This window comes from Botryllus schlosseri, chromosome 11 (assembly GCF_051294905.1).
Source record: "Botryllus schlosseri isolate E-star chromosome 11, Bs_hap1, whole genome shotgun sequence".
Classification (NCBI taxonomy): domain Eukaryota; kingdom Metazoa; phylum Chordata; class Ascidiacea; order Stolidobranchia; family Styelidae; genus Botryllus; species Botryllus schlosseri.
In genome coordinates this window covers 6707392-6779480 of record NC_137246.1, presented here as the reverse complement: position 1 = coordinate 6779480, position 72089 = coordinate 6707392, and the positions used below count along the sequence as shown (strand labels likewise).

The following is a 72089-nucleotide window of genomic DNA, read 5'->3' as shown; positions in this document are numbered from 1 at the left end:
ATGATATAATGATCCAGTAAAATCAATATCTTCCGTCGCTTCGCCAACAATTTCGACGAGAACTTGCAAGGAAATATAGGCTTACGCCTTAACGGTCTAGGCCAGACCGGACAATGTACTCGGCTTCTGAATGCTGCTGCGTGGATATTGAGCAGAGTGTAAAACGGGTTTTTATACCTGCTACCGATATCACCCCATTAACAAGCTATACAGCAGTAGCCAACACCCCAATCGCACGATATCATGTATCAATGTCGTTGATTTGTTGAATATGCATCATTCGCTGACTATACCTACATGTAGCGTATTTCGCTCTTGATATTGTGTGATTGCGGGTGAAGCTCACAGCAGAGAGTCACTAATTATTCACAAACAGAAAGCTGGATATTTCGATCAAACTTTTGTAACAAAGCAAGGAAATTTTTTTGAGATTGTCATGGTGCATGCTCGTTTAGTGTTGATTTTTTATGCTGCCAGCGCCATACACAGACTGGCCCGCAGTGGAAATACAATAAATTTCAGGCCAAGATGTTATAGTGACCTGAAAATTGTAATATACGATAAAGGTTGACAGTGTAGAACCTACCAAGGTTCGTTTGTGTGCGTGAGCATCTAAATTTCTGAGGTTCACACACAGAACGCGAACGTGAACCTCACGTTCACCTTCACACCATCCTTAGCTCGAACGTATCATCTGTTCCCACCGGGTGGGTCCAAGTGCACGCGACTTTCGGAGCTTTGAGACATACGCTAAAAAACTCAGATGTTCAAACTTTTCCTGCTGTGTACTATAATCTAATCTACAGCATCGCTACAGGAAGCCAAAGAAGAATGTTTGGTCGCCACCTTAGAAATATAGAATAGATATTAACGCAAATGTTGGCATAAAATGACGAATTGATTTAGGCTCAAATTTACAAAATCGAGTACCGGAGGGATTCCATTCTGAATTGAGTATTATAGTATAGAATGTTTACATTCTATAGTATTAGACTGCGAACACCACTCATTATGACGTCATAACAGAATGAAAGATTTGGAAGTTCAAATATATATACCTTTTATGTGACAAATGTAGTGCCAGTTTTACATCTCGTTGATACTTTGGTATTTTTCCTATTTCATTGACAAGTGGTGATATTACGAGTGATGTCGTCACTTACAAAACCAAACGATTTATTTACTCTTTCACAGTATCATGGCATAATTCCAAAAGAAATTGCACCAGCTTGTGATTGCATCAGCAATTTTGCGTTGGTCACGAAGATCCATCTTGCAATGTTCTTCCTCTACGCAGGTGAATTGAAATTTGCAATAATGTTCAATTTTATCAATAACGTTACTAATAACTAGGGCAAGTTTTTGCAACTTTTGCAAATTTTTTTTACAGCTTTCGCGAGCTTTCTAAATACTCAGAATTTATGTAGTATTATTTTTCAAGCTATTTGAGGGTGTTTTTTTATTGCAGCTTTTTGCAACATTTCTATTTTTTCATGCAACTTATTACTGCAAATTTTATCAAGTAGGTATGAAAGGTATGATTTCAAAAACATGCTATGAAACTATTTCTAGTGTGGTTCTCTCTTTGATCTGCTCAACAGCTATGTAATGGGTTTTATCTGCATCTCAATGTTATCTATGACGCAATGACTTGCAAGCTAGGAGTGCCAAGTACGATAGTGCCTCGACTATATATCAATAGATCGCTTGATCCATTCACTGTCGTTTGAATTTGAGGTCCTTTCTCATTTGACCAACGCCCAGGCGAGACCGCTGATAATTACATTTTCACTGCGGGGTCACCTTTTCAGGCTATTGATTTTGGTAAAGTCGCCAACTCTGAGTTTTGCGGCAATACCTTCTGTCAAGTTTGCAGGCCAGGGGGGTTTGGGGTGTGGTATTTGACTTGTTTCCGCGTTGCGTTATTTTCCTGCTGCGTACCGGTTTACGTGTAATTTTCGGCGGACCGTGAAATGGGGAAGTACCAAATTTGACAGCTCTGCTTGAGCTCACAGCGTAATGATGTCAGGTAGGTTTCAATCCTAAAGAACATAGGAATGTATGCATGATCGATTGAGTAGCAAACGGAGAAACGAGACAATCAGATACCCCGCAAATCCTAAACTTTTTAAGCATCTCATAGCCTGATATTTCTAAAAAAAAATTTATATGCAACTTTTTACTGCAACTTTCCCACGATTTAAGTGCAACAAACACTTGTCCTACTAGAAACAGTGATTGTTGGTACATACAAATCCTATATATTATTAGCAATTTTGCGAGAACTTTGAAAGGAGTTGTTTTCATTTTAAAGAAGTTGGAGTCGGAGTCAGGAGTATTTTCACATACTCCGATCCTACTCCATCCATTATTTTTTTCACAACTCCGACTCGGATTCCAAGGAGGCCCAAAAAGAATTGGAGACTCCGACACCATTAAGGGAAAATTAGCGAAACTCCGACTCCACGACTCCGACTCCACAGCCCTGGTTGTTGCTATAATCACAATCGTAGGGGGCGAGAAATCGTTAGTTATGAAGCTGGGCAATGGATGAATTGTGACATAACCAACAAATGACGTCACAAATGAAAAGAAAATTGTTCTCTCATGAGGCCTTCGCATCGCAATCATTATATCGCCTTCCACTATGTGATCAAGGCTCAAACTGTTTTAAGCAATATATATGTAATCGTGAGTTAGCGTGGTTACTTTTTACACGTCTGTTTGTTTGATTGTCTGTGGTATTTATGGTGTTCTTCGACTTCAATGGTGATGTAGGCATACACCAGGCCGATATTCCTAATTTCGATTCCGCAGTTGCCGACGTATATCAGGGCCCACTTCTAGGCCTTTTAAGACACCGGTTACGCGGATCAGATGGCGAGGAGGAGCCTAGATAAAACTTCAATACTTGGAGCCGTCCTCGGCAATCCGTGTTGCAACTTAGGATGATACCACTTACGCTACCTCGCTACCACTTTTTTACATGTAATCTTAATCGACTGTACTTCGCGATTGTGCTGTAATAGTAATCGCAAGTGCAACCGACTACATTGACGAAGTAATCGCCTCATGTCTGCATATCACTGTTCAGCGCATGTTCTGATGTTGGTGTCTGACAAATATCATCATTCATCACCTTAGGGCAAGCCTCAATATCACCGCTTAATTTCCGATGATGTCCTTATTTAGTCGTCAGTTTCCCTATGTTCACATATTTTGCACATTTATTGATTTACATTGCTTACTGTGCGTTGTGCGATGCAGCCACTAATCTTTGAATGTCATCATGTTTTTCTTCGATTTATTTTCTGTTCTACCCACTGTAGAGTGTAAGATCGCATTCAATTTCGCCGACAATAGAGATGTACGGATCATCGTTTTCGGGATCCGGATTCAATCCTGTTTGATAAAATGGAATCCTGATCCAATCCAGAGCCTGTTTCAGTCGTTAATGCTAAAATCCGCATCCAAACAAGTCTTGCTCAAGTCTGAGCGCATTCAATGGCCCTGTAGTCGATATTTTTCAAATTATACCTCGACAATGCATTAATTTGCTGTCAAGGATTCTTCGAATTTGTGGTGCAATGCAAAAACTAGCCGGGCCCCAGTTCACACAAAACATGGAAGTAAACAAACCGAAAGAAGCTTTCTTGAACTATAGAATTTTAGAATCCTGTCCCGATCTGGATTCAGCAGTCTGGCAAGAAATGCGAATCCTGATCCAATCCTGTTTATGAAAAGCATGTCTGATTCCCGTCGGGTTGAAATCCAAAATCTTGATCCTGTACAGCTCTACTATACGCACCAAATTATCACCTTACTGCCGTTAACATAGAATTTTGCAAGTCGACAGAGAGAGACATATTTATTGAATACAATTGCAATCAAACGTAAAATACAAGCTGCTACAATAGGATCCGTAGAGATCCGCGGATCATCCAGTCAGCTGGTTGGCGAACTATACTGTTTCGACGTATCAAAAGTTCTACGCAAATATTTTTTCAATAGTTTGCCCCATGTATTCAATGACTTTTTAAAGCCGCTAAACATGTTGCTCTCATAATACAAGATCTCATAATATCTACTTACCCTCACCTAATTAGTGAGGTAACCATATTTTGAGAACAGAAAACGAGGACACTTTTGACAAGCTGTAAAAGCTACGATAGTCGACGTTCATCAATATTGTTATTTATTAATAGAAGCCAGTGTTGGGATGACTCGAGTCATGACTTGACTCGAGTCAGACTCGAGTCACCTTTTTCGTATGACTTGACTTGACTCGAGTCACTTTGCTAAAATGACTTGACTTGACTTGACTCGGCGTATCAAAAATGGGGTTTGACTCGTGACTCGGAGCAAAATTCACGAGTCAATTTCAAGTCATCAAGTAATGGGTGTCGATAAAATTCACTGTATAATGCATATGCTCGGATTGTTCGCGAAACGCTGATGTGACTTGTGAGAGCGAACAATCATTCAGTGATCGTGCGTTTTACTTACCCTCCATTGTTCTCTCACAAATAAATTGACCGCAAACGAAGTGATCGAAGCTTACAGCTTACGTTGTCGTAAACTAGCATAGTGAAGTAATTTAATAGCAGAATGTCTATTTCTGTTCTGTGTTTTTACCTTAACCAAACCTCTTGTTTTATCGAATTTGAATTCGAATATAATTTGTATACTCCTCAACCATTAGCGTAGGCACAAATTGTATCATATTAATATGTAAATAGATAATGTATTGCATATTATCAATTCGTTTCTCTATTCTCTATTCTCTAATTTGACTGGTAACTATAAACGGAGTTTTACGTATATGCGAGTGATACAGCGCCTTCTTCGGTATATATTCAACTCTGTTTTCGTTCCTCGGTTCCGAATCAATGGCTACTCAATCTGTATTTCAGACAGCTAGTTAAACATAATGAAGTAATCATGTTTCATACTTCGAAAACGCAACTTGACTTGAATTGTGACTTGACTCGTGACTTGACTTGACTTGACTCGACTTGACTCGAGTCACCTCCAAAAATCGAGTGACTTGACTTGACTCGAGTCACCTTCGAGAATCGGTTGACTTGACTTGACTCGAGTCAAAATGTGCAATGACTCGAAATGACTCGTGACTCGAAGGTAGTGACTTGATCCCAACACTGATAGAAGCATGGTATGGTGCTTATAACAGCGTGGTCTTTTGCACCACATGACAATAAATTCCATCACTATTCCAAGCTAACTTGCAAATTCAGTACATGATATTCTCAGTCGGGAGTCAAATATCAATAATTATATACGTCGTCACGATGACAGTGTTGGGATGACTCGAGTCATGACTTGACTCGAGTCAGACTCGAGTCACTTTTTCGTATGACTTGACTTGACTCGAGTCACTTTGCAGAAATGACTTGACTTGACTTGACTCGGCGCTTCAAAAATGCGGATTGACTCGTGACTCGGACCAAAATTTACGAGTCAATTTCAAGTCATCAAGTAAACGGTATCAATCAAATCAGTGTATTCTGTGCATATGTTCGTATTGTTCGCGATACGCTTGTGTCACTTGTGAGAGTAACCAGGCATTCACTGAATGTACATTTGAATCAGCCTCCATTATTGCATCACAAATATATTGACCACATACGAAATGATCACAGGTTACGCTGTCGTCGTAGTATAGTAGTACTGAAATAAGAATAAGAATACAATAGCAATTAACATATCTATGTTTATTGGACGGCTCAGTGCTAACATTGCGCAGTGATCACCTTTACCAACCCTCTTGAAAGATTCAAATTCATATCAATTTGTTACAACTTCTCGAGGCTTCGTATTCGAACCTATAATTGGCTGATATTATGACAGACTGTAGCATAGCTATACAGTTAGTCGTTAATTTTATTTGCGGTTCTACGTGTGCGTGATATACGCCTTCTTGCATGCATATTAAGCTTTATAATAGTTATTTGATGCAAGATAAATAGCAAATTATTCTGTCTTTGACACAGCTAGCAAAATGTAATGACTTTGAATCGTCACTGACACTTCGAAAATTCAATTTGACTCGAATTGTGACTTGACTCGTGACTCGACTCGACTTGACTTGACTTGACTCGAGTCACATCCAAAAAACGAGTGACTTGACTTGACTCGAGTCACCTTTGAAAATCGATTGACTTGACTTGACTCGAGTCAAAATGTGCAATGACTCGAGATGACTCGTGACTCGAAGGTAGTGACTTGATCCCAACACTGCACGATGATGCTACAAAGTCTATTACGTGTTGTAATATATTAGTGTCTGTCAATAAGTTGTCCAAGTTGAATGGCATTCTCTTTCGCTGTGCACTGTTTCTTAGTATCTGTCTGCGTTGTTCCAGTGTAGGACAATCCATCAAAAAATGGCGCACGTCTTCGATGACTGCACAAATAGCACAAAGGGGTGTCGCAGACACCCCTATTCTGTGAAGATGTCCGATGTCCATTCAATCCGTAGTTTCCTATTCGTAACCGAAATAACAAGGATTCATTTCTTCGCGATGCTTGTCTTGGAATAGTCGTGGCGACCTAAGGCTGATGGTATTGTCGATTCGTTGCTCCCTGGTCAGTACTTTGGTATTGTCCATTCCAGAGTGACTTGCAATGGCGGAACATTAAGGTTGTCGCGTCTGTTAGCGGTAGATCGTAGGTCGTGGCTTCATGTGCGATGTTTGCGGCTTCTCTTGCAAGTCGATCTGCAATTTTGTATCCTCTGACGCCGGAATATCCGGGTATCACGCAATTGTAGTCGACATGCTTCTATTTTTCAGGCGGTGTACTATTTCCACGATTTCATTGATTATGACGTGTCGAGTTGAACGGAAATTGTGGATGGATTGCAGAGCACCAAGGCACTCTGTTGAAATGATGGAGTCGTTAATGTTGCTTTAGTGTATCCAATTCAAGGCACATTTATTGACACATAATTCTGCTGTGAATGACGAGAAATTGCGGTGAGCAGCGTGAGCAATTCTCAGATCGATACTAGTACCAAGTATCCGGATCCATTCACGATCTTCGACCCCTTTGTGAATATAGTCGTTGAGTTAGCGTATAGTAAACATTTAGAAATTCCTTGACTTCGATGGCTATCATGTAGCAAGTGACTCGCGGCATAGCGATCTCGACAGGGTTGAATCAACTATGGGAGGAGGAATAGTTAGAGGGGCGATTATTAAAGTCTCGTTTTCTCGGATGTTCGCATTTTGGTCGAGTGCCGAGCTTCTAGTAAAGGAATTGAATGTTCTGAATCGGGTATTCAATAGCGTGTACATATCTTCCCAGCTGTTCTCTGTTAAGCCGTGGTTTGGATGATCCCGTTGGTGCAATAGATTTAAACGGTATTTTAGGCACAGATAAAGGCGCCTTACCTCGAGTGGCATTTCATTGCAGGTTGTCTCGATTGCACATAGGTGTACTCACCGTACCCCCACTGCTCAGTCGTAATGCCTTGTTGGTGATTGTCTTGATCTTTTTCAGATACGTCTGCGGTGCGAAGAAGTATGCCTCCATCTCGTAACCAATTACAGATCTAATCAGTGTCCTATATAGCATTAAAAGAATGTGGGTTGATGCGCCCCAATCTGTCCCTGTTAATAGTTCGAGAAGGTTCATGGGTTTGTTGCATTTGCCTGATATATAATCAATGTGGGATTTGTAGTTGAGTCGTCCATAAAAGATAACTCTTAAGTAGGCCTACTTGTATGTGCGTTCATAAGAAATCTTGTTGTTTCCTAAAATAAATTAGGATGAACTATTTTTTGTTTTCTCATAAAAAGCAAAGCCACTGTTTTTTCCTTGCAGATGGTAAATCCCCAGGTATCACACCATCGACTTGTTGCGTCAAGGGCCGTTTGCAGTTTAGAGGAAATCCATTCAATATTCATCCCCGTTTCCCATACACCAATATCATCAGCAAATAATCCGATATTCGTTAACACCATCAGCGGAAGGTCGTCAGTCATTATTGTTAAAAGGACTGGGCTCAAAACGCTCCCCTGTTGAATACCATTTTGCAATTCTGATTTGTCGGACAAAGTTGAATCAAAGAGACGCTTAGGAGTACCGAACATCATAACACATTTGAATAAAATATTTATATTTATTCCCGAAGCTTTTCGGCTAACCCTCGTCAGGGGATATCGTCAGCAATATTGGGGCAACTCTAAACGGCGGATCGCGGAACAGCGGAACATGTAATACTAAACGGCGGACCGAGCGGACCATAACAAAATAGCTCAATACTAAACGGCGGAACGAGCGGACCGCGGAACTAGCGGAATTTGCGATACTATACGGCGGACCGAGCGGAACTGCGGACCAAGCGGACTACTACAAAGACTAAAATGTAAACAGCGGACCGTGGATCAGGCGCAACTCGCAAATGTCGCAATACTCCTAATTTCTGAAAGGGTGCCTTTCGTTTTGGCAATAAGGAGCATACCGAACATAAGGACATCTTTTCTAGGGTAACTATGTGGTGTCTTCAAGTGTGGCAACGTAGTACCAACACACCCCAAACATACCCCCGACTTGATGTCCAGGTTGCAATGCGGTACGAACACACCTCAAACATACCTCAGACATGATGTACGAGTTGTAACACAGTAGGAACACACCCCAAACACACCCCAGACATGATGACCGGGTTGCAACACAGTACCAACACACTCCAAACATACCACAAACATGATGTCCTGGTTGCAATGCAGTCCTCTACTAACACACCACGGACAAGGTATATATCGACTATCTCTGATCGAGGGGAAATTTCTATGTATGTTTCTACTTGAATAGTAATTATAATGAAAAGTAACTAGCTAACTCTGATGCTCTCTTTTCGATAGATGTTTCCATCACGTCGGTGATGGTGCTCTTAGTCTATCTAGCTAAATAAGGAAAGTACTTTTTATTTTGGAACATGCCAGTGGGTTTTCATCTGCTCACTCTTCTAGTGGTTACGTTTCTGGACTATATCCAAATTAACCGATTAATTTAAAGTTAAAATACGAACTGTTTATACTTTTTGCCAGATGGAAAGTAGTTTTTTTGCGATACACGATAATTTGGCAATGGAAAACTATTACAACTTCCCATACAAATCCGAGAAGGATTTCTCAATGAAAACGACGGGTCAGACGACAGATTACACAAACGCAAATCGTGGACTGACTGAACAATAGAATAGCAGACTAAGATGAATATGCTTGTCTCAAAGATTAAGCCATGCAGGTGTAAGTACGAACTGCACGTAAAGTGAAACTGTGAACGGCAGATTAAATCAGTGCTTGAAGATATGTCAGATTATGGATGTCACCTATGGCTACTACTCTGGTTAACTTCTTTTATGGTTGTCACATTCTTAATCGAAAATGATTTAATTTTCCTACGGGAACATCAGATGAAGTACTTTTGATCTGTGTATTCTGGTGTAAACTGATTACAACTGCTCCAGCAGTCCAGGATAATAAGAGGATAATCGTTGGGTTATATTTTTCACATGAACAAGTCACACAGAATGTACAATGCGATAAAACACAGTGCGATGTAATGAACAGATAGGAGGATGTCGAACGACACGCATGCAGTTGCGATCTTTTTAATCAAACATCCCCCTCGGCCTAGAGTGCCCGATATCGCAGTTCTTTTTGATGTTGATCTTGTTGAAGCCTCGGCCTTTTCTACTAGTTCTTTCCATTCCTTGTGAGTGCTATTCTTTCATCGGGTCTTCTGGGGTTTTTCGCAGAGGTGGTCAAAGTAGTCAAGAAGGCTACTCAAGTTGAAATAGCGACGAAAAAAATCTACTCAAGTACCAGTAGAAGTACTTCTTACATAAACAACCTAAAACTACTTGAAGTAGAAGTAGAACCGACTGACTTCAAATCTACTCAACAACTCAAGTCAGTAAGGTAGTTGTGAAAATGATCGTAATTCGTTCGCATGGACTGTCAAAAGCTGCAAATGGAGCTATGCGGAAGGTGTAGAGAGTTTGGTTCATATTGATGCATCCCATAGGTGTCAATTTTCGACAGAATAAGCAGTCGTCCACATCATATATATGATGTATATGCTAGTATTGACATGGGAATGCGATACTAAATCCTTTGTTTTCTCTAACACCCCGTTTAAGAGAATATCATGGCATGGCGCCTTCCTCCATATTATAAGGCCTTTAGTTCATTCGAAGAGCAATACGGAGAAGTTGTGTCAGATACGGCTTTAACACTTTGCGCGATTAATATACGGTAATTAAAAATATGGCAGATCGTAAAAATGCCATATAGTGTATAGTTTTATTTTCGGAAAATATAAGGCATTACCACACTTGCTTTTATACTTCAACATGTATGTTCTCGCCAGACATAAGAACTGAAACTGTAATTGGAACTCAACGTATAATACTCGTAATTGGAACAAAAATACAAATACTACTTCTAAAAAGCGGACCAATAAAAGTTTACTACATTTTAGAATCACAAAACACATAAAGTACAAAACGACATGGAATAAAGTGTCGTAGCTCATAACTTGACAAAATTTTCAACAAAATATAAGCTTCAACAAAGTCCAGGAAAAAATCACTTGAAAAAATGACGAGATGCGCCTGATCCGCGTTCCGCCGTTTACATTGCCAATTTTGTGAAAGTCCGCCGGTCCGCAGTTCCGCTCCGTCCGCCGCTTAGTATTACATGTTCCGCTGTTCCGCGGTCCGCCGTTTAGTATTGAGCTATTTTGGTATGGTCCGCTCGGTCCGCTGTTTAGTATTACATGTTCCGCTGTTTCGCGGTCCGCCGTTTAGTATTGAGCTATTTCGTTATGGTCCGCTCAGTCCGCAGTTCCGCTTGGTCCGCCGTTTAGTATCGCAAGCTCGGCTAGTTCCGCAGTCCGCTCGTTCCGCCGTTTAGAGTTGCCCGCAATATTGCGAGAATTCGAATAACTATGTTCACATGGAAAACTGAATGGGATAGAATGGTAACTGCGTGGCCTGTCAATCATTTACGGCTGAATAACAATCAGTAGGTAACAATCGATCAACCCAGAATGTTTTGGTGGTTTGCTGTGATGCTACCGCTTATGTGACAGCCATGCATCGGGTTAAGTAAGTGTCATTATTATCGTTATCGTGACCACTCTAAATTAATTTTCATGTAGTTATAATGACTGTATACTTCGCTGTCAAGTTGAACATCGACTCCAGGGTCTTTTGTAGTTTCTAATATGCTATAGTGCTGTACGATGTGTAGTATTTAGGCTGCAATGCTACATGTTTGCATTGCATCATAAATTGGATAGTAATTGGTTATCCGACCAGCTTATACCAACTCCGATCACTTTTGATCCATTATTACAGGATAGTGTTTAATTATGTCGCTAGCATCTAGACCAGGGGTTCCCCAACTTTTTATGGTCGCGACCCCACCTCTCAATTTGGCGTGCTTGTTACTAAAAAAGGCCAGTGAAGCTGGCGACTATATATGTGCGCAGTAGCTCGTCAAACTCCTTCGTTAGATTAAAAAAATCAATCAAGAATGTAGAAACGTATATTAGTCTATTTAAGCGACTTCTATCCATATCCAATCGAAGTAGCCTAAGTTAAATAGATAGAAATACAGATAACGATCTATAAGTTATTATTTGATTGCGCCGAGCCTGCATGTGTGTATTATGTGTGTTAGCGCTTCTGCATAGCACTACCGGCACTTAGTTCTTATTGAACGTCATAATGATTTTTATTATGCTCTCGACACTTTGTAGTTTCTAATATTCTCTTGTATTTTCTTCAGATTAACACATGCTATCTGCGCTATTGACTATCTCCCTGCACATCTAATGATTGTTATCAGTTATCGCGCGGTCATTAAGGAGCATTATTACATCGAAGGCTACGATGGATCAATGACGATAACATCAAACACTACCACAAAAAGGAGGATAAAATACCGTGGTCATATGAACACTAAAATCCGAGATATTGGTAACTGCTTGCTATTTATATGTTTGTAAGCCTCTCATTTCTCATTTATTCAATAAATAAACTACTGTAATATTCATGTGCATTGTGCAGGATTGTATATTGACGAATTAAAAGGAATCTTGTCAATTAATCAACAACTTGCTAGATGCCTGCCAGTTCTGTACAGCTATCCGGGGCACAGCTGGATAGATGAAGACGCAGATACCAAAGTATAAACACAGTTAACATGAAAGATAGCCATGACCCTTCATCCAGCAAATGGGTTGGGTATCAGTGACAGTTTCAGGTTTTTCAATATCAGACATAGTAATATCCTCGTCCATCAGTGCACGGTCTGTGGCGTTCTGCTATGAGTTGTCGATATTGGACATTTCCATCTACATCTGAAAAATAAAATCCTGATGATCACAAACAAGGTAGGGACAAGAGTAAGTGATGAGATAATGTCAGCCTGGTGGAATGGTTTCAGTCGGTAGGTGAACCTTCATTAGTTCTTGGCAGGGTTGTAATGTCAGACTTGAGTCGCCATTTTTTGGTGACTCGAGTCATTTTCTGAAAAACGGAAAATGACTCGACTTATTGTACTCTAGTCATTGACCAAGTCATATGACTCGAAGTTGGGTCTGCAAAGATAGGCGTTTCATTGTAGTTTCAAAGAATGTGAAATGATTAAGTTATAATGCTATTATTATTTCGTCTATCATTACTGGTACTTGAAAATGCTACCAGAAACTGTCGAAAGTGAGGAAAATTAGTATATTATAAATACGAAGCCTTCAATATCACCGGGCGGAGTTGTGTAAAAAGTGGGTTTCGCGTGACATTAACTGGGAGCCGAACAGTCAACACAATGACTCGGAATCGAGTCAGTATGTCTCGCACTCGACACTCCACTCCGTGACTTGGATTTGACTCGGTGGTGAATTTAAAATGAATCAAGTCAAAACTATATGAGTGAGATTAACTTGTAACTCGGAACCTTGTGACTAGGTTACAACCCTGTTTCTTGGCATGAGTGACACAAATGTTAACACCACCACTACATTAGATCTGAACAACTAGGAAAATTTTCAGCTTTTCCAAATTATATCAGAATTAGAGTGATACAAATTTTCCAAATTAGACTAGAATTTGAATTAGAAGTACTCGAGTTGTTTTTTCAAATCGCATCAGAATTATAGCTACACAGTACACAGTATTTCAAAATTAGTTTGATTAGACAGAATTAGATGAACTGCGTTTCGGTCTAATAAGTCTAGGTAAACAACTAGTTTGCCCCCCATCGATGCATCGACATAGGCTTTACGAACGATTAATATTTCGGCTTCGTTCAGGCCATTGCCGCCTGAAAGCGCATTTATATAAAATTGGATGTAGCGACACCGACCTATGCGACCATTGTACAGTACCTGAAACAGTCGAGCATTTTTTGCTGCACTGCAATCGATATGATTTTCATCGGAACTTTTTATTCGACAGGGCGCGCGAGCTCAAAATCACTGCAACACTCGAAAATCTACTGATCATCCCCGAAATGTTATCCCATGTTGCAGAATTTGTTATATCTTGTGGTACTTACTTGTAAATCGGTTATTGACCATATTTTGGTAAATCGCTCATTCTAGTCCGTGACGCACCTGGCCTTACAGGCGAAAAGCGTCACTCATCTTTTCATCAATAATAATAATAATAATAATAACTAGTTTGCCCTATACAGATCACAAGAAAGCCTCATAACAAATCAGCACAGACCGATTCAAAACTTGGATAAATACCATCCCATGATCTCAGACATCTACATAGATCAAACTTACCCAAAGTAGCCTTCAACGTTTATAGTAATGATGTTCAACATTAGCACAGGTTGCAACAGATGCTGTCCATTGGAAAAAAAATATCGTCTTCGTGCCAGTGTCATCACCAAACATTCTGTATTGTAGGGTTACCATGCATCCTCTTCTAAGACGATATGCCCTCTTTTTTGACTTTTTTGAAAGTGTCCTTGGAGGACGACCAAATGTCCTCTTTTTTGAGAATTGAGGTTAAATATAGGGCCAAATTCGCCTGAGACATAATCAGTCAGCACTGCAGTAACGCTCCGGCGGCTATTTCGAGAGCTGGGTCGGTAAGTTGACCTTCGTTTTGGTAATCACCTGATAATGTGAAAGAAAAACTGAGTGAAGGGAAAGCGCGAGAGGCCCGAGTTTTCAGTGTTGGGACATTACTATGCCAAGGAGTTTACAAGTCATTCACTACATAACGTTATCAAGGCACATGCCAGATACTGTCAATAGTTACATTCAAAGTAATTTAGACAAGACAAGTTACTTACGATAATGATAATAGCACTTACTTGACCCGTTGTGCGCTGTTACGTAAGCCGGAGAATAACAGCAAACAATCAAAATATTCTGGCACTACTGATTGTTATTCAACCGTAAATGATTGACAGGCCACGCAGTTACCGTTCTATCCCATTCAGTTTTCCATGATGTTCAACAACAATATATATCGCTAAATATGACGTCACACAGAAAATATACAAAGTTAGAAAAACGTGTGAACTGAAGCGTTGGCATGGAGATAGCGAAGCAAAACAAGTTAATGCGCGATTTTCAAATGATACACAAATTGTTTCTGTTGGCATAGACTAGGTTTACTCATAGTGATGATGGTGGACTCAAGAACAGACAAATGAAATAAATTGCGACCCTTAGCTAATATAGAGAGCATGTCCTCGTGATAGCTAGCAGCATATGTATGATTTTCTAGTAAATGTTTGCCGATAGAAGATTTTTGACCCATGACCTGGTTACGTTCGAGGACAAGTGGATTGTTATGTTGTGATTTCGAAATATAAGATTTGACAGACGGTGGGATGTGCTCTTTGATACGGTCCTGCAACCGTTTGGAAGTTCTTCCTACGTAGTTCTCCCCGACAATCGCAGTGGCACTTGAAGTGATAAATTACGTTACTTTGTTGTAAAGCTGGGAGAACGTCCTTTCGGGTTGCAGGAAACATTGGTATCGTGGTAAAAACAACATTGGTTTTCACCGCTGGATAACAGCGGTAGACTGCTGAAGTTATCTGTTTCTCAAATCGATAAGAAACCGGGACAATCCAAGGTAGATGAATATACACATCCCTACTTTCACGAGAAACTTCTTCGGGGGTTTCTTCTGGTTTGGTATCATTCCGATGACTTAACTTATTATTTATTGTCCGCTTGATAACATACTCTGGGTATCCGTTGTCAATGAAAATTTTACGGATGTACCCAAGTTCACTATTCAATTTGGCCTCGGAACAAATCATCAACGCCCGGTGAACCAAGATGCCGATTAAATTGATTTTACGACTTTTTGGGATGAAAGAGCTCCATCGAAGGGAATGACCCGAAAATGTGGGCTTCCTATAAACGGAGGTAAGGAATTGGCCACCCCGTTTCTCCACAAGAACGTCAAGGAATTCCAGGCGGTTGTTAATTTCTTTTTCCGACGTGAATTGCAATGCTGGATGTAATCTGTTCAAATTTTCCAGGAAACTACCACAGTCAGATTTATTATTGAATATCACAAACGTGTCATCGACATAGCGATGGTATGATAAGGGCGGTTTCCTACAAGAAGAGAAGAGCTTATCTTCATGAAATCCTACAAATATATTGGCTAGAATAGGACCCAATGGTCGCTTCGCTATCTCCATGCCAACGCTTCAGTTCTCTCGTTTTTCTAACTTTGTATATTTTCTGTGTGACGTCATAATTAGCGATATATATTGTTGTTAAACATAGTTATTTGAACAAGCCATTTGTGGTACAGAACTTCAGAATGACGCGAAACAATAACTTCATACTTCAATATGAAGTTATTGTTTCGCGTTAACATAGTTATTCGAATTCTCGCAATATGGCTGACGATATTCCCTGACGAGGGTCAGCCGAAAAGCTTCGGGAATAAATATGAATATTTTATTCAAAAGTTGAATCAATATACGTACTTGGAATGATCGATCATTTAAGAAATTTTACAACCAATGCAACATTTTACCCTTAATGCCCAGGTTTGACAATTTGTGGATAACCGCTCCCCTGCACACTGTATCATATGCTTTTTTGATATCGGGGAATACTCCAACCGCTGATCGCCCGTTGTGTATTGCTTTGTTGACGGAGTCGCGCAAACCCAAAACATGATCAAGTGCACGTCTACCGCGGCGGAACCACATTGTGATGTATCAAAAAGTTTCTTACTTTCGACTCGAAATGCCAGGATATAGTCGATTAGATATCATTGTTTCATGAACTTGCAGAAATGACTTGTTAGTGAGAGTGAGAGTGGACGATACGAGTTCGGATCACTTAATATTGGTATGATAATGGCGTGTATCGAGGTCTCGGGTATTTGTCCTGATGACCAAGAGAAATTACTTATTTCCAACATTTTGCACTTACTATCGGGATCCAGGTGCTTGAACACGGCGTAGTTCATCATATCGCCACATGGGCGAGGAGTTTTTCTTCGTTGCCAGTGCTACATTGAGTTCTGAAATTACATTTATCTTCAGATCATCATATCTATCAGCATTTTCAAACAGTATTGTATTCAGCTGAAGTCTATTAAACATAGCCGCATCCGAATACTGTAATGTGCTATTCGCTTGTTGAAATTTCGTAGCTATCCCATCTGCTTTATCAGTATCGTCGGTGATTAGGCGATCAGACACCGACAAATTCGGTATTTTGAAGATAATGTGTTTACCAGACTTGGAGCGGACGACATTCCATACTTTTTTCAAGTTCGATTTATGATTTAAAGAGTCCAGAATGATCGCCAAGATTCCTGTTTGCAGCCAGAATCGTTTTTCTGCATTCCGATCTTCGACGTTTGAATTCTATGATATCGTCTATGTCGAATGTGAGTTTCATTTTGAGAAATGCAGCTTTTTTCTCACAACGGCGCGCGCACCAGCTTCGTTCCACCAGAGGGTTGCTTGCTTTGTATTATTTCGTTTCATAGCTATCGATCTGCTTGCAGCATTTATAACGTACTGGTTAAATTCGCCGAATACTTCATTCGTATCTCCTTCGACTGCAATGCCATCTAATGACGCACCTGCAGATTGTGCAAATTCAGTCCAATCATCTCTATTAATATTCCATCTCAGCGGGAGTTCTCCTGATGTCCTCGGGACTTGATGGTTAAAGTGCGTGAAAATGACGGTGTGATCGCTGCCCAGCAGACCCATCATCACTCGTGAATAGCATTTTAACGCGATGTCTGCCGAATCTATTTAGTGTTCAATCAAGGACCATATTGTTATTGCGTTACTGGAAATGTTCAAGTAGGTAGGATCAGTTAAATTCAAAGATACCAAGTGAAATCGGCCCATAGCATCATGCAGGCGCAGTCCTCTTTCATTCTTCGTGTTAGTTCCCAAGCCTAGTGGTGAGCGTTGAGGTCACCTAAAATCATCGCTTTACTCTGCAGGTTTCCTATGAAATCAAAGCGATTTGGAGTGATTGATAAATCTGGGTGGCAGTAAAAATTAGGGATGGTGCGAACCTCTGAAAGGTTCAGGCTCGTGTGAACGCGAACCTTTATGAAATGTTCTGTGTGAACGCGAATGTGAACCTCATGACGTCATATTGCTAATTCGACGACTCGGGCCACATAATGCCACAATGCTGAAGCACATATTGTTGTTTTAAACGTCGCCAAATGTATCAACTGGAGCAATCAAATGGCAGCATAAAAAAATCAACACTAAACTAGCATGCACCTCGACAATTTTAAAAATTTGACTTGAAATGTTAAAAAATTTTGCTCGAAATATCCAGATTTCCGTTTGTAAATATTTAGTGACTCTGTGCTATGAGCTTGACCCGCAATCACACAACATCAAGAGCGAAATCTACAACATGTGGGTAGTAGGTACTAGGTAGTCAGCGAATGATGCTTATTCAACCAATCAATGAAATTGATAAAGTTGCCTGATGTAAATAATGTAGCAGGCGTACGGGATCAATCTTGAACAGGTGGTTTTGAACCTCAGGACGATTTGCACCCAAAATAGTCGACGCATACGATGTGGGGTGGTTGGAAACCTCGAAATCGTGGTCTGTTCAACAGGTATAGCATGTAGATATCGATCATTGGTATGGAATGGGTGTTCTGATGATGATGACCGCCGATCGTAAAAATGCTGCATAACGATGTAGTCCTGGTTAAATATATTTTGGTCTGTTTATGACAGTGTCGCAAGCCCTTATCGTCAATGGAGCCATATTTACGCTATATTTTCAATAGTCACTGCCAATACACGGAGACGTCTGGAATTTTGAAGTAAGCTCATAATTGTTTCCTTAAATCAACATAAACAATATTATATTTGGGCAGATTTCTGCTACATGAAATTTTTCTTGGCGCTGCGCGCAATTTAGTAGTATCAGGTGTATTGGTTTTAATATGGGGACTACCACCCTCGCAAAACTACGATCAAAAATAAATAAAAATAACATTCAGTTACAGAATTGAGTCTTATTGTTATCGCAATTACAAGATAACGGTATATTCATAGAGTCGGATTAGGCCGTTTGGACATGACTTTAACGATGTACAATTACGCTCCTTGCATTTTCGAAGTCATTATCCTCCACCTCTACCGCTAACTCTGATCACGTGGGCGGAGAGAGGATCAAATTATATAGTAATATATGGAAGAACCAATATAATTGACATGATTCATTCAAATCATTTAATGACCAGATGCATATAGCAACCAGATGCATATAGCAAGCCCCAGAAGTTGCATCGATTACGATGGGCTCAAGATCAATTTTCATTTGGGCGGGAGGGGACTGAAAAATGTGGCTTCAGCCCTGGTTACAGCCTACAACACACAGCCACATACTCATGAACCGGATCGTGACCACCTCTATAGTCGAGGGACAAAGCTTTGCTGGTGTGACGTCATATTGATCCACAATGTGCTCATATCGCATTTTGATATTCGCTAGTGGGCGCTAATAAGCGTCTGGAATGTGGATTAATGGTAACCCTACCATAGGGGTCCGCAGACCCCCGGTTGAGAATCACTGGCATAGGAGTCCGGTTGAGAACCACTGGCATAGGAGTTCTGATTAGCTTTTTTCACGCCTATTGTTGGCTCATTATAACGATAAATCGGGCTTGATTTGATGCATTTTCCGTTCAATGTTCGTAAAGCATTTGAATGAAGGAAATACTTCCAATTCTGAAGCATACACAATAACAAACTGCCAAATTTCCCGCTCCAGTCAAAATGGTTGTCACGGAAATCTGACTCTTGTTTTACTGTGAGCACGGAATCGTGGCTTGCAGCGATTATGGGTGCAAAAACAATTAAATTTAGATGAGTAGGGATATTTGCTCCTCTGACTGCGATAAGATAAAGTGTTTGGTATATTTGGCAAATTTAATAGGAAACTGTATTAGTTAAAAATTATTCGCGACCCACCTGGAATAGCTTTACGACCCACTGGTCTAGTCTGATCTACAATTCGATCAATACTTAACACTTGAGGCAAACCGTCGTTGCCGTCATATTGTATTTGCGCATAAGTTGAAGCTGCCAGGCAAGAACTTACATGGAACCGCTGCATCCGATACCATTGCTAACTTGTCACAACTTGGGAGAATCCATGCTTACGACTGTAGCAGCTTATCAGCAGAGGTGGTTAAAGTATAGTCAATAAGGTTGCTCAAGTAGAAGGAAATAAAAATATAGTATACAATTGTATATTGAAGTTCTTCACCTCCGAGAAGATTTTCAATTAGATAATGTGGAATAGTAGAGCACAACTGGTGAATGCACATACCGTGCATTTCCTAAAATGACAATATGGCAACAAATTCCGTTTGAACTATATTATATGGAACAGTGACTTTTGACTTTGAATCTGTGGATTACGCGTGCGACCTACAGGTAGGCTTCAAAGTAAACGAGTATACGGCTCAGTTTATACATCCTATTGTTCTATAGTAAACGCGCAACCATTTAAAATTCGTTTCATTTAGTAAGTTCCGAGCATATTTTGGAGCTTCAGACAGAATCGCGCCGCGGGCCGTATTTGAACTGCAGGCACTAAAATGCCCAGGTCTGACATAATAATTTACATACCATACTTAGAAATTTAAACATCATACCCTACTTGCACATTTCCATATTCCATACCGGAATTTCCTCCATACTATATACCCGAACCATGCGCTGCCTGCATGCACGAGAGAAGCAAAAATACATGTGATACTTGGTGCAGGTATATAAAGACACTAAAGATGAAGTCAGAAGTTATGAGTTCAATCGAAATGCTTTGCGTTATTTTGAAATTCCCTTGATGAACTGAACTGAGCTAACAAACTCACGATATTCAGTCTATTTCACACGCTCATAGTGGCACGAAAATTGAAATATCAGATTTTGAATGAAATCGAACTGCTCCATAAAGTATACAGTAAATGAAGTTTTAGTTGATGAAATGAGCTCACAAACTCACGAGTCTCATTATGTACATCCGACGCTAAGCTTGAAAAATGAAATCACATGTTTTCAGTATCGTCGATATATACCCTCGCGGATTAGTACAGAAGTCATCTATATAATGTTTCATCTCGGGGAAGGGACGCAGAAACAGATTGTGTATGCATACAGTCAACGATGTAGGTCTCTTATTGGTTCAAGATGAATGTTGTTGGAGATGGCTTATTTTTGCGGTATATACTGGCCTACTCACTGCTATAAACGAATGTTTTATCAGACTGCAATTTGTGATAATAAAACTGAAGATGCTTCCCACAAATAGAATTATATTACTTTTGGTCATCGGGGCCATGTTTCTTCTGGCATCTTTTGTGGGGAACACGAGAGCGAGTAAGTATATATTAAGGATATAACACTGTGCTGCGTTAATTTTAGGGTTTCTATAGTATTGACGGTTCTTGGTGTACTTTTTTATGCTGAATCCAAAACTATTATCCATTTTCTTCAATCAGGTCTAGCTTTTGGCAAATTGCATTTGAATTTTCGAAAACTGCAGTTTTCAGCGTTATGCGATTGAGAATTGTGACGTCATAAAAAGGATTTTGCAATCATGCTTTGATGAAAAGTTTAGAAAATATTTCAATTATGACGAAGACCATTCCCTATAGCAGTGGTTATTAAAATGGGGAACGCGAAAGCATCTGAATAGGGGGGGGGGGTCGAAACCGCTGTTGACTGGAATTTTTCGCGCTTCGCGCGATTTACCTCCAGCTCATGGTTTATCCATTGTCTATTGTCTATTCTCCGAATTTCATATTTGAAAATTATCTCCTAAATAGCCATAACCTTCAATGCCATCAAACTATCCGTTGCGATTGCTATCAATCTGATGTAATATTACGAGTAAGGGGCGCCAAATTTTTCACTATCAAAAAGGGGGTCGTGTCTAAAAAAGTTTGAAAACCACTGCCCTATAGTATACTGTAAAGAGGTTTCAGAATTATTATCATCTTTGGGCATAGGCCACAGATCTGTGAACTGATCAAAGACAAAGGTTTCACTGCACACAGGGGTGTAGTAAAAAATGACCACGAGCAGCTTTTCGAGTAGTCATTTTAAACTTCCCCGCAAAGCATAGAAGCCCGGATTATGAGCACAGGTCAAAGAGCTGCTTGAAAACTTTCAATCCCTTGGAGCCCTAATGTCCAGTCAACTGTGGTGATAACAGCAAATATCAAGGAGAGAGATTCCACCAAGACTTTCGCTAGATGGAAGAAAGGTATCAAGGATACAGGGACTTCAACATGTTTGCAGACCACCGTTGGTACTTAAAGAGAGATCCACATAACTCCAAAAATAGAAGAAAATCTTTGAAACGACATTTATTGTCAGCAACAAATGGTTGCGATCTCAAACACCTTGTCCTCTCCTAACCTGGTGACCTGTGGTGTACCCCAAGGCTCAGTACTTGGACTGGTCCTCTTCACCTTATATGTCATCGACATTTTTGAAACCTTCTCATGGAACACCACACTGTTCGCTGATGATACTCACGTGCTCTTTTGCGCATCTTGGACAGCAGAGTTGGATGCCCTGACTAGTGACCAAATGCCAAGTCCATGAGTGGACGGCCCAGAATAACCTTTGCATAAACGCCTCGAAATCCCAATTGCTGACAGTAAATTGAAAAAAAAAAGCCTAACCGTTAACATCGCTGGTCAGCCCGTTTCCAACAGAGATAATGCCAAATATATCGGGGTTTTACTGGACTCGGACATGTCCTGGAAGAGTCATATTCGGTCCCTAGACACTAAATTATCACCGAAGTGCGGCCTGTTCTACAGCCTTAGACGCTTCATGCCAGCATGGGTTCTTCTGATACTCTTTAAATCAGGGCTGGCCAACCTTTTCAGCCAAAGGGCCACATTCGATTGACGAAATATTGCGCGGGCCACTTACCGCGCGAAGCGCGAATTTTTTTTGAAGTTCATAGGTCAATAATATTGTCACTTGTGTATATTGCGGGCCTGCCGTATATCGCTGGGCTAAGTTTGCGAGGACTGGGCTATTCGGCGCATGGACATATCGATATCGAAAGCTGCGACCAACATGCGTCAATCTTTCCGTGCCTAGGTTTCATAGTCAACGATCTTACTGCGAGCGCAAACGCAAGGTCGCATATGTTGAACGACACTTTGTCCCGTGATCGCGAATATAGTTCGACTCAATCTGATACATTAGGCGTTCTTCCATTTTCACAAAAAGGGCCACAATATTAAAAACAAGGAATCAAGTGACAACATGTTGCGCTAAGCTTGTGGAAAATTTTTACTTTTGATAAAACTATCGCAAATTATTCTGCTTTATTGTAGTGTACGAAGATATACTAATATGTGACTGGCTGATGGATCTGTCAATGCATCGGAACCGATATTTTAGTCATCACGTCTCAAGTGTTGCGGCCAAACTCATCAAATTTTTGGTTGGCCTTGCAAGTTCACAATCTGTGCAATCCATTTTTGATATTAGAAATTTCGGAAATTACCTCGCGGGCCACTCAAAACCTTCTCGCGGGCCACATGTGGCCCGCGGGCCACGGGTTGGCCGGCCCTGCTTTAAATCCTTAATCCAATCGAAATTACAATACGACATTCTCTGTTGAAGGGCTGCCAGTAAAACTGCACTCAAGCCACTACAAAACTATAACATAAAGTACTCCAAATCATAGCTAGGGCCTCAAAGGGTCCTGTCTGCCCATCCAACAAGTCGCTGCTGAAGAGATTCGGCGTCCTAAACATAGAAGATATGCAGAAACTATAGAAATCGACAAGTTTATGTATCAGTTCCACTGCGGTCGTTGCCCCGAATATTTCAATGACTTCTTTACCTCGGAACCAAAAGCGCACAAGTAGGCCTACAACACACGCGCGTCCACGTCGTCCAAATATCACATGACGACCGAAAAGATCATCGCTCAATCAAATATGCCGGACCTGATGTGTGGAACAGTATCCCGCGGGCCATCCGACAGTCGACGAGCATGTCCACATTCAAGTCGAAGTACACTCCATCCTCAACATTCCTGGACCACGACTGACCTATCGATCTCGCCTCCCGTGACACGACATCCCCATTTATGTCACTTTCTTTTTATATAGGCCTACTAACTTCTTTACTTTTCATTCAGTGTGCATGCCTCCCCTTTACATCGCCTATGCCAAGGCGGGTGTCTGATTCCATAGCTGACTACTCCATGTCGCTTCGACACCTTCCTGTCTTTTCATTGAATCGCATTTTTGTGGTGTATTGAACTGATAAAAATTGCTAATAAACCAATGATGATGATGATGATTTACAATTTACATCATATATATTGTTCTTGAATTTATCGTCGTAATATCAGTATTAGTATCAGTTTAATTTCTCATCATGTTCCGCACAACGCATTCTTTGTTAAGCTATTTTGAGAGCTTCGTTTTCATTTCACACTTCCCACATTGATGTTGGCAAGGATTTCGCAATTAAAGCACATTTGTGATGTTAAAAGTGTTTACGCGTCTATAGTGTAACATATCAAATTATACCTTCTTCTGTTAGGTTGAGCGCCATTGAACAAAATTATGATTTCTTGGTTAGTTGTAAGTGCCTTTATTTCAACTGTGTTATTATATTTTAGTAGTATATAAAACGGCTGTCATGGCAAAAACCTTGAATTCAAATAAAAATACCATCTTGCAAAAATTTACAGCATGCATAACCAATCAAGCTACCACAGAAATTAGTTTCTTGGTGTAGAATAATGACCAAGAGTTAGAATAATTGAATATGCCGTGGAGAAAAAAGTAGACCTGATTGAGAAAAACTGGTTGCATTTTTGAGTTCAGCGCAAGAAATTGATTCAAAAACAGTTAAAACATTTTTTACCTTTGAAAAATAATTTTCAAACGCAGCACAGTATATTGAAACGAATACTGGCTAAAAGACAATAATACGTTCTACAAATAATGAATAATGCCAACTTTGTGATTAGACATGGTGATGTGTATATGATCTCGTAGCGTATCAAGTTCAAGAATTTATTTGTTGCCACGAATCGCATTGATGTCGTTGTAAAGTTTCATTCGTGACAGTCATGAGTACATAGCACTCCTCTTCCATCTTGTACCCAACAAGTAGGTTTGATTCGACTCCATATACAATAGGCTGCCTCTTCTTTAAAAAAGAAGCTGCATCATGCCCGCAGACTTATTTACTCACGTTTCAAGGTTAACAATGCCCGTTGCCACGTCGTACAACGTTCACTTGTGAACATTGGTATTAAAAAGAGGGAGTTTATAATCGTTTGAACATGAAATGTCAACAATAGACTGCTCATTTGGATTTAACTTAATGCTCCACATATTTGTCTCGTACAGTGGGGGCTATAAGGTAACGGCACCGTCTTTGATGCCTATTCCGACTATATTCCCTGTCTTGATCATATACAATGAATTTCTGTTCGGCATGAATAACATGCCGATTGCTCACTAGCTGTATTCATTCACGTCCAGACTTTACTGTACATTGTTTATGATGATTCATACTTACGTATTAATACTTATCTTTCTCCTTTGACAGGCTGCGTCGACCACTACCAAGGTAGTGGGCAGTGTCCTACCAATCCAGAATCATTCGCTTGCCAACTTTTAGCACAAATTTGTGAAGCGAGCTGCGGCTACTGTTGAAAAATAAAAGTAAGATTGTCGTGTTGTATCACGTATACGTATCCGTGCCGTCTCCGCTATATGAGATCATGGCAACTCAAGGTTCCGATAGCTATTCCACTACCACGATTGCACATGACATTTCGGAACAATTGCTCAAATTTTCAATTTCATCACCTGACAGCGGAGGGAATCTCGGAATCTTTGGGAAGATTAAAAATTAGAATATTTCATGAAAGTTTGGTTCATGTATATAGTGTGATAATGCATAGGCCTATTACCAATGAAAGCGCGGTCGACACTATTTTTATCGGAAGTTGTGCGGCCTTCAACGCTGTAACGTGGCGGAAAATCCAGAGCATCATAGCGTGGGAAATAAGACAAAGGAACAACATACAAAACACAGCAGTCCAGCTAGGCATCACGATCAACGTTTCTATTAGGAAGTATAAGATTTCTATAGAAGCAATTCCATCCGATACCAATGCAAAATGATAATGACTGTGACAAATCGGAGCGATTTCTAAATCAAATTCTGGTACTATTGTTTGTTGTTTTATTAACGCATATAATTGGCGCTTGCAACATCGTGGTTATTTGCACCCACACAGTAAATTTCATAATGGCATGTCTTCTTGAACTTGAGTCTTTTTTTCGGCTCATTTGCTGCCTCCTTTCACGACTTCGGCTCTCTCTTCGTCTGGGCTTTTCAATGCACTGTATTACTGCGGGATCGGCGATGAGGAGCCCAGATAAACCTCCGACATATAGAAACATGGCAGAGCCGAGACTCGAACCATCAACCATCGATGTCGTGACTACAGTGTTTAACCAACTGCGCCACTCGCTTCCGCATTCTGGTACTGGTATACATCAGATGCTGTATTGCAATATTCTCGTGACTTGGAAATATGATCCGTGTCTCCGATGAAACCAAGTCATCTACTTTAGAACACGGGCACGGTAAAAACTTCAAAACAAATGTTGCCGACATGTGAACTTTTAAAAATCAAAATTTACTACAAATTTAATTGCGACATATGTATGCATTACAAATGTCATACTGGAAATTTCATTTAATGCTGCGTTTTTTTAATTGCACATTTGTAATGAAGTTTCTGCGAGAAGCTAGCGAAGTCATTCAAGACCTCTTATTTGATTGTGAATATCCGATTCTTTTGAAAGAAATGAGACTTTGCTGTTTGTTGAAGACTCCATTATAATGGCTACTGTCGCTTAATAACACCGTCTGAATTTATTCAAATTTTTCTTACTTTTTCTTACTTCAAACTTTTCTGTAGATTTCACATATAACTTGTTCGAACTATCATGAAGGCTACTAAACTGTTCCGTGCAACACTTGTAACATTAGCAGCAAGTGTGTATTTACAACACCATGCAGAAAATATGTTCCAAACTTCCAAAGTATTTTTATATCAGCACTATTGAAACAAGTAGACTAAGTTGACGAGGCGTAGTAGAATACTCCGGACAAGTGATCAAAGTCGTTATATACAGGACCCTTTGTGGATAGACCCCAATTAAACCCCAACCGAATTAATGAGTGTCTATACTCTTCTCCGAGACATGCTGAATCGTTGTCTGGTTCTGTCCGTCTCACAAACCAGGTCTCAAAAAAAATTTACCAGCCGTTTTTAACGTAACGCTCACATCCCGGATTCTGGTATCGTTCAAAGATATATCAGGATGGTGCAAGTAGTTGTTTCAACGTTGACTCAGGACAGCGTTCCAGAATGAAATATGCTATATATTTCGACTACTGTAACGTGCTGAGAGAGGAGTTTAATAAACTCTCTGTGTGGTGTCGCTGAATCTACTCTCATTCATATTTAGGAGCTCCAAATATCAGAGATTTGTAAGCACTGTTGAAAACGATTTCGAGTCCCCGTTTCGGTATAGCTTTGTTACGATTTTGAAAGTATGGAGTCGTATGCATTTATGGCTTGTCCGCCGCCGTATGGACCCGTATGGTAGCCTACATGAGAGGTAGTTCTCAAAATTAGTTATAACCAAAATTGGATCAATTGTAATTTGTAATTGAGTTGAATGTAATTAGGACATTTTTCATGTAATTGTAATTGTAATTGACATTGAAGCATTTTTATTTTGTGTAATTGTAATTGTAATTGTAATTGTGATTGGATGAAAATTTTGCTAATTACAATTTCAATTACATTGTTCTAGAAACCTGACAATCACAACATAGAATAATTAGCCTATTTACATGGGTGTTCTATGCGTGCCTCGTTAGCTAATTCAGCCATGCTTAACTGCTCTCCATACTTCAGTAACAACAGCAAACTTGGTGAATTACAATATAGGCTATACCAGTAGTTCTCAAACTAGGGTGCGCCCCCTTGGGAGGCGTGAAAGCATCTGAAGGGCGGCGCAAACTCCAAAAACCTGAAAGATTTTCTCGCGTCTGGCGCGATTTACCTACATTTCATAGTCATTGCTTTGTGTATATTCATTATCATATTGAAGAATTCTCTCATCAACAGTCATAACCTTCCATACCATCAAACAATCTGTTAGCATCGCTAACATTCTGGTTTCATTGTGTGATATGACGATAAGGGAGCACGAAATATTTTACTGAAGCGAGAGCTCCGTTTATTGCGAGCGAAGTTAGTAACTGCCAGGTAACGCATCAACATGCATGAATTGAAAAGGGATGCGGAAGCATTCACAAATTGGTAATCAAACAATCAACACGATCGACGAGCGCGCCTTGTAGAGCTGCTACACCTTCCCCCTCCAGCGGCGGGGATTCTCAGGAACCGTAGCGAGATGGAGGATGCCTGTTGCGTTTCGATCTTCTTGCCTTTGGAAGAAGGCGCGGTTGCCCGATCTCACTTGGTTACCGCGGTGGTCTGCCCCGTCTTGCAGGTTGTGCTACTTCCACTGGTTCGTTTAGATCCATATACGCCGGCTTTAGACGATCGACGGACACCACTTCTGTTCTGCCGCCCACGGATAGCGTAAATGATTTCGTCGATTTCTTCAGAACCTTGCACGGTCCGTCGTAAGGCTTGGTCAACGGTGGTCGGTGTGCATCCTTTCGAATGAACACGTATGTGCATTCTTTCAAGCTTGTGGGACTGCGGTCTTTGCCGTGCCGTGTCGTGACATAGGACGTGGGAGGAGATTGCGAATCTTCTCATGCAACGTTGGCAAATCCCGATGTAGGCTACGCTTTCTCCTGAAAAAGAAACAAAATCGCCCGGAACCGTCAATGGAGCACCGTACACAAGTTCGGCCGAAGAGGCGTCCAAATCCTCTTTGGGTGTTGTGTGGATGCCTAAAAGAACCCATGGTAGCTCATCCAGCCAGTTTGGACCAGTGAGTCTTGCCATGAGGGAACTTTTTAAATGTCTATGGAAGCGTTCCACGAGGCCATTGGCTTGCGGGTGAAAACTGGTCGTTCTGTGTAGGAGCACGCCTAGTAGCCGATTGAGTTGGGCCCATAAATGCGAAGTAAATTGTGGTCCCCGATCGGAAGAAATGTGTGCTGGAATACCGAAGCGTGCCACCCAGTTGGCGATGAATGCCCGAGCGCACGTTAATGTTGTCGAGTCATCCATTGGTATCGCATCCGGCCAGCGAGTGAAACGATCTACCACTGTCAGCAGATACGTTTTACCTTGTGACATTGGCAATGGTCCCACGATATCAATGTTTACCGACTGAAAACGAGAAGTTGTGGCTGGATAATTCGCTGGCGGCGCCCGAAAGTGTGTGTGTACTTTAGCTCGTTGACACGGTACACATTGTTTTGCCCATACTCCGACCTCTTTCTTCAACCCATGCCATACAAATTTTGATGCCACCAGTTTTCGTGTTGTTCGAATCGAAGGATGCGAGAGTCCGTGTATAACTTCAAAAACTTTCCTTCGCCAAGAGCGAGGGACTACTGGACGTGGCGTGCCTCTGGAAGTGTTGCAAAGTAGAGTAAGGCCGGCCGTTCCCAGCGGAACGTTTTCGATACATAGATTTGATATTGCCGTGCGATATGCTTGTACCTCCGGGTCAAGCTGTGCTTTCGCCATTTGCTCATAATCCAAGTCGAGTAATGGGCTCTGAACGGTAGAAATTGCAATTCGTGAAAGAGCGTCAGCTACACGATTGTTTTTCCCATCAATGTGCTGAATATCTGTGGTATACTCAGAGATTGCCGACAGGTGACGTTGCTGACGCGCCGACCAAGGCTCTGATATCTTAGCAAATGCGAACGTCAGTGGCTTGTGGTCGGTAAAGGCTGTAAAGTTGCGGCCCTCAAGAAAATACCGGAAAGGGAGAATGGCAAGGTGCAGAGCCAACAATTCCCGATCAAACGTACTGTACTTGAGCTCCGGTGGTCGGAGGTGTTTACTGAAGAACGCTAATGGCCTCCAGCGTTGGTCTATGAATTGCTCCAAGACTGCCCCAACCGTTTATTGCGAGCGAAGTTAGTAACTGCCAGGTAGCGCATCAGCATGCATGCATTGAAAAGGGATGCGGAAGCATTCACAAATTGGTAATCAAACAATCAACACGATCGACGAGCGCGCCTTGTAGAGCCGCTACATTACTGTGATTAAGTGGGGTGTGTCTGAAAACAGTGTGAGAACCACTGGGCTAAACAAAATCTTAATATTTTAAAAATGGGGTAACAGCAAATAAACTCTTCTGAAACCTGTGCTCAACGATTTCTTACACCACGGTCAGGGGTTTTAAATCTCTGACCAGTATACTGAGGCTTGCTGCAACAATTGCAAAAAGAAATTCAAGTTTTCAACCAAGGCTTCATCAATAATCACGCATTTGTAGACATGTTATCCCAATCTTACCTCCAATCTTAGCCAAATTTACTGGGCCAGAAACTTTCCGCACCCTAATGTTCATCAAAATGCAATCTAACAGTTTTTGAGAAAGAAAATGTAAATGCGAACCAAAATTTTGTAATTCGTAGTTATCAGGAGCTTCTTTACTTTTGCATTTATTTTAATTTTACACATCTTATCGGTATCATCCTTATCGCTGACGCCTTACCTATTACATTTCATTTGCCTTACTCCGCTATGAGTATTCGTTTGATTACAGTTCATTGACTGTCTTGTAGCCAGTTCGCTGTTAGTCGTTGCCAGCCGCTCAAACTTTTGGTTGTTAATAATCGCTTAAAATTCTTTTCGGTGTTTGTATTTTTCAGTACTCATGATTAGGATTAGTTCGATTACGTTCAAGTTTTTTTTAATTAAGGGGTATTTTACGTATGATTACTGAAACATGAATAGCTTGAGATTGTTGCTAATGACGTCGCTACGGTTGTCAAAGAGCACCTCCCTACCGGATCAATTACACGTTTAACAGTAATTGTAATTGTAAATGCAATTGTAATTATTTACATGTTTAACAGTAATTGTAATTGTAATTGTAATTGATTGTAATTGATATTTTTGGCATTGAGTAATTGTAATTGTATTGTAATTGAAACATGCAAGGGAGTATTTGTAATTGTAATTTTATTGCACCGAATTATTGTAATTGATCCAACTCTGGTTATAACATCAGGTAACATTGTAAGGCCAACCCAAATTTCATCAGCCTGGCCGCGAAGCTTGATTATGACTAAAACATCAGTGCCGACGCATTGGCGTAACCAGGTTCCAGCCACATTTATCGCAGATCTTCGTATATGACCTTGACCATAAAGTAAAATATTTTGTAGCAGATATATTCGTCTTGAAATTTTTCTCAGCACTTGATTTAATTTATTAATTTAAATGAAAATTATAAATACGCGTAATTTGCAGAATTGAGTCTAAATATATTCGCAATTAGGAGATAACCCCAGCAAACACTCGATTTCCAGTTGACTTCCTGCGGAATAGCCGCAGGGCGTCCAGTGTTACTTCCCTGGAGTGGATTTGTCGACTACTAGAAGCGTCCTTAACACTTCCTGAGTTGGTCTACTATGGACGTGAAGCGACTCCATATGGACTCATTGGATCTGCTGTGAACGTGACTTGACTCCCTATGTATGCGTCAGACCTACTGTGGACGTGACGTGACTCCCTATGGATATGTCATTTACCACCTGTTCTATTCCTCGGGATTACCATATCAGGACTCCCCTCCACACCTGGTGCAATTACATGGAATTCAACATCATATAAACTAACGAACTGTTTATATTGGGTTACTGGAATACGAAAATTGCAAAATACAAGTACAACATTAACTAATGAACTATTACTTGTTAACAAAGTTCAGGCTTACGTGAAAAATCGATCAGGAAATCACTACGAAGAAATGTGTCAGTGGGATTTTGTATATAACAGCAAGTTCTAAGTCAATTTTATATTACCATTACAAACATTTCAATTGAAGTGCATCATGAAATTAGAAATAAACGTGTCACATGACTTTGAAAAAGTACAACTCCTAATACAACTAAAACAGGGAAAAGCATGAAGCAATCATAAGTAATAATTTACATTGCATATGATAAAACGATGCATCATTTGCACCGCATCATGTTAAGAGCGCGTATTCGCAATAAACTTGGTTGCCACAACAGTTTTCTTCTTGGTCTTTGTTTTGCCTGAAACATATACAACAATGTCAGCAGATCATTTGGAATTTGCGTCAGGAGTTCAATTTCTATTTCCTCGTGCATTAATTGTGATATGTCTTGTTATCCGCTACCGCTACTTCTACTTGTGCTGAGTGATAATTTATGACGATACTACCATGTCTACTCGAGTGCGGGAAGCTTCTGACGTAGTGATACGGAGTATGCAACCCGTCAATCAAATTAAATTGTGGAAACACCTCAAGTACATACTTCAGTACTTTGCAGAACTCCTACTTTACCTAAAATAGTTTTGATAAGCCGTGTATATTGCTGCTTGAGTGCTTGAACTCGAGTAGAAATACATTGCGTTACTCTTACTTGTACTAGACTACTGACGCTACAAATATTACTAATTGAGTGCTGAAAATGATTACTTTCCTTATCTCTGTTTAAAAGCATACAACTACGACATTCCTCAAGACTCCATATTTTGACCGTGTCGACACTTGGAAGTAGTTTGATGTCTTGTAAATCGCTATTTATTCTATTTAGTACGGTACTAACGATGAATACTTTGACCACCTTCATTTCGAACTTACCACCTACTACAACTAGGGCTTGCCACGGATCTGAATAGAGTAACGATAAGTCGAAACAGATGATCTTTTAGGGTACATAAATTGTACTCAACAAGATTTAGAATTCCGATTCTAAGTACCACTGCGAGGCCTAAAAACATCGATTGGTCATATCGCAGAACACGGCACATGTAGGACGTAGCTACGCAAATCGTGTCAATGACAAATGTATTGTCTCAAAGTACAATGAAATAGGGATTATCTTAAATCTGAAAAACTTTATTCGATGTGATGTAGAGCCGGTATTCATTTTCTTTGAAGTCGCATAGGAGATAGATATTTTAACTTTTCCTTGTTCTTAATGTTGTCACATCATATAGAGCAGAGGCTTCAAATTCAAATGTGGTCGCAGGTCATTTTCCAGAATTTTGACGACGCAGCAAGATAAGGATATTCAATGTATAATTTCCATGTAGGCCTTATTTGACGGGAGCTTGCAGACAAGCATTCCACAAACATCTCGAGAATGTAATTTACTATTGTATCATTAACGTTTGACACTAAAAAAAATCACAGTTTTGAATATTTCAATAAAATTATTTTGGTGCTGGGCATAATTTGTTAAAATAATGAGTTATAGAGATAATGCAATATGATGCATCATGACATCGTCAAACTCTGGGTTATAATATTGCAGTTGGTGGACCATTGACGTGTCACAGTTTTTTGTGGGGTATTTTAAAATCTACTGAAATTTGATCTGGTATTCGAGCATTTAAGCGATGTAGCCTAATCCGGGTTTTGATATAGTCGTGATAAGTAGGCTGTTGCTACTGTCATTACCAAAGTCAAATTAATTCAGAATTAGATGTTGCCTTCAATTATTATTGGAACATATCAATAACAACTTTAGCCATAGTAACAGCATTGATTCTTAGCCTTAGCGATCGCACCCTTCATGCCACTTAAAAGATTTCTAGTAGCCCACAATTTATTTTCAACACAATTTCTGATGGTACCTATATTAAAATCAGATAGTCAATTCACATAAAATTGCGCATAGCACGAGAGCCACAGCATATAGGTCTAATTCCACGATGAATACCGTACCCTCTGATGTGGTGCTTCGTACCACGAAAGGGTCTACGGGCCCTGGTTAAGAACCCTTGGGATAGAATAGAGCACAAAATTTTCGTTTAGAACTTTTTAATTCATTTTGAAGTGAATTTTACAAGCTTGGTAAATGGCTAATTGTACCGCAGTAGAAATTCAAGGCGTTGCAATTGCAACTATTTCAACTCCAGTGCAAACAATAATTACTTTGACCACCAGCTATGATTAAACGCTAAGAAGGCCTACGCAACACCTCAACCAAATCTACTTTTTAAAACTTATTATTTGTATACTTTCCAGAACTGCATTATCTACTTCCATTTCGGGTAGATCTAACGCAACTTTAAAGTTGTTACCTCTAGGTGTGTATAAATCCATAACATTACATCTACTTCGGTTCAAAAGATGATTACTTTCACATAGCCTCTGGTTTCCATGAAGTGTAATCAATGTTTTATACCTTTCGACTTTTTCCTGAGGATGACACATCACCGATTTACAGCAACGCTTGTTCCATGTGGCAGTAGTACTTCCGTACGTTTTTGGTTCCAGTCATCAAGACATTCTTTGTACAGTGTTCTTGGCATTGTTGAACACTATCAATTGAAGACATTGCCGATCTAAATAATCAAAATTATTATAATGTTTGTAGTGAAGCCATTTGTCAAGAAGCCAAGCCAGGAATCTAGAATATCCTGTAAAAAATAACAAAGACAATGAAGTTCAAGTTGGACCATTCCCACGTTCTACTCACTATAATGACTAATCAGTAGGGCTGAGCACATTGGTATGGTTACTCAAATCTCGAACGAGTATCAATTCTTATGATTCGAGCCAAGTATGTGACTATTTTCAAGACAGCCTACTGAAATTATACGCTCTATGCCACTATAAGAATGCAGTTTATAATAAAATTATAGTTCCATCCAGCACGTTTTAGCAGCCCGATTGCGAACCACCGTAAATAGTATATTCCCGCATCATCGATGGCGCTTTTTTCAGGGTAATAAATTGCTAATTATTGAACAATCATAAATCATCATATATAGTTCGTAACTTCAACTTACATAATTCAACATCTTGATCCATGAACACTGCGGCGCCTTCCTCTGAAGTTTAGAACTACATAACATTGCCTGTTCAATATCTAGTCTCCTGGTAGAAATGAAGTAACTTTGTATACACAAACACAGATATGTCCCATCCATATATAGTAAGAATCCATTGATAACAAGGTCGTGTTTTCTTATCGACGGCAAGATGACCATCGAGCAATCAGCCTTCCTTAGGGCCCATCCATAGCCTACTCTTTTAATACTGCTGCAATGTAGGCAATGTTTCCGTGTATATATACTAATATCGAAAGTTATAATCAAGCTATAAAAGTATGCACGGAGGCCGTGCCAATATTGCGGTAACATTGCCAACAACCCGTCTGCACCAGACCATGAACATGTTAAGTTTATAGAGTTTATAATTGGTTTAGTGTTGGAGTATCCTTTGATTAGAGCGAGGTTAAAGATGGGCTAACAAACTATTATAATGTTGCTCCTAAAATACCCTAAATACAAACCAATATTGCCATAAATTCATACATGTTCATGTTCACTGAAAGCCTCAATTATTTTATTAACGCTATTATAGATGGTTATATACTGTTGTGGACACAAAAATGGATGTTAATGTGATGCTACAATCTTCATGCATCCACAAATTCAGCAATCTCACATTCCATAAAGGAACATTCCACTTTCTATTAGCCTACATAACATTTCAAAATTCAGTATATACCGATATGTTATAATATAATACCGGTACATTACTTTATGCGGCATCTGGTTTGCTGATTGGGTCCTGCAGTCCTAAGAAATCCTTGTAAAACTTGTCACAGGATGCACATGAAATGTCAAGTTATTGCTTGTGAGACATTATGCAACAGAGCACAATAAATCAGACTTCTATGATCAATACATTATCATATAGTATCAAATGTGCTACCATCGGCTTGCATGAGTTACCGATTAGCAGCGGGTCGATCAATTTCGTCTGTATAGCTGATATAACAGCCGTGTCACTAATCACTATAATCATATAGTCGAATTCACTATCGCATCAGCAGTTCATGATGATCGAGAGTCTGTATGGTTATGGCTCATACCGTCACGCATGACTTTAGTTCATGCTGACAAAGACTTTTGTGTCAACTCACTGGAGTTGAAGGTAGTGACAAGTGCAAGTTTCGGTTAAGTCTTTCGTTGCTTTATTTACAGCTTAATCATTTATTGGAGTATAGAACTCACTAATAAATGCATAATTGTACATGATTAAACTTCATACACCTGGATAACGGATATGCCTGTCGGTCAATGCCCTCTTCCGAATTGCGGATTCCAGACTGCTGATACTGAAGCTGCCATCGCTGCTGCAGAGTTGAACATTCATGCTATGGTACATCAGACGGCCACACAACATAATGACAGTGTCGCACGTCAAAAACTTCCCAGCATGGAACGCCCTGTAGTCTCTCGAGATACGACTGCTGAGGATTGGCATGTATTCCTTCGCAAATGGGAATTATTTAAAGGGGGCACGAATATGCCGGCAGATCAAATCACTAATCAGCTCTGGCAATGCTGCGAATCTGCGTTACAAACAGACCTTTTCAAACAAGTTGATGATGTGTCTCGGATAAGTGAGGACGAACTTCTGGCTACCATCAAGGCCTTGGCTGTTATGAATATAGCAGCAAGTGTTCGCAAGGCCAATCTATTCTGTTGTCGCCAGGATCGTGATCAACCTATTCGGTCGTTTGCTGCTCAGGTCCACGGAATAGCTCGTACCTGCACATTTGCTATGAAGTGCACACGACAAGACTGTGATCAGATAGTCAACTATTCTGATGACATCGTCAAACATGTTGTGATATCAGGCATAGCAGATGAAGATATTAGGCGAGATATCCTCAGTTTACCTGACCTGGACGACAGGACTCTGCCAGAGACTATTAAAGTGATTGAAACGAAAGAAATGGCGTCTCGTGCTATCTCTGTTAGTAGCCAGAGTTTCGGATCATTTGATAACACCGGAACTGTCGCGTCTAATGTGCAAAAAGCCCAAGATGCACCGCCATCGGCCAACCTTGATGTCATGATACCATGCCGTTCTTGTGGCAAGAAAATTAAGAAATTCAAGTACATTAAGGGACGTTTCGGGAAGAAATTTTTGAAAGAATTCGTACAATGCTCAGAATGCTGGAAAACAGAGAGAAAAGTATCATCTGCATCTAGCCCGTCTGGACATATGGCATCTCTTTCAACACTTGACCGCCATAATGACCATGCATCGACAACGCGTAATGTTACTCCGCGTGGACATCAGTCGTCGTTCAAGCACTACATCTTCGATGGAACAAAGGGGTGGTTAGCAAAGGAATCGAAACCGCAACCGACTGTGGAATTGCAGGTATGGACTGATACTCGAGATTATGATCAATTCAATATCCCATGTCCACAAATGTCGTCTAGGGCAGTAAAAGGTGTTGCGGACAGTGGTGCCCAATCGTCTTTGATGGGCCTAACAATGTTATTGGCATGTGGGCTTACTGAGAACTGTCTATTACCCGTAACTAAACGTATGCTTGCTGCTAACGAAGAGGGCATAAATATTCTGGGTGCAGTATTCCTTCGAATGTCTGGTAAAATGCGCAACGGACATCGCATAGCAACAGCCGAGATGGTTTATGTGACAGACTCGACTGATTTGTTCTACATGAGCAGAGGTGCGATGGAGCAATTGCATATTATTGGCCCGGATTTTCCTACAGTTGGCGCTGCCGCAATATCTGCTCCGGCCTCCACAAAGGAATATTCAAACACCAATAGTAATCAACGCTCGTGTGAATGCCTAAAACGCTCGTTGCCTCCTAGTTCGCCCACTGAGCTCCCATTCACGCCATGTGTGGAAAATAACGAAAAGATGAAACAATGGCTTCTACTGCGATTTAGTTCGTCAACATTCAACAAGTGCAAACATCAAACGTTGCCTTCTATGTCTGGAACACCCATATCCATTCATGTTGATCCAGATGCAAAGCCAGCAGCAGTCCACACACCTTCTCAAGTGCCAATTCACTGGCGTGATGCAGTTAAGAAACAATTGGATGATGACGTGCGTCTTGGTGTCATTGAAAAAGTTGAACCTAATACGCCGACAAAGTGGTGTCATCGAGCAATATGGGTTCGTAAAAGCGATGGAAGTCCTCGCAGAGTAATCGACTTCCAATCCCTCAACCGTCATTGCTCCCGGGACACGCACCACATCGTTCCACCATTTCATCAGGCCCGTTCCATCCCACCCGATACTTTCAGATCGGTTACTGACGCCTGGAATGGCTACCATTCGGTACCTGTCAGAGAAGATGATCGCCACTTACTCACGTTCATCACTGAATTTGGCAGATATAGATATCGAGTGGCCCCACAAGGTTTCATAGCAAGCGGGGATGGATACACTCATCGATATGATCGGATAATCGCTGATGTGCCTAGAAAGACAAAGTGCGTCGACGACACAGTGTTATGGGATGACAGTCTGTCTGAACATTGGTGGAGAATGATTCATTATCTCGAACTGATGGGACGCAATGGCATCATTCTTAACCCTTCAAAATTTCAATTTGCATGTAAGCATATTGAATTTGCAGGATTCGAGATTACGGCAGACGACGTACGTCCACTTCCAAAATATTTGGAATCCATCGCCTGTTTCCCAAGGCCACAGAAGCTGTCAGACATACGGTCGTGGTTTGGACTTGTGAACCAAGTCTCCCATTATGGCAAACTTACCGACATGATGGCACCTTTCAAGAGCTTACTTAGCCCGAAATCTTCTTTCACGTGGACCAATGAACTCGATAAGGCGTTTGCAGAATCAAAAGCTGAGATTATTCGAGCAATCCAAAATGGGGTGCGCATTTTTGACCCGAAGCGAAAAACTTGCTTGAATCCCGACTGGTCGAAAACAGGCATTGGGTACTGGCTGCGTCAAAAATACTGCGAGTGCGAATCTACGACGCCTGATTGCTGTCCCAATGGCTGGAAAATTACTCTGGCAGGTTCCCGATTCTTACGTGATTCAGAAAGACGATACGCTCCGATTGAAGGTGAAGCCCTTGCTGTGGCATGGTCACTGGAGGACACCAAGTTCTTTACCCTTGGCTGTGATGACCTTGTTATTGCTACCGATCACAAACCGCTGATCAAAATCTTCGGGGACAAATCGTTGGACGATATTACAAACACTAGAATATTCCGCCTGAAGCAGCGTACAATGTCCTGGCGCTTTCGTATTTTTCATGTTCCAGGTAAATCCATACCGGCATCGGATGCGTTCTCGAGGCACCCCGCATCACTGGACACGACTCACTGGTCCTCCCTGGACCCAGTCGATTGTGTGGCGGCAGGTCACGATGAAAACAACCAACTAGAGACGTCTATTATTGCAGCTACAAGGGCATCCCTGAACGCCATTAAAGTCATTTCATGGGAGGATGTGCGAAAAGCTACCCTATGCGATGACACTCTCAGTAAGCTGAAGGAATACATCGTCTCAGGATTCTCACACGGATCGGAACAGTTGCCGTTTCAGGTCCAAGCATATTGGCGCTATCGTGGTAAGCTTTCTATTGTTGATGATGTCGTCATGTATGATGATCGAGTTGTTATACCTTCAATTCTGAGGAAACCAATATGTGACACCCTTCATTCTGCTCACCAAGGTATCAGTGCCATGTCACAGAGAGCTCAAGCTACTGTTTTCTGGCCCGGTATGTCGGCTTGCATTGCAAGAACGCGGGCACAATGTGATGCGTGTAGCAGGTCCGCACCGAGCCAGCCGCATTTGCCCCCTTGTGATCCTTACGTACCGACATACCCCTTTCAGGCTATTGCCGCAGATTACTGCACTGTTGCAGGTCACCAGTATCTCGTAGCCATCGATCGTTTCAGCAATTGGCCTGAAATCTTTCATATCAAGCCTGGCACTCAAATGTCTGGTGCACTGGGACTGCAAGATGCTTTACGGAACTACTTCATGACATTCGGCGTTGTAGAAGAACTGAGCAGCGATGGCGGACCTGAATTCACCGCTCATAGTACGCAAGATTTCCTACGTCGATGGGGTGTTCGTCACAGACTGTCTTCTGCATACAATGCTCGGTCAAATGGCCGGGCTGAAATTGCGGTCAAGTCAATTAAACGACTTATCACTGGAAATATATCACAGGATGGTGAGCTCCGAACCGACTCATTTGTACGAGCCGTGTTACAGTTCAGAAACTGTCCTGATCCAGACAATGGCCTGTCTCCAGCTCAAATCGTTTTTGGAAGACCTTTGAAAGACGCTCTGCCATTCAAGAAAGTTGGTTCAGTCTTCAACGGACATATCGTAAGACCGATGTGGACAAAGCTTTGGCAAACAAGAGAACGTACGTTACGTACCAGGTTCGCTAAGCAGCTCGAATCTTTGCGGCCGCGCACTCATAATCTGGCACCCCTTGAAGTGGGGGACATATGTCGTGTACAAAATCAACATGGACGTTTCCCTCTTCGATGGGACAAGACCGGTATGATTGTTCAGTGTAACGGCAATGACCAGTATCTTGTTAAGATTGATGGGTCCGGGAGATTGACTTTGCGAAACAGAAAGTACCTTCGTAAAGTACAGCCATTCTGTCGATATACTGAAAAGCAGCATGGTACGGAAACTTTATTACCCGTGCCGACACCTGAGTCACCGCATGTTGATGGTGCGAATCCCGCGCAGAGGATTCTCAATGACGCACACGAGGAAAAAGATTGCAACCAGCCTGTGGATGATGTTGACGATGCGTGCGTGGATGATGACTCTCCTGGTACTTCTCCATCAACCAGCGCTGATGGTGGCCGCATGTCAAACCGTGTCAAAAATCCTCCATTTTGGCACAAAGACTATGTCCTTGGCGCGGTCTATTCATATTGATGCATGTTTATTGTTGCGCCTTTTATTTTCAACTCCTCAAGTTGTGCCTTTCTCGGAGTTGTGGGGGGATGTATGGTTATGGCTCATACCGTCACGCATGACTTTAGTTCATGCTGACAAAGACTTTTGTGTCAACTCACTGGAGTTGAAGGTAGTGACAAGTGCAAGTTTCGGTTAAGTCTTTCGTTGCTTTATTTACAGCTTAATCATTTATTGGAGTATAGAACTCACTAATAAATGCATAATTGTACAGAGTCGAGACTGTTGCTGTTTATTAAATATAGCACTCAAATACCAAGCTTCCTGCCCTTCCGGTACTCATGATAGAGACATCTCACAATCCACGCTGTTAACGTTTCCAATTAAGAACTAAACCATTACTGTGATAATTCGACCACTGTGATGCTAATAGCACATCCGCAGAAATATGATGACCGGGTGAATCATTGTGAATGTACGGGGATAACATGATTTTTTTCGGTCTATAAAATTTAGAAATAACTATGATATGTGTTGCCAGATTTCAAAATTCTCAGAAAAACCGATTGCCAGATCTTAATATTTAGAGGTGGTCAACAAAAAAGATCCTGCTCCGGCAAATAGACATTCAAATGCCTACATTTTAATGATGAAATCCAAATATCATATTCACCCCTCTGCGACCCCAAGGGCAGGTCCACTACTTGCTACAAGTTACAATAACAATCCCAAATGACATCAAAAAATATTTCAGCCTTGGGAACACAGTAGGGGACTCAGCAGAATCCTATGAAAATGGATCATTTTTCAGGAAACAGACATGCCCGTAGTGATATTATAACGGAAATTTGAAAAATCATTTTAACCCCTCTGCGACCTCATAAGCTGAACTACACCTTGCTACAAGTCGAGAAGACTATCTCAACATCACACCAAAAAATATTTCAGCCTTCGGAACACAGTAGGGGACTCAGCAGAATCCTATGAAAATGGATCATTTTTCAGGAAACAGACATGCCCGTAGTGATATTATAACGGAAATTTGAAAAATCATTTTCACCCCTCTGCGACCTCATAAGCTGAACTACACCTCGCTACAAGTCGAGAAGACTATCTCAACATCACACCAAAAAATATTTCAGCCTTCGGAACACAGTAGGGGACTCAGCAGAATCCTATGAAAATGGATCATTTTTCAGGAAACATACATGCCCGTATTGATATTATAACGGAAATTTGAAAAATCATTTTCACCCCTCTGCGACCTCATAAGCTGAACTACACCATGCTACAAGTCAAAAGGACTATCCCAACATCACACCAAAAAATATTTCAGCCTTCGGAACACAGTAGGGGACTCAGCAGAATCCTATGAAAATTAATCATTTTTCAGGAAACATACATGCCCGTACTGATATTCTAACGGAAATTTGAAAAATCATTTTCACCCCTCTGCAACCTCATAAGCTGAACTACACCATGCTACAAGTCAAAAGGACTATCCCAACATCACACCAAAAAATATTTCAGCCTTCGGAACACAGTAGGGGACTCAGCAGAATCCTATGAAAATGGATCATTTTTCAGGAAACAGACATGCCCGTAGTGATATTATAACGGAAATTTGAAAAATCATTTTCACCCCTCTGCGACCTCATAAGCTGAACTACACCTTGCTACAAGTCGAGAAGACTATCTCAACATCACACCAAAAAATATTTCAGCCTTCGGAACACAGTAGGGGACTCAGCAGAATCCTATGAAAATGGATCATTTTTCAGGAAACAGACATGCCCGTAAAGATATTATAACGGAAATTTGAAAAATCATTTTCACCCCTCTGCGACCTCATAAGGTAAACTACACCTTGCTACAAGTCAAAAGGACTATCTCAACATCACACCAAAAAATATTTCAGCCTTCGGAACACAGTAGGGGACTCAGCAGAATCCTATGAAAATGGATCATTTTTCAGGAAACAGACATGCCCGTAGTGATATTATAACGGAAATTTGAAAAATCATTTTCACCCCTCTGCGACCTCATAAGCTGAACTACACCTTGCTACAAGTCGAGAAGACTATCTCAACATCACACCAAAAAATATTTCAGCCTTCGGAACACAGTAGGGGACTCAGCAGAATCCTATGAAAATGGATCATTTTTCAGGAAACATACATGCCCATATTGATATTATAACGGAAATTTGAAAAATCATTTTCACCCCTCTGCGACCTCATAAGCTGAACTACACCATGCTACAAGTCAAAAGGACTATCGCAACATCACACCAAAAAATATTTCAGCCTTCGGAACACAGTAGGGGACTCAGCAGAATCCTATGAAAATTAATCATTTTTCAGGAAACATACATGCCCGTACTGATATTCTAACGGAAATTTGAAAAATCATTTTCACCCCTCTGCAACCTCATAAGCTGAACTACACCATGCTACAAGTCAAAAGGACTATCCCAACATCACACCAAAAAATATTTCAGCCTTCGGAACACAGTAGGGGACTCAGCAGAATCCTATGAAAATGGATCATTTTTCAGGAAACAGACATGCCCGTACTGATATTATAACGGAAATTTGAAAAATCATTTTCACCCCTCTGCGACCTCATAAGCTGAACTACACCTTGCTACAAGTCAAAAGGACTATCTCAACATCACACCAAAAATATTTCAGCCTTCGGAACACAGTAGGGGACTCAGCAGAATCCTATGAAAATGGATCATTTTTCAGGAAACATACATGCCCGTACTGATATTATAACGGAAATTTGAAAAATCATTTTCACCCCTCTGCGACCTCATAAGCTAAACTACACCTTGCTACAAGTCGAGAAGACTATCTCAACATCACATCAAAAAATATTTCAGCCTTCGGAACATAGTAGGGGACTCAGCAGAATCCTATGAAAATGGATCATTTTTCAGGAAACATACATGCCCGTACTGATATTATAACGGAAATTTGAAAAATCATTTTCACCCCTCTGCGACCTCATAAGCTGAACTACACCTTGCTACAAGTCGAGAAGACTATCTCAACATCACACCAAAAAATATTTCAGCCTTCGGAACACAGTAGGGGACTCAGCAGAATCCTATGAAAATGGATCATTTTTCAGGAAACATACATGCCCGTATTGATATTATAACGGAAATTTGAAAAATCATTTTCACCCCTCTGCGACCTCATAAGCTGAACTACACCATGCTACAAGTCAAAAGGACTATCCCAACATCACACCAAAAAATATTTCAGCCTTCGGAACACAGTAGGGGACTCAGCAGAATCCTATGAAAATGGATCATTTTTCAGGAAACATACATGCCCGTACTGATATTATAACGGAAATTTGAAAAATCATTTTCACCCCTCTGCGACCTCATAAGCTGAACTACACCATGCTACAAGTCAAAAGGACTATCCCAACATCACACCAAAAAATATTTCAGCCTTCGGAACACAGTAGGGGACTCAGCAGAATCCTATGAAAATGGATCATTTTTCAGGAAACATACATTCCCGTACTGATATTATAACGGAAATTTGAAAAATCATTTTCACCCCTCTGCGACCTCATAAGCTGAACTACACCATGCTACAAGTCGAGAAGACTATCCCAACATCACCAACATGACCATCGATTACATAGCGGACTTTGATACTGACATAATCAGCTCGCTGCGGAATCTAAATCAGCGGAAAAACACCATTTTCGTTTACAGTGTGTGATGCTGTGAAGCGATGCTGTTTATTCGGTAAAGATTGAATTACACTTTCTAATAAATGCGAAGTTATTGGTATTCATTATTCCAAGATGACCCAGATAAGCATGTCAGCGAGGTATGAGCAGTTATGTTTTGCTCTTCGATTCACGCAACAGCGAATAAATCCAATTATGCCGACCAGTTCCGCTGAGAAGCAAGCGCTTACTAACACTGTATCAACATCGAATAAATTGTATTGTATTGTGTGTATCGGTGGAAGAACGTATATCAGAAAATTCAGTCACTGCTTTTCATGCCAAATATGCAAAATTCTACAACAATCTTGAAAAGCAAAGTAATGAAAAGGGAATACAGTCTATATGTAAAAACAATCGAACCCAAGGAATAATTGAGGAACATTTTTTCCAATTGAAAAATATCTACTTTGAAAATACCACATCGAAATGCTCTTTGGATAAATTTATCCTAAAATACGGCAACGAAGTGTCAAGGTCTTGCGAAATATATTGCGATACAGTTTTCCATAAAGGTTACAGAAAAAGTACCAACGAGAAATCAAATAAAACGAAAAACAGGTTTCAGAGAACGTCTTCATCGAATGCTAAAACTCCTGATCCGAATCATCAACTCATCAAATCAGTATTCAAGAAACGAAAACGACGGGCTTCGGGATACTACGTGTCAAAAAAAGCTGCGGCACATTTGAAATTTCGCGGTGTCACAGTTGCTGACGACGTCTCCGAAGGTGCTATCATTTGTCGACTTGATAATTTGAAAAATGGGGTGTTGGAAAGTGATATCAATATGAGTCAGCTAAATCAGGTCTATGCTTTTGCGAGATCATTGTGGCACGACCATGAACACTTGTTTGAAGAATTCAAAGAAATGGCCTTCTCCACTTCAAATGGTGCACATGTATCTTGGATGGACGTTTACAGCTTATGTTTGGATCCTGATGAGATTGTCATGAACAAAATTCAGTCGCATGTTTTAAACACGACTTATCCAGGGTGGCTTACGGCAGACGTGGTCAACTCATATATTTGCCAGTGCGTTATGAATCTGAATAAAGAGCTGGGCCTGAAAAGATTCGGCTTTTCAGACACATATAATAATTTGATCTTATTACAAAACCCAACGGAAATTGAGGAATCAGCAGCGGTGAAATTTTCTTCTGTACTGATGAACGCAGCAGGAGATGTTCCAGACCACCTTCTTCTCCCTGTTCTGTACAACGAACACTTTTTTCTTCTGTGGTACTCAAAACATTCAAACATATGGTATTTGATTGATTCTTCTTCAAACAATAAAGAGGATCTGGCCAAACTTGCGGAACAACGACTACGCTCCATATTGGGTCGTTCTAGATCCAGCCAAAAACGGATACTAAAGGCGCGGTGCAAGACAAGGAATGTGTTGAAGCAGGTGGACAACAGCAGCTGTGGAGTATGCGTTTGCCTTGTCGCCCGGGTGATATGCTCTGCAGGAACCGAGGAATTCCCATTAGATCAAACACATTTTCGCCATTGGATTCTTTACGATTTTGCAAGAACATCAGAGGTCGTCCATTCCGATGTCAAAAAATCTAGAGAAAGATTCATTCTGAAAGATGTCGCTGCCATAGGATTGAAAAACATGGGAAACACATGTTGGTTTAATTCAATTGTACAGGCAGTAGCTTCGTGCTTTCCGTGTAGCAGGGAGGGAGAAATTGAAGAAATCCAATCCACTAATCATACAGCCCAAATCATTTCTAATCTAGTAAACCGCAAGGAGAGTACGGATCCGGAAATTGAAAATGCCGTCAGGGAATCAGCTGAGGCTTGTAAGTTTACGGAGGGACAACAACAAGACGCCATAGAATTTTTCGAGCTCAGCAATATCCCCGCAATTTTGGAAAAGGCCAACCTGAATTGCGATACGCATATTGAATTACGAGGAGCTTGCCAATCCTGTGGCTTCATAAATCAATCGGCCACAAACAAAACAGTCATTCGTCTTGTTGTCGGGGATAATGCAACTGAGTCACTGGAGGACAATATCCGAAAGCAATTCGATGATTCGACCACAGAACATTGTTTGAAATGTAACTCTGTGGTGGATATGCATCGTCAAATCTTGTCGACTCCGAGTATATTGGTCGTTCATGCGCCAAGGAACGATCACAGCAATATTCTTTCCTACAGCCTCGCAGCAGCGGAAAAGATTAAGTATGGAGGCAAGTGCTTTAATTTAAACGCCGTAGTTTCAAGGCTTGGTGAATCGGTCAACGCGGGACACTACGTCACCAATGTAATGAAAAAGGATGGTACCGCAGTTGTTTATGATGACAATAACGTTTATCGAGAAAGCCGTGACGTTTCATCTACTGCGAAGACACAGAATGGATATATTTTTTTTTATGTAAGACGCCCAGATAAGCGTCTGATTATAAGCGACGATGATTCTACCGCAGACGAAGATGAGACTCCAAAAATAAAAATTGTGAGGAGGAAAAGAATGAGACCAATTCAAAATTTGGAAATCAGGATCGAAAATGTGACGGAGTTCCAAATGATAATGTTTAAAATACCACAAGAATTTGACGAAATCTTTGCTGACGGTTTGGTCTCGTACTTCACAGCTTTGTGTGAAAGGCCTCGAAACGCGTGCCAGGAACCACATCATGAAACTCACAGATCTTTTCTTATCAACAAGAAATTGATGATGATGCAATCCAGATTGGCTCAGCGTACTCCGTCCAAAGCGCCGTCAGACTTATTACCAGAAGATGAAATTGGAAATTTGTATTGGTATTTGATGTCAAAGTTATGTTTGCATAAGAAACTCTTCAAAAAGTGTGTCAACTCGACTGTCACTGTGCAGTGTGCACGCGTACTCAGCACCATGTATCACGAATGTGTTCAATCCATCGGTCATCAAAAAAGATTGTGAACTGATGAAAGTCTTGGAGCCCGATTTTCGTGCAGATGATTACTTCAGACACGTTATACTGAAAGAGGTCTGCATTAAATATGTAATGCACACACGCAACCTCAGCTACATTGCAGCTAAAGAGATGATGGACGCGTAATATGATATTTTTTGTATTTATATCATGAACGAATATTGATTCCGAATGAAACTGCTTTCATATTTTGGATCGATCGCCAATTTACTGTGTTCCGAAGGCTGAAATATTTTTTGGTGTGATGTTGAGATAGTCTTCTCGACTTGTAGCAAGGTGTAGTTCAGCTTATGAGGTCGCAGAGGGGTGAAAATGATTTTTCAAATTTCCGTTATAATATCACTACGGGCATGTCTGTTTCCTGAAAAATGATCCATTTTCATAGGATTCTGCTGAGTCCCCTACTGTGTTCCGAAGGCTGAAATATTTTTTGGTGTGATGTTGAGATAGTCCTTTTGACTTGTAGCAAGGTGTAGTTAGGCTTATGAGGTCGCAGAGGGGTGAAAATGATTTTTCAAATTTCCGTTATAATATCAATACGGGCAATCGGGCATGTATGTTTCCTGAAAAATGATCCATTTTCATAGGATTCTGCTGAGTCCCCTACTGTGTTCCGAAGGCTGAAATATTTTTTGGTGTGATGTTGGGATAGTCCTTTTGACTTGTAGCATGGTGTAGTTCAGCTTATGAGGTCGCAGAGGGGTGAAAATGATTTTTCAAATTTCCGTTATAATATCAATACGGGCATGTATGTTTCCTGAAAAATGATCCATTTTCATAGGATTCTGCTGAGTCCCCTACTGTGTTCCGAAGGCTGAAATATTTTTTGGTGTGATGTTGAGATAGTCTTCTCGACTTGTAGCAAGGTGTAGTTCAGCTTATGAGGTCGCAGAGGGGTGAAAATGATTTTTCAAATTTCCGTTATAATATCACTACGGGCATGTCTGTTTCCTGAAAAATGATCCATTTTCATAGGATTCTGCTGAGTCCCCTACTGTGTTCCGAAGGCTGAAATATTTTTTGGTGTGATGTTGAGATAGTCCTTTTGACTTGTAGCAAGGTGTAGTTCAGCTTATGAGGTCGCAGAGGGGTGAAAATGATTTTTCAAATTTCCGTTATAATATCAGTACGGGCATGTCTGTTTCCTGAAAAATGATCCATTTTCATAGGATTCTGCTGAGTCCCCTACTGTGTTCCCAAGGCTGAAATATTTTTTGATGTCATTTGGGATTGTTATTGTAACTTGTAGCAAGTAGTGGACCTGCCCTTGGGGTCGCAGAGGGGTGAATATGATATTTGGATTTCATCATTAAAATGTAGGCATTTGAATGTCTATTTGCCGGAGCAGGATCTTTTTTGTTGACCACCTCTAAATATTAAGGTCTGGCAATCGGTTTTTCTGAGAATTTTGAAATCTGGCAACGCATATTATAGTTATTTCTAAATTTTATAGACCGAAAAAAATCATGTTATCCCCCTACATTCACAATGATTCACCCGGTCATCATATTTCTGCGGATGTGCTATTAGCATCACAGTGGTGATAATTCGTCCCTCCGCCATTGCTACATACGCTGATCAAATTGAATTACACGCGCATGCGCGATGCTCGCCAAATAGAAGAAGGCAGGCTTCTGGTTTTATGGTTGGATGAATTTGTAGCAACAGGCGTGTTCGACTCCATTATCGAAATAGCCGAGAGGATTGCTTACTGCGTTGTTCCGTGATTGGAATAGTCATGACAATCCCATCATGACGATTATCAAGTTCTGATGTCGGAAGATTTCACATGCATTTCGAGTATTTGCCCCTGATGTGGGCATTTTCCACTCAGTAATGTCACAATAAAATAAGCAACTGTGTCTCTGTATCGCACATTAAATCGAGCCTCTTTAGCACTGTGCGACCACAATGATCGATAGCCGGGCTTGTGAAATTCCACGCGATGGGAAAGTCATCACCATATCAACATTCACGGCTTCACTCCACTAGATTTCACTTGTATCATGAGTCTATTCAACACAACTTATTTACCATTGACTGCAGAATAATCCACATTTGAGTTCATTGAAACGATTTTCCAGTAAGGACATCAAAAGCAACTACTGTGTAGGTGGCATCCAGGCATCACACTATTATGGCATCCACTGGGATGGTCATTGGTAACTGGCATAGGAGCACTCTAAAAGTTACTTCCTCTGGGGGTCACTTGGAGTTACATAATTGGACGTCAATTTGTGACTTACTGAGCAAGTCCTCAGTCACTAAAAGTGGGACGTGGGACGATTGGGCACAATTGTGGACGTACCCGTAAGTCCGTGGGAGATCGGGTGTTTGCTGGGAACGTGTCGTCCAACATGCTTCTTCTCTTGTGCGCTCGCAGCAAGATCGTCGACGATGAAACAATTGCACAAAATGATAAAGGCATGTTCACCGAAACCTTCGATATTGCTATGTTTAAACGCCGAATAATCCTGTCCTTGCCAAATGAGCTCAGTGGTATACAGAGGCGACGCCCAATATATGCAAGTAACATATTTATTGATCGAATTCATTCATTAGCTTTGAAAAAATTATTTCCTGCTTCGCACGACCTGAACACGATGCACACTGCACAGTTGCACACGGAGTTTTCATGACATTATTGTTATCAATTTCAGAACGCAGTAATATAAGTATTGTTTTCAACGTTACCTAGTTCGGTTCGCCCCTATCGGACGACTAAAAAATGGTCATCAACATTAAAGTGGCCCGAGCAATGGTTCGTAAATCTCATGTGGCCCTTTGGCCGAAAAGGTTCGCCACCACTGATATAGATAAAATTGGAAAATATTTGCAAATTACAATTCAATTGCATAAAGGAAGAAAATCGCAATATGCATCTTTGCGATGCAGTCACGAATTGATGCAATTTTCGGAATTATACCATGATACTGTTGTAAATACATCGTTTGATATTGTAAAATTGAAGTAAATATAACGAAACGCTGCTACCCACTTGACAAAATTTAAAATATTTGTACTGTATCTTAGCTGCTTGGGTCGATTAAGAAAGACTGCATGTCCTAGTCCATGAATACTTGAGTATAAGTACATATAGAATAAACATTTCACTACTTCGTAAATTTCGTTTCTCACAAATGTTTATTGGTAGTGAGAGTGTCTGTGCTTGTAATCAGTATAGTGTGTAAAGAAAAAATTGGTAGGTTTTACAACTCTGTATTGGTTGCTGACTCATACACAAGAGCTACACTTCGATTGTTTTATCTACATTTTAATTATACAAGATTAGATATATGTCATGTTTGAATGATTCATACATATCAGGATATTAGAGAGTCCATGTTATAAAAACGTGTAAAATATGAAAAAGGAAGGAAATTCAGAAAGGCATTTTTTTATGTTAATTGCATAGTGAATAATTCGAGCTCTGTCACAATCAAACAATTTTCCATAGCATCGTTAATGATATGTTTACATATTATTAATGGTTGGTTATATGATAGTCATTGAAAGGTCAATGTGGCATATAATTTTCAAAGTAAATCGGCAATATTGTTGGAGTCGGAGTTGGAGTCGGAGTGGAAGGTCTCTTAAGACAATAGTCAGAGTCGGAGTCGGTACGTTTAAAGGCTCAGGAGTCGAAGTAGGAGTCGAAGTAGGTATATTGAAAATGTGTGGAGTCGGAGTCAAAGTAGGGGTCGGTGGTAAAATTTACCGGCTCTACAGCCCTGATTGTAACTCATTGTACCGGTTGCAAGTCAAAACACTCACCCATACAGCGTGACGACGTAAAATAAAAAGTACATTGCTATATTAACCCATAAATTATGACAAAAAAAACTTACCAATATTATAGGTTGTCGAAAGTTCACGAAAGGTTGTTTGTTGAAATCTCGAAATATGTAGATTAAGGCAATACTTTCTCAGCATACGCGATCTAATTGCACATTCAGCAAGTACAGAATCTCAGTTATTTTTAAACATGGGAATAATAGTTTCGATTCTCGTGATCGGATTTTTCTCTGCCGAAATATTGTAGTCTTGTGCTCATATACGGCCTCGTAAAATATGTAAAAAACTTCGACAACGAAGCGCAGCATCACCAAATCCGACCCGCGATCATACGTATGACAATTACAGAATCGTTTTCCGCAGCCGGAAAAATCAGAGGCACCTGCAATTAATATACCATACATTTTGTGTATTTATGTGCTAATATTTTTCTTTCTTTTTTCAGGTTTGCAATTGGGGTGGATAATTTGCGTCCTGCACGAATCACATTTCGAAACTTACTATAATTAATATAATAGTGCACCCAAAATATACTTGTTACTTGCACAAGTTCTTTCTACACGGAATTGTAGTCAGTTAGACACAAGTCATTATGGGGATTCCGAGACACGTCCCTTGCTATACCCGTCAATTCGCACAAATCACGGGCAAATAAACGCTGTTTCAACCAGAGTTGGTTAGCAACAAACTACACTTCTTTATTTTCGAAGTACTCAGGTAGTTTTCTCTACTTGAAGTAATCTACCTACTCAAGTAAAACTACTTCTACTTTGTTCTAATTTGTAACTGACTTATGGTTTACTATTTACAGTTTGTCAGGTAGAAGTATTCTGTATTTCCAATAAGATGGAGAGAGAAAGACCAAGACGATGAAAAATATATAAGGGTCGTGTTCGCGAAGTCTTAGCTCCTAGTGAAATAGATATGGAGCGACCGATCTGATACCACGAAAGTCTGGGTAAAATAATATATTTAGCGGTTGAGTGGTTCATGTCCGCAATCCCAGGTCGTATGTAGTCACTCATGTGCAGAGGTGGTCAGTAACGAAGTACTTCTACTTTTTGGAAGTACTCAAGTAGTTTTCCTCTACTTCTGGTACTTACTCAAGTAGATCTGATTTTCTCTACTTCTACTTCGTAATATTTTGTGATCTACTTCTTACTTTTCGCTATTTTCAGTTTGTCAAGTAGAAGTAGTTTAATCCCCCAATACGAAAGATACCCTGAGGAATTTCGAGGCTGTTTTCACGGAGTACTAACATTTAATCGTCATAAAAGTCAAAAATAACCCAGATATTTTGTTGCGCTTCGCGCACAGTAGTTATGGAGTGACAAATATGTTTTAACGAATGTATCAGTGACTATTAGGTACCGGATTGCTTGGTTCCGCTCACACCGCATTGTCGCCCATATCAAATATTTCATCACAGTAAATATGGCCCACAATAACGTTTGAAACTACCGTTTCGCAATCTAGCAATTACCTATCATATCGTAATCTAGCAGCCCATGACGTGTCCTGCTGATCTGGGAAATCCGGCTTCTATGAACGTTACACGTGTTTCAGTGGAACACCTTTGAAGCATTATGGACAAAAGACATGAAATATATTTTCCGCTTTTTAGAAGTGGTATTTGTATTTCACTTTAAATTCCGAATATCATACTTTGAGTTCTAATTACTTTCAGTTTTTTTTTCTGCAGAACTTGCATGTTGACGTAGAAAAATAATAAAAGCAAGTATAGTAGGTAATGCCTCTATTTTCCGAAAATAAGGCTACACTAAATATGAATTTCACGATCCACAATATTTGTTATTAACGTATACTAATCGCGGAAAGTGCTATAACCGTGTCCGATACAACTTCTCCGCATTGCTCTTTGCATAAACTTGGGGCCTTATAATATGGGGTAGGGCGCCATGCCATGATATTCTCTAAAACGGAATCTTTTAGTAAACAAAGGGTTATTATCGCATTTTAATATCAATATTATAATTTGCATCCCATGATGCGAAAGAATGCTTATTGCGTCGGAAATTGCTACCTCCTGGGATGCATCAATACGAATCAAGCTCTCTGCACCTTCCGCTTAGTTCAATTTGCAGCTTTTGACAGTTCATGCGAGCGAATTAGGACTGTTTTCAAAACTACTTACTTACTTAAGTAGATTTAAAGTCAGTTTAATTCTACTTCTACTTCAAGTAGTTTCAGGTGGTTTATGGAAGAAGTACTTCTACTACTCGTACTTGAGTTGATTTTTTCGTCGCTACTTCTACTTCTACTTGAGTAGCTTTCTTGACTAATTTGACCACCTTTGTTCATGTGACAATTTCATCGCAGCAATTAGAGCTCAGCAAAATGTTTGGAATGATAGGATCTACCACATGTTTAGTTGCCTTCATAATTGCGTAAAGCAGAAACGTAATATCAGTTATAGCTATCCGTATCGCTCGTCTTCTTATCAACTATATACGGGCCTTGTAATACGTGGGAGGAAGCCCTACCGACGCACTTTCGGAAAGAGGCGTTTGGGCGAGAAAGAGGTACAGAACCACGAATCCACAGTAAATATATAATTTGTATCATATGATGCGGTCGAATGCTTATGCTTTTGAAAATACATATAAGCTGCATCGACTTACTTGATTCGATTTCACAAGAGAGCAAATTGTACTTTTACTTGAATTTATTTCGAGCTGCATGAAAAAAATCTAGTTCTACTCTAACTTGAGTATAATTCTGCGTCGCTACCTTTCCTATCTGAGTAGCTTTCGTGACTATACTTTGATCGCCTCTAGTCACACCGACCGCAGGTATGGCTCCAGCACTTCAACGGAACTATCAGCGCCATGATTTCACAATGAAAGGACAAGTTTACCAAAATGTTTCGAATGGCGAATAGATACCATCAAGTTTACTTGAGATGACTATATAACCGGAATTAATGGATTTGACATGTATTCTTTCGAGTTTATCAAGCTTATGAGAATTTGAACCGTAACAGATGACTGCAAACGCGAAAGTCCGTATACGGCTTTTACGTCGAGCTCATCACGGTTTTGAGTAAATTTTGTCATGCCTATTGTTGGCTCATATAACGACAACTCGCGCCTGATTTACTGCATTTCCCGTTCAACGTGGGTAGAGCATTTGGAGGAAGGAATTAATTCCAATTCACAAGCATACACAGTAACACACTGCCAAATTTCGCGCTCAAATCAAAATGATCGTCACGATTATCTGACTCATGAATTATTGTCATCACGGGAACACGATTATGGTACAAAAACGATTTAATTTAGATGAGAAGGTATATTTGCTCGTTTGTTTGTTTTTATTATTCATGGTGCTTGTCGACAACTGTGGTCATTTACACCAGGCCCATTTTCATCATTTTTATTTCCTAGATGCCGACTTGTATCACAGCCCACTTCTAGGCTTTTATATGACGCCGCCTACACTACTCAGATAACGAGGGGGAGCCTAGATAAACTCGGATGGGAACTCTTGAGTCGACCTCGTTCGGACTCGAACGCGCAACCCATTGGTGTTGCAACTGTGGATTATACCACTGCGCAATCTTGTCAAAGTAGTCAATAAGGCTGCTCAAATGGAAGTTAATATGTATATACCATTCAATTGTATATTGAAGCTGTGCTACCAACGTCATCTTCAATTAGATAATATGGAAAGTATGGCTTTCTTGTTGAATATACATGTCGTGTAATTCCTGGATGTGACCCGGATCAAAAGAACACTTTGTCAGTCTCAGAAGCCCATATCGCCATTCGTCTACCGGCCATTTCATCACCGCCCTCTGATACATTAAACCACATAGGAAGACACCTTCTCCAGTAACGAAGAGCATGGACTGGAGCCGGTTGGATATCCGATATCAATTTTGGCCGGAGCCGAGGCGCTACTTTTTCTGATAAGGCGGGAGCTGGATCGGAGTCGGATCAGTGTTTTTTGATACGGCCAGAATCTTTATGAATAAATATAAAAATTTGTAACTTAATAACTACCAACCAACCACACGCAAGTAATCGCCAAGCCAGTGCGAAACTAAACGAGACATATTTATAAATTCATGGAACCACCGAACCGTGGAGGGGCCGATTTCCGACCGGACTTTTTCCATTTTGGCCGGAACCGGATCGAAGCCGGATCAGTACTTTTTCCTGATACGGCCGGTCCGGATCGGAGCCGGACCAGAGAATTGAAAAACTGGATCGGAGTCGGACTAGAGAATTTGTAGATCCGCTCCGCACTATATGTATATTGTATATGCTGGTTTCCAAATACATATCGTCTTCCTGATCCACGCCGAGAAATGAACTGCCTTGGACGTGCCGTTTCAATTACAAATCCAAATGACAAGCAACGTTTCGCTATCCACGTCCAAATTGATAGGTAGCTTTCTAGTACTACCGTTAAAATATAGGCGTCAGTAGTATAGATCGCTCGCGATTCGTAATGGGTTCTTATGGGCGGGGTGGTGACCTGCCTGAAAACCCGGGGTGATGACCCCACCCTTTTAGACCCCCCATGTGGTGGTGACCTGCCATTGTTTCTTATGGGTGCGGTGATGATACCACCCTTTCAGGTGGTGTCCGGTCAATACCGAGAAAACCATTACCGAGAATGCCATTACCGAGAATGGACACCACCGAGAATGGACATTACCGAGAATGGACACCACAGAGAATGGACATTACCGAGAATGGACACCACCGAGAATGGACATTACCGAGAATGCAATATATGCAATGCAAGCATGTTATGCACGTGTACAGGTCGTGTGAGTGCATCACGGCGTTGCTACACTCGGTATCGATGCTCAGGTATAAATTTCTCGACAAGGTCCGTCCCAGTAAGCTATATTCTTGACATTGGCCATTCTCGGTAATGTCCATTCTCGGTGGTGTCCGTTCTCGGTGATGACCATTCTCGGTAATGTCCATTCTTGGTTATGTCCTTTCTCGGTAATGGCGTTCTCGGTAATGTCCATTCTCGGTAATGGTTTTCTCGGTATTGGTATAGAACCCCTTTCAGGTATAGGCTGCGGCGATGATATACCGTGAAAACTCGTGTTGGTGACCCCAACCTTTCGGCATAGGCTGCGGCGATGACCTGCCGTCTCGTTGATGATATCACCCTTTCTGGTATAGCCCACGTCGCGGCGATGACCTGCCATGGATTGTTTGGTAGTGAACTAACGTTGTGGATATAGGCCGCGGCGATGATGTGCCTGTCATGTATTCTTACGGGGTCTCTGGTGATTCGCCATGTGTTGTTATGGGTGCGGTCGTGAAACGTACTTTCAGATATAGGCTACGGCGGCATGGTGTTGAATAGGTATCAGGTATGGTAAATAGTCACGTGATTGATCCTTAGTTATTGTGTATATCCCAAATTATCATATATGACCGATTCGAGTTAATCCCAACGTTTACGACGAGCGCGACTTCGATATATCGTTATTCTTATGGCCGCGGCGGTGATTCGTACTTTCGGATATAGACTGCGGGCGGCATGTCGTACTTTCAGCAAAAAGGGTGTGAAATAGTTTGCTAAATCTAGGAATCACTTGCAAGGTAATATTTTGGTAATTAGTTTACCACAGAGCCGGCGTACACGGCGATTCGAATACCAACAATAGCCGCGTTCACAAACTAACACTTCAAATAGGTGTGAAATATATTACAAACCCCACGATCGCTCACAAGATAAAACCTAAGACATAGCCATTTCTCGCGTCTTGCCATTACATACATCCCAATCGCTACAGTGTAATATGTCGATGGTTTTACTATCAAGTAATAAGTAATGAATAACAGAACCGGCGCAGACGGTGATTCGAAAACCAACAATTTGGCACTTGCACGCGATCGCTATATGTTTTGACACTTCGGAACAGTGGTTGACTTTAGTTGCGTGATACAAATCATGAGAATATTCAATCAATGTGTCAATTTGTCAACTTGAAATGAAACTCACTACACAAATCAAGTTGATTCGTATCTGAATGTGTTGATTCGACACAACTCGAATCCTTTGAGAAATCCTTTCAACGCGATCTGTTGAATCGAACGTAACCTGAAGATTACTGACGCTAACATCCGGCCGCATCGGATTATTCACACATTCCGCGCTGCTGTTTTCACACCTATAGAATCAATACCAACTAGCTCAATGAGAATCAAGAATCACAAGTATACACATACAATCGCTGTATTTATTACTGGGAAATCAAACGCTTAACAAAAACACGCAACTAATCATTTGCCAACTCTAACAGTACCAAAAAATTCAGGCATTGTTGATTGAAAATCCTTGAGTCCTTATTATTAAGAATGTTATAGTGCGGTGTCGGAATCCATTCGCGGGATGTACTAAAGGTAAATTCAGATAATCCAGAATGAAATATTTGGACTTTGGCATAGTGTGAATTGAAATATGTTTGACAAACATGACTACCAACTTTGATCCAGTCACATTTCAAGATTATACTTTGAAACAATCCTTGAAACTCACAACTCTATTCGCGATCCAGTTTTCCGTTTGTCAAATAGAGTTTCAGTAAATACTATCGCGATATTTTAATGTGTTACTACACACAATAGAATCAATCAATGAAATATCGCCCATTGTTGTAAACATTTCCAACTTGACAACCGCTTGCACATAACGCGATCGAGTTGCAATGCGACGAGTTGAATCGAAATATTTCAACCTACTTTGTCATATCGCGATTTGAAGTAGGCTTGTCAGACATGCTCGCAAACTTGCCGTCCGTTGTATTTCAGATTAATTTATTCACACGATCACCATCTCGCTGTCTTCGCATTTACACAAGCGCCTACTGTTCCCGCTCGCAATTTCAGCACGACATTTCCACTTGTCGCAATAGCTGATTATTCACATATTGATTTGGAACAAAAGAAATCTTGAACAAGTTATCGGGTTATGTTTTGTTGTAATTGAGTGTACGGAAATAGTATTACGTCTCGACATCTTACCATCTTACCATATGCAAAGAGTCAACCACAAAAACATTGTCAAGTAAATCCGTTTGTAACTTACCCGACCAACTCAAACAGTATCAGTATGAAAAACAGCCAAGCATACACGAGTCCATACCAACACTAAAACCTAAAATCCATAACAAGTTCGGTTGTATTCATATCCCTACGACACATCTTTTTTATTCAACTTTAAAAGTCGTTACTATTCTGTAAGATAGAGGAATTACTACGCGGTATGTTCTGCAAGACAAAGTATTATTACTCGATATATTTTGTAAGACAAAAGTAATTACTCTTCGGTACAGGCGACTTGAGATTAACATAATATGTTTGAGTATACGAGATTTGAAAGTCTGACCAACATAGTTGAGAATTCATTTCTTACAATCGAACGCTGGTGTTATATCGAAAGTTATCATTCTGTAAACATAAGGATTGATACATTGATTTGACATATGTAATAGTTGATCATGACTTGATTATTAAATTAGTCGAATTAATTAGACCCGACGTTGCGGTAAAGGTTATTATGGCAGCAACAAACTTTTCACTACCATGGTTATTAACATGTTGAGTTGTAAAACTATACTTGTCTGAAATGTTCTTGATTGGGAAATTATTCACCTTGGTACAAATCACTCTGCGTATCGCGGATATCAGAAAATATGTTACAAATATAATTGTTTCCAGTTACCAAGACTAAAGATGAAACAACAATTTCGTTTGCTGACCAACAACATATACACCAACAAAGAAATCAGAAATTTTTCCGTTGTCATTCGCTAAAGTAAGTGCCATCACAATACTCTGTCACTAAAAGACGTTACTTGTATGTGATTGAATTCCTAGCAACTCACTAAACCGAACCCCAAAGAAATTTTACTCACTCGACGGATATGAAACAGCGTCGCTTAATCGGTCTATATCGTTTTTCTAAATGCAAATCATATCCAGCCAGCAGAAAACAATTTTCACTCGCTTGGTAATGAAACCGAGGTGTGGGTCTTCATTCAATATTTTGTTTGTGTCAAATACTTTGCAATAAACACACTGGAGTGGTTGAGCTTTATATCATCAGGCTTTCATCTGTAAATCAAGCCCACATCTGATTTGTAACTGTATCGTTTACCTAACCGAGTTGTATGCACAGTTTTATATTTTTGTCATTTAGTGATTGCTGAACATACCACTTCGAAATACTACGTCGTAATTTCCATCATCGTAACAATCGAAGTACATTTGTTTCGAATTCGTAAAAACCGACTTTTCTATGACATGATAAATTTTTGACAAGTTATGCTTAGAAGATTGGTGCAAATCGCGAAAAATAAAATACCACTCATATTGATACTGTTACTCCATTGATCGGTATTTTCAGACGAGTCGATTTTCAAACGAGTAAAATTTAATTACTTGAGTTGTTCCGCTCACTATATTTAAATGTAAACTCACCCATCTTTCAAAACCAAAACAAACAGTGATAAAAAAGTATGCAATCAAACACAAGTTTTACTTTTGTAGGACACTAATTATTATTCCACTCATCTCATTTCATACCAAGTGTATAAGAAAGATATTCATGACACACGAAAATATTCGATATTCCCATGCTACGAACATACGCAATGTCTGGTGACGCTTTCAAACTCCTTCGATTTAGTGTAACAAAAAAAAAAAAAAAAAACAATTTTCACTCTCTTGACTTATGAAAACATCAGACGAGTCTTCATTCAATATTTTGTTTGTGTCAACTAGTTACTTTGTATGATACCCCACACAACTCTTACAAAAGTACGAAGGATATTAACATCGCACAAAGTAATCAACTTAACTCGGTATTCTCACATCACGAAACTAAAGAATGGTTGGTTAGACTGTACAAACTGTTTCTATACCTCAAGAACTTTATTGTCTGAATGGTTGTTCATGTATCTTAATAATCAAATAGTTCAACACAGAACTATAGTACTAACAGAAACATTAGAGTTGTTTACACAAAAGTTTGTATGTGTGCAGTATGCGAATACCATGTGTAAGTCCAGCACAATTGCGGTATCCATCCGAGTTTAGTTAACACAAATTTATTACAACGGAGCCGCGTAAACTTTCGTGAAAGGAAAGCATACTCACCTTCCGAGGGTTCTGTCAATGCCATAGCAATAAACCCGCTACTCCAACAACAGAGTACATATGTTTTCTAGTAACGACTCTCAAATCTTACACACAGATCAATCTACTTTGCTGACGAAAAGTGCTGAGTCATCACATGATTGTCCTCACAACAAAACAACCAATAGATGGAGCTGTATTATAATTTTCCTAACGCTTCGCAGGCCAGTGACAAATTTTGCAATGGTTATGTTTAGGGAATCGAGTAATGGTTCAGCGTCAAGTCTCCTGTTGAAACGTACATTAAAACAGCGCAAATCCAATTAAAACCATGAATCTATTTCCATTTGACCCCAAACTGCCATTCACAGAAAACTAAATTTCATTTCCCCAAAACATACATGTAACCAATCGCTTTCATGAAACACACAACACCATAAAAGTATTTACTTTCTACAACATAGACATTTCGATGTAGTCAAGAAATATTTTTATTAATGAAAATCATCGACTTCTGTTTACGGTGTTAGTGTGTTCATGTCATACATGTGGGAGCCCGTATTAAAATGGACACGACACGACTGAATGTAAGGAGATAGAAGTCTATCGCATAGATTTACACGTGATCATCGCTACGGTTTCAAAAAACGAATCATCTCTTTTGCATTGATCGAGACCGAACAAGTTAGTTACATGTATTCGCGGCCATGATTGTGTTTGTCATATGCGAATGATAGGGTTACTGTCAAATCTACATACAACAACCTTCTGGCACTCATAATAGCAATTTCATTCTCTCCCTTCGTAATTGTATACTCACGACACTGAACCAACGACGTTTACCTATGTAAAATTACCACTTTCACTTGGAGGTCCACCGTTACCTGAGTAAAAATATCATTATCATTTGGTTGTTTTTTTGTTACACTAAATCGAAGGAGTTTGAAAGCGTCACCAGACATTGCGTATGTTCGTAGCATGGGAATATCGAATATTTTCGTGTGTCATGAATATCTTTCTTATACACTTGGTATGAAATGAGATGAGTGGAATAATAATTAGTGTCCTACAAAAGTAAAACTTGTGTTTGATTGCATACTTTTTTATCACTGTTTGTTTTGGTTTTGAAAGATGGGTGAGTTTACATTTTAATATAGTGAGCGGAACAACTCAAGTAATTAAATTTTACTCGTTTGAAAATCGACTCGTCTGAAAATACCGATCAATGGAGTAACAGTATCAATATGAGTGGTATTTTATTTTTCGCGATTTGCACCAATCTTCTAAGCATAACTTGTCAAAAATTTATCATGTCATAGAAAAGTCGGTTTTTACGAATTCGAAACAAATGTACTTCGATTGTTACGATGATGGAAATTACGACGTAGTATTTCGAAGTGGTATGTTCAGCAATCACTAAATGACAAAAATATAAAACTGTGCATACAACTCGGTTAGGTAAACGATACAGTTACAAATCAGATGTGGGCTTGATTTACAGATGAAAGCCTGATGATATAAAGCTCAACCACTCCAGTGTGTTTATTGCAAAGTATTTGACACAAACAAAATATTGAATGAAGACCCACACCTCGGTTTCATTACCAAGCGAGTGAAAATTGTTTTCTGCTGGCTGGATATGATTTGCATTTAGAAAAACGATATAGACCGATTAAGCGACGCTGTTTCATATCCGTCGAGTGAGTAAAATTTCTTTGGGGTTCGGTTTAGTGAGTTGCTAGGAATTCAATCACATACAAGTAACGTCTTTTAGTGACAGAGTATTGTGATGGCACTTACTTTAGCGAATGACAACGGAAAAATTTCTGATTTCTTTGTTGGTGTATATGTTGTTGGTCAGCAAACGAAATTGTTGTTTCATCTTTAGTCTTGGTAACTGGAAACAATTATATTTGTAACATATTTTCTGATATCCGCGATACGCAGAGTGATTTGTACCAATGTGAATAATATCCCAATCAAGAACATTTCAGACAAGTATAGTTTTACAACTCAACATGTTAATAACCATGGTAGTGAAAAGTTTGTTGCTGCCATAATAACCTTTACCGCAACGTCGGGTCTAATTAATTCGACTAATTTAATAATCAAGTCATGATCAACTATTACATATGTCAAATCAATGTATCAATCCTTATGTTTACAGAATGATAACTTTCGATATAACACCAGCGTTCGATTGTAAGAAATGAATTCTCAACTATGTTGGTCAGACTTTCAAATCTCGTATACTCAAACATATTATGTTAATCTCAAGTCGCCTGTACCGAAGAGTAATTACTTTTGTCTTACAAAATATATCGAGTAATAATACTTTGTCTTGCAGAACATACCGCGTAGTAATTCCTCTATCTTACAGAATAGTAACGACTTTTAAAGTTGAATAAAAAAGATGTGTCGTAGGGATATGAATACAACCGAACTTGTTATGGATTTTAGGTTTTAGTGTTGGTATGGACTCGTGTATGCTTGGCTGTTTTTCATACTGATACTGTTTGAGTTGGTCGGGTAAGTTACAAACGGATTTACTTGACAATGTTTTTGTGGTTGACTCTTTGCATATGGTAAGATGGTAAGATGTCGAGACGTAATACTATTTCCGTACACTCAATTACAACAAAACATAACCCGATAACTTGTTCAAGATTTCTTTTGTTCCAAATCAATATGTGAATAATCAGCTATTGCGACAAGTGGAAATGTCGTGCTGAAATTGCGAGCGGGAACAGTAGGCGCTTGTGTAAATGCGAAGACAGCGAGATGGTGATCGTGTGAATAAATTAATCTGAAATACAACGGACGGCAAGTTTGCGAGCATGTCTGACAAGCCTACTTCAAATCGCGATATGACAAAGTAGGTTGAAATATTTCGATTCAACTCGTCGCATTGCAACTCGATCGCGTTATGTGCAAGCGGTTGTCAAGTTGGAAATGTTTACAACAATGGGCGATATTTCATTGATTGATTCTATTGTGTGTAGTAACACATTAAAATATCGCGATAGTATTTACTGAAACTCTATTTGACAAACGGAAAACTGGATCGCGAATAGAGTTGTGAGTTTCAAGGATTGTTTCAAAGTATAATCTTGAAATGTGACTGGATCAAAGTTGGTAGTCATGTTTGTCAAACATATTTCAATTCACACTATGCCAAAGTCCAAATATTTCATTCTGGATTATCTGAATTTACCTTTAGTACATCCCGCGAATGGATTCCGACACCGCACTATAACATTCTTAATAATAAGGACTCAAGGATTTTCAATCAACAATGCCTGAATTTTTTGGTACTGTTAGAGTTGGCAAATGATTAGTTGCGTGTTTTTGTTAAGCGTTTGATTTCCCAGTAATAAATACAGCGATTGTATGTGTATACTTGTGATTCTTGATTCTCATTGAGCTAGTTGGTATTGATTCTATAGGTGTGAAAACAGCAGCGCGGAATGTGTGAATAATCCGATGCGGCCGGATGTTAGCGTCAGTAATCTTCAGGTTACGTTCGATTCAACAGATCGCGTTGAAAGGATTTCTCAAAGGATTCGAGTTGTGTCGAATCAACACATTCAGATACGAATCAACTTGATTTGTGTAGTGAGTTTCATTTCAAGTTGACAAATTGACACATTGATTGAATATTCTCATGATTTGTATCACGCAACTAAAGTCAACCACTGTTCCGAAGTGTCAAAACATATAGCGATCGCGTGCAAGTGCCAAATTGTTGGTTTTCGAATCACCGTCTGCGCCGGTTCTGTTATTCATTACTTATTACTTGATAGTAAAACCATCGACATATTACACTGTAGCGATTGGGATGTATGTAATGGCAAGACGCGAGAAATGGCTATGTCTTAGGTTTTATCTTGTGAGCGATCGTGGGGTTTGTAATATATTTCACACCTATTTGAAGTGTTAGTTTGTGAACGCGGCTATTGTTGGTATTCGAATCGCCGTGTACGCCGGCTCTGTGGTAAACTAATTACCAAAATATTACCTTGCAAGTGATTCCTAGATTTAGCAAACTATTTCACACCCTTTTTGCTGAAAGTACGACATGCCGCCCGCAGTCTATATCCGAAAGTACGAATCACCGCCGCGGCCATAAGAATAACGATATATCGAAGTCGCGCTCGTCGTAAACGTTGGGATTAACTCGAATCGGTCATATATGATAATTTGGGATATACACAATAACTAAGGATCAATCACGTGACTATTTACCATACCTGATACCTATTCAACACCATGCCGCCGCAGCCTTTATATGAAAGTACGATTCACGACCGCACCCATAAGAACACATGGCGAATCACCAGAGACCCCGTAAGAATACATGATAGGCACATCATCGCCGCGGCCTATATCCACAACGTTAGTTCACTACCAAACAATCCATGGCAGGTCATCGCCGCGACATATACCAGAAAGGGTGGTATCATCAACGAGATGGCAGGTCATCGCCGCAGCCTATACCGAAAGGGTGGGGTCGCCAACGCGAGTTTTCACGGTATATCATCGCCGCAGCCTATACCTGAAAGGGTGGTATCATCACCGCACCCATAAGAAACAATGGCAGGTCACCACCACATGGGGGGTCTAAAAGGGTGGGGTCATCACCCCGGGTTTTCAGGCAGGTCACCACCCCGCCCATAAGTACCCATTACGAATCGCGAGCGATGTACTATACTACTGTCGTTTATTGCAACGCATACGTTACCGCCGAATAGAGAAGACGATCAATATTTAGTATTTCGGTATCAGTGCTATATATAGTTATGTCAGGTATTATAAAATTCTGAGCTATTTACGATTAATTGCGCTATCACATGATGATTAGTAGCCTACGAGTTTTCACAGAGAAAATATGGCGCCCACGACGAATCCCATGTAGTGAGCTCCAATAGTATTACCATGACGTCACGAATTTTCAATTCTGACATAACAATTGACTGAAATGTATGGATCTTTGGAAGTTAAAATGGAAAATATATGGCTAACATGACTCTTCAGACGAAAAAGGTTCCCGACCACCGAAGTGGAGAGCTCAACTAAATGTCGACAAGTGACTTTCCGCGATAATTCGGGAGTACAAATGTATCAAACTTAATACAATAGTTAGGACCGTAACCGATGATAGCAAACGCGAAAGCCTTTATACGGCTTTTACGACGAACATAAAGGTGTTTTGAGAAGCTTTTATCACAGCTATTGTTCACTCATTAAAACGACAAATCGAGCCTGATTTGCTGCATTTCCCCTTCGTAAAGCATTTGAAGGAAGGAAACAATACCAATTCTGAATAATACACAACAACACACTGTCAAATTCCGCGCTCCAATCAAAATGAGTGTCACGAAATCTGGCTCAAGAATTATTGTGATTACGGGAACGTGGTCTGCGGCGATTGGGTGCAAAAACAATTGAATTGAAATTTGGAGAAAGTATATTTGCTACTCTAACCGCGAAAAGATAAATTGTTTAGCATATTAGACAAATTGTATATAAAACTGTATAATTTATAAATTCCTCGCAGCTCACCTGAAATGGCTTTGCAACCTACCAGCTGCATGTGTAGCACTGGTCTAGTCCGTTCTACCATTCGATCAAGATATAATACTTGCGGCAAACTGTCGTTGCAATAATATTGTATTTGCTTATCAGTTGAATTTTCCCGGCGAGAACTTACATGGAACCGTTACATCCGACACCATTGCTAAGTTGTCACAACTTACGTGGAATAAGTTTACAGGCTTGAAAGGATACCACGTGGGCTCGACCGCCAGCCGGGTCAGACCAAAGAAACTGGTATGTGATATCCAAGGCTTCCTCGCTTGGCGCTCAGCATTACGGACAGAGCATGGAAGGATGATAGACTTTGACATAGAAAGCCTAACAAGGCCATTTCTGCACCTTACTTGTGTTGCGACATATGCACAATTCACATCATGCGCTCATGGTATGCATGTACTGTACACAGATCGTGTGTATTTATATCATGTGTCGGTGCCATATGTCGCAAAAACACCAAGGGCAAAAATAGACAAAGTCCTGTGCCTTGTCTTTTCCGTAGGCTACTGCGCATATTTACCTTTCGCAGATAAGATTATTACGCAGTATGTACGGCTGTACAAAATTGTAATATAGCAAAGGATCGCATAATACAACCTACGCGGGGTGCCCTGCATACACGAGAAAAGTAAAAATACATGTGATAGGCCTACTTTGTACAGGTATAGAACGACACTAAGGATGAAGTCACAAGTTATGAGTACAATCGAATTGCTTTACATTGTATTAAACTCCCTTGATGAACTGAATTAACAAACTCACGATATTCATTCTACCTCAAAAGTGACACGAAGAATGAAATGATTTACACAACAGTAAATGTACGTTCAGTTGATGAAGTGAGCTCACAAACTCACGATTCTTCTTGTATACTGCCGGTGCTGAGCCATAGAGTGGCACGGAAAATAAAATAGATGGTTTTGAATAAATCGGAAATGCTTTACTGAGACTAGAACGTACGTTCACTCAATAGGTAACGATAGGAACTCTTTGACAAACTTTCACTAAGTGTTAGGTCATGGGCGGCCTAACCCGCGAGGTAATTTTTGAAATTAGTTATATTATCAAAAATAGACTGCCCAGATGGTGAATTTGAAAGGCTAATTAAAAACATATATATACGCGTAATGTTTCGTAAATCTCATGTGGCCCCTTGGCTGAAAAGGTTGGCCCCCCATGGCTTACAACATCCAGAAATGCCGATAATTTTTTGCGTTGTTTGCAGTGAATCCCAGGGCGGGGTGAAGCGAGGAACATTGTCATCTCGATTCATTCCACTTTTTGACTAGAGTCAGGTCAAATCAATCGATTTTCGAAGGTGAGTCAAGTCAAGTCATGTCACTCAATATTTAGAGCTGACTCGCGTCAAGTCGAGTCAAGTCAATTCAAGTCAAGTCACGAGTCAAGTCACAATTCAAGTCAAGTTGTTTTTTCGAAGTACGAGGCATAATTACGTCATTGCATTTTGATAACTGTTTGAAAATTACTTTTTATTTGAAATCGAGGGACGAATATAGAGTTAAATATACCTGCAAAAAAGGCTGCGTATCGCTCACGCACACGTGGAACTGCTAAACTACTTAAGTAACTGCATAGCCTCAGTCTATAATCCTCAGCCAATTAATTGTACACACCTTATCGGTATTATCCTTATCGCTGACGCCTTACCAATTACATTTCATTATCCTCACTCGCCTAATCGTTTGATTAAATTTCATTGACTGTCCTGTAGCCTATTCGCTGTTAGTCACTCAAACTTTTGGTTGTTAACGGTCGCTTGAAACATTTTTCTGTCTTTGTAGTTTTCATACTCATTATTAGGAATAGTTGGAATACGTTCTAGTTTTCTTTTAATTAAAGGGTATTCTACGTATCATGAATGAAACATGAATAGCTTGAGATTGTTGCTAATTACGTCGCTACGGTTGTCAAAGAACACCTCTCTACCGCATCAATTACATGTTTAACAGTAATTGTTATTGTAATTAATTACCTGTTTAACAGTAATTGTAATTGTCATTGTAATTTGATATTTTTAGCATTGAGTAGGCTAATTCTAATTGTAATGTAATTGAAACATGCAAGGAACTAATTATAATTAAACTAAATTATTGTAATTGATCCAACTTACAATACACAACCAAAGCACAACATCATCCGGATCGTCACCACCTATAGTCGATAGACAAAGCTTTGCTGGTGTGACGTCATATTGATCGACGATGTGTCTGTACTTCATTTTGAACTCCGCTAGTTGGCGCTATAGAGCGTCAGGAATTTGTGCCGCTAAAATATGGCAACCCTATCATAAGTATGACAACCCAAGCCCCAACTACTGCTATCTCTCGCTAAGCAAATTTGCGTGATCAATAGAAGCAGTTGCATTGTGGGTAGTAAGCTGGACGACTTAGTACAGGCGCTTATGGAAAAGCGTCCAGTGTTTAAATATATTTGATTCCTAATGGGTCTGTAGTATTTTATACGAATGGAACTTTGAATGAATAATAGTCGTAACATTCAGGATTTGTTTCAGCTCAATATCTCGTGTTTATATCTGTGTAGTTCGACATGTCAAAGATATCTCGTTCTGGTGGTAGTGTTTGTTGCGCCTATATGGGTGCAGTAAATATATATCCACGGAGTCATATCAGAAGTAATATCGATGGTAGGGATGGTGTGAACGCGAGGTTCACGTTCGCGTTCTGTGTGTGAACCTCGGAAATTTAGAGGTTCGCGTTCACAACAGAACCTTGGTAGGTTCTGCACTGTGAACCTTTTTCATATATAACAATTTTCACTTCATTATAACATCGTTGGTTTAAATTTATTGCATTTCAACTGCAGGCCACTCCATGCATGGCGCTGGCAGCATAAAATAATCAAAACTAAACGAGCATGCACCTTGACAATCTCAAAAGTTTCACTTGCTTTGTTGCAAAAGTTTGCTCGAAAGATCCAGCTTTCCGTTTGTAAATATTTAGTGACTCTCTGCTGCGAGCTTGACCCGCAATCACAAAACATCACGAGCGAAATAAGCTATGTAGCAGGGATGGTGTGAACGTGAGGTTCACGTTCGCGTTCTGTGTGTGAACCTCGGAAATTTAGAGGTTCGCGTTCACAACAGAACCTTGGTAGGTTCTGCACTGTGAACCTTTTTCGTATATTACAATTTTCACTTCATTATAACATCGTTGGTTTAAATTTATTGCATTTCAACTGCAGGCCACTCTATGCATGACGCTGGAAGCATAAAAAATCAACACTAAACGAGTATGCACCTTGACAATCTCAAGAGTTTTACATGCTTTGTTGCAAAAGTTTGCTTAAAAGATCCAGCTTTCCGTTTGTAAATATTTAGTGACTCTCTACTGCGAGCTTGACCCGCAATCACAAAACATCACGAGCGAAATAAGCTATGTAGTCAGCGAATGATGGTTATTCAACCAATCAATGAGATTGATGTGGTTTTCTGATGTAAAAAATTTAGCAGGCGTACGGGGTCAATCTTGACTTCATGTTTACTGTATCATTAAAACCAAATCGGTGCGATTGAGGTGTTGGCTACTGCGGTATAACTTGTTATTGGGGTAATATCAGTAGCAAGCATAGATCCGTTTCACACTCCACTCAATATCAATGTAGCAATACTCGGATGCCGAATACATTTTCCGGTCTGTCATACGAAAGAGATGATTCGAGTCTGACTTGACTCAAGTCATGACTCGAGTCATCCCAACACTGCTACAAGGCTACATCTGCATTTTACTTGCCCGGCGCAATATGCACACCATGTACTCATGGTATATGCATATGCGCAGATCGTGTGTATGTATATCAAGATTCGGTGTATATGCCGCAAAAACATCAAGGACAAAAATAAACTACGTCCTTTCCTTTCCTTATATTCCCTGGTAAGTCTGCGTCGAAATTGTTGGCAAAGCGGCGGAAGATATTGATTTTATGGTATTATAACATTTGATTGCCCCAGTTGATACATTTGGCGACGTTTAAAACGTCAATATATACTCAGTATTGTGACATTATGTTGCCCGAGTCGTCGCCAGGTATCGCGTACAGTACTATGGGCTATCATTTCATTGAAGGATAGGGTTGGAATTAGCAATATGACGTCACCTGACGTCATGAGGTTCACGTTCGTGTTCACACAGAACCTTTCAAAAAGGTTCACGTTCACACGAACCTAAACCTTTCAGAGGTTCACACCATCCCTACTATGTAGTCATTAAATGATGCTTATTCGACCAATCAATGAGATTGATATCGTTTTCTGATGTAAAAAATCTAGCAGGCGCCTGGGGTCAATCTTGACTTCATGTTTACTGTATCATTAAAACCAAATCGGTGCAATTGAGGTGTTGGCTATACTGCTGTATATCTTGTTAATGGGGTAATATCAGTAGCAAGCATAGATACCCGGTTCACACCATGATCAAAATCAATGTAGCAATACTCGGATGCCGAATACATTTTCCGGTCTATCATACGAAAAAGGTGATTTAAGTCTGATTTGAGTCAAGTCATGACTCGAGCCATCCCAACACTGCTACAAGGCTATATCTGCATCTTCCTTGCCCGGCGGCATATGCACATAATGTAATCATGGTATGCATATGCGCAGATCGTGTGTATGTATCTCATGATTCGGTGTATATGCTGCAAAAACATCAAAGACAAAAATACACCTACCTTTCCTTATATTCCCTGGTAAGTGCTCGTCGAAATTGTTGGCAAAGGCGGAAGATATTGATTTAATGGGATTATTATATCATTTAATTGCCCCAGTTGATATATTTGGTGACGTTTAAAACGTCAATATAATGAATATATACTTCAGCATTGTGACGCTATGTTGCCCGAGTCGTCACTAGGTATCGTGTACATTAATATAGGCTATCATTTCATTGAAGGATAGGGTTGGAATTAGCAATATGACGTCACGTGACGTCACGAGGTTCACGTTCGTGTTCACACAGAACCTTTCAAAAAGGTTCGCGTTCACACGAACCTGAACCTTTCAGAGGTTCACACCATCCCTAATCGATGGTAGTAGCGATGAAGATTCCTTGGTAAAGCGTCGTTATCCAAGAACATTTCACAGGTGAGTAGATGGCAGAATACGGTAATCAGACCGGGAAGACTATCCTCTCTCTCTCTCTCTCTCTCTCTCTCTCTCTCCCTCCCTCTCTCCCTCCTCTCTCTCTCTCTCTCTCTCTCTCTCTCTCTCTCTCTCTCCCTCCCTCTCTCCCTCCCTCTCTCTCTCTCTCTCTCTCTCCCCCTCTCTCTCTCTCTCTCTCTCTCTCTCTCTCTCTCTCTCTCTCTCTCTATTTTAAGTTTCACCTGTCCATCACAGTCAATGTCCAGATAAGCCACAGTAGTAATGAAAAGGCCATGTTACATTGTCATTATACTAGAACATTTTGTCACAGGTATATGAATGGCGGTATTATCACAGCAGACTATGCCAGCAGTCCCACCACCATATCAGTTCATCAGTATCTGTAGTAGCATGTCCACCTAGCTCACTGTTTGTATTCTGTATGAGCAGTTCAGCCAATAATTAGTTAGTACTCAATCCTTGCTTAAAATTGTTGTGTGGGTAGGAGGTAGGACTAGAGCGAAAGGTATAATTAACGGCCTATGGGTTTTGTCCAGCATAGTTAAGAAATGAATGTATTTTTCTGATGCCAGATGCCGCACAATACGTACTGTCCAAATTGCAAATTCCGTGGTTGAGGTAATTATACCTCTGTGTGTGCGAGGCGTTTGATTTGTTTGAACAATTGTTTTTCTAGGTTCAACTTTGGCTTTGGATTTAGAAGGTTACCTAATAGCATATCATTCTGGGGTGCAAAGTAACGGATATAATTGAATCAAACAAAAAAATCGACTTATGTTCCTGCTACTTTTATCATCGTAATAACAAAGAAAGGTCAATTTGGTGTGCTTTGCTTTATACAATTGCTTGTGAACTGATAAAATGTTCCGTACGATGCAGCTTTCCTACCAATGAATCCCTGAAAGAAAGATGGATAGAATGAATTAGAAGAAAAGACTGGGTGCCAGCGGAATCGTTGGTCATCTGCTCCGATCATTTTCCAGAAAGTGCTATTTACCGTGTTGGCGGGAGAATTCGTTTGAGGAAGAATGCCGTGCCGACAAGATTTCTGAACTTCTCTAAATATATGAGGCCAAAGGTATGGTAGACAGTGACAATGTATTTATAAAGTTTGAGTTCCAATTACTATACCTTTAGTTTAGCCCGTGTTGACGTAATATTCACGTCGTAGGCCCTGCAGGGGGTTAGCTCTCAATGTGATGATGCCTCGAAAATGGTTCAGTAAAATTGCA

The 72089-nt window shown here is 40.2% G+C and overlaps 2 long non-coding RNA genes across 2 annotated transcripts; one reads left to right on the top strand and one right to left on the bottom strand.

The window, feature by feature from the left end:
- The first annotated feature begins 20728 nt into the window (after positions 1-20728).
- LOC145451181 (uncharacterized) lies at positions 20729-51540 on the top strand. Its single transcript, XR_013918708.1, has 3 exons — positions 20729-20927; positions 25155-25270; positions 51437-51540. It is a non-coding gene; the product is annotated as an uncharacterized LOC145451181 (long non-coding RNA).
- LOC145451183 (uncharacterized) lies at positions 31686-35084 on the bottom strand. The gene is made up of 3 exons (XR_013918710.1): positions 34576-35084; positions 33969-34128; positions 31686-31844 (listed from the first exon to the last, which is right to left on the bottom strand). It is a non-coding gene; the product is annotated as an uncharacterized LOC145451183 (long non-coding RNA).
- Positions 51541-72089: the final 20549 nt, after the last annotated feature.